General features: G+C 41.0%; 3 protein-coding genes across 3 annotated transcripts in view; 1 reads left to right on the forward strand and 2 right to left on the reverse strand.

Annotated features, from left to right (window-relative positions):
- Positions 1–15310, reverse strand: part of sti (sticky) — a 22821-nt gene extending 7511 nt beyond the window's left edge. Inside the window, exons 1-6 of the mRNA XM_067787293.1 lie at positions 14866–15310; positions 14564–14808; positions 14141–14491; positions 11996–13375; positions 9308–10012; positions 4950–6003 (exon numbers count right to left, since the gene is read on the reverse strand). Coding sequence (XP_067643394.1) covers positions 4950–6003; positions 9308–10012; positions 11996–13375; positions 14141–14491; positions 14564–14808; positions 14866–15166 — 4036 coding nt within the window. The 5' untranslated portion in view covers positions 15167–15310. The remainder of the gene's footprint in view (positions 1–4949; positions 6004–9307; positions 10013–11995; positions 13376–14140; positions 14492–14563; positions 14809–14865) is intronic.
- A 1121-nt stretch (positions 15311–16431) lies between these two features.
- Positions 16432–26407, forward strand: Uba3 (Ubiquitin-like activating enzyme 3). The gene is made up of 4 exons (XM_067787296.1): positions 16432–16704; positions 16773–17442; positions 25682–25763; positions 25822–26407. Exons 1-4 carry the CDS (start codon positions 16521–16523, stop codon positions 26254–26256), a joined length of 1371 nt encoding a protein of 456 aa, XP_067643397.1. The 5' UTR covers positions 16432–16520; the 3' UTR covers positions 26257–26407.
- Positions 26007–60247, reverse strand: Cep290 (Centrosomal protein 290kDa). The gene is made up of 18 exons (XM_067787294.1): positions 60022–60247; positions 59845–59948; positions 59593–59772; positions 55753–56196; positions 55108–55694; positions 54860–55049; positions 52536–52659; positions 51336–52472; positions 49976–50129; positions 49692–49917; positions 48857–49629; positions 43895–44033; positions 43271–43833; positions 43070–43202; positions 39279–40360; positions 39008–39203; positions 26687–26815; positions 26007–26623 (listed from the first exon to the last, which is right to left on the reverse strand). Exons 1-18 carry the CDS (start codon positions 60245–60247, stop codon positions 26426–26428), a joined length of 6585 nt encoding a protein of 2194 aa, XP_067643395.1. The 3' UTR covers positions 26007–26425.
- Between the last annotated feature and the right edge of the window lie 701 nt (positions 60248–60948).

Raw genomic sequence — 60948 nt, forward strand, 5'->3', positions numbered from 1 at the left:
ATAAGTACGTGGGCTAAGTTTAGTAAAGATATATCGGTTTTTGCTCAAGTTATTGTGTTAACGGCCGAGCGGAAGGACAGACGGTGGACTGTGTTTAAAAACTGGGCGTGGCTTCCACCGATTTCGCCCATTTTCACAGAGAACAGTTACCGTCATAGAATCTATGCCCCTACCAAATTTGAGAAAGATTGGTAAATTTTTGTTCGACTTATGGCATTAAAAGTATTCTAGACAAACTAAATGAAGATGGGCGGAGCCACGCCCATTTTGAAATTTTCTTTTATTTTTGTATCTTGTTGCATCATGTCATTACTGCAGTTGAATTTTGACTTAATTTATATTAGATATTAAATTTGGCGGCCACCGTGGTGTGATGGTAGCGGGCTCCGCCTATCACACCGTATGCCCTGGGTTCAACTCCCGGGCAAAGCAACATCAAAATTTTAGAAATAAGATTTTTCAATTAGAAGAAAATTTTTCTAAGCGGGGTCGCCCCTCGGCAGTGTTTGGCAAGCACTCCGGGTGTATTTCTGCCATGAAAAGCTCTCAGTGAAAACTCATCTGCTTTGCAGATGCCGTTCGGAGTCGGCATAAAACATGTAGGTCCCGTCCGGCCAATTTGTAGGGAAAATCAAGAGGAGCACGACGCAAATTGGAAGAGAAGCTCGGCCTTAGATCTCTTCGGAGGTTATCGCGCCTTACATTTATTTTTATTTATTTATTAAATTTTTTGTTAAAATTTGAATTTAAAAAATTTTTTTTTTAAAAAGTGGGCGTGTTCTTCATTCAATTTTGCTAATTTTTATTTAGCACATATATAGTAATAGTAGTAACGTTCCTGCCAAATTTCATCATGATATCTTCAACGACTGCCAAATTACAGCTTGCAAAACTTTTAAATTACCTTCTTGTAAAAGTGGGCGGTGCCACGCCCATTGTCCAAAATCTTACTAATTTTCTATTCTGCGTCATACCGTCAACCCATCTACCAAGTTTCATCGCTTTAACCGCCTTTGGCAATGAATTATCGCATTTTTTCGGTTTCTCGAAATTTTCGATATCGAAAAAGTGGGCGTGGTTATAGTCCGATATCGTTCATTTTAAATAGCGATCTGAGATGAGTGCCCAGGAATCTACATACCAAATTTCATCAAGATACCTCAAAATTTACTCAAGTTATAGTGTTAACGGACAGACGGACGGACGGACATGGCTCAATCAAATTTTTTTTCGATACTGATGATTTTGATATATGGAAGTCTATATCTATCTCGATTCCTTTATACCTGTACAACCAACCGTTATCCAATCAAATGTAATATACTCTGTGAGCTCTGCTCAACTGAGTATAAAAATTGTTATACAGGGAGTACTTACCATTTTATTCTGAATTTTCGGAAAGCTCTATTGCATTTAAGTATTCATGGAAGTGTTCCGGATAAACCGTTCGTGAGGTAATATCAAACGAACGTGTTCCGAATATTCCAATTAAGAATATACATAATATTCAAATTCTTAAATGCAGACGAATGTTCCGAACATACGGAATGAATAAGGTAACACGCACAGTGAGTACATTTCGTTATGGCATCTCCATTATATACTTATTATATTTTTACCTACGCGAATCGATTTACTAGTCGAGTTTTTGACGATAAACGATGAATTTTAAATGGGTTTGGGTTTCCTATGACCATAGGTTTTCGAAAGTGCATGATTTCTTGGTGTCCTCACTTTTCATAAAATTACCTATGTTCAGCCACACTAATAGATTATGGCATGGTCATTAAATTCATCATAAAATTTTTTAAAATGTTCTAAGGAATTATGCAATTCTGTTCTTGTCGGGTATTTGCAAACTTTTTGAATTCTATTTATACTACTAATATTTTTCGAAAAATCGCAAAGAAACAACACAGTTAGCGGATGTCAATTCGATTTGGGAGCAAAATGGCTGCAATTGTCAAAAAATCAGTCAGCCGAGCAAACCTCTTGTGATTGAATCATGGGGAATAGCATTAGAGGTAAAAATTAAAGGAAAGAAAAAAACAAGTAAAGGTGTCTAAGTTCGGGTGTAACCGAACATTATATACTCAGCGTGAGCTTCAATTGCACATTTCATTTCAGATAGATTACTTTTCTACATAACATGTGGCACCGACCGTTTAAAAAAGAATGTCTCTCCATTTCCTTTTACAATAAACCTTGATAAGAGAAATATCATTGATTTTTTTGCTAAGTTATAGCTTATTATTCTAGTCTACGACAAATTTAAACTTGTTTTATATCTAAGTTGCCTTGGTCTTTAACCGATCTCGTCTATTTTGTGTAGAAATATTTCCTGCTATAAGGAAAATATGTGTACACAATTTCATTACGATCCGTTAATTTTTCTTCGAGTTATGGCTCCCGAAACATAGAAAATTGCTTAGTCATAAAAGAGGCGGTGCCACACCCATTTTCAAAATTATTAGTGTTTTCAATTTAATGTTATAGGTAATTTAATTTAGAAAGTAAAATTCTATTGATACAAAGCTCTTTCTTGCAAAGATATAGCTTATTTTATTCGTCCACGACTCTTTTAAAAACCTTTTATATAAAAGTGGGCGTGGTCCTTAAACGATTTTGTTAATTTTTCTTCAAAGCATTCCTTATAGTAAAGGCAACCTCTCTGCCAAATTTTGTTACGATAGGTTTAACGATTTTTGATATATGATTAATAATATTTGTAAAATTGATTTTATTACAAGTGCGCGGTGCCACGCCCATTAAAAAATTTTTTTTTTCAAATTTTTATCAAGAGTCTCACTATCAGCCCACTCGTCAAATTTCAACATTCTAGGTGTATTATTTACTAAATAATCAGGTTTTTTTGTGTTTTCCAATATGTTATATATATAAAAAGTGGGCGTGGTTATCATCCGATTTCGCCCATTTTCACTACCAATCTATTCTGGGTCCAGATAAGCTCGTGTAAAAGATTTGGTGAAGATATCTCAATATTTACTCAAGTTATTGTGTTAACGGACAGACGGACGGACGGACATGGCTCAATCAAATTTTTTATTGATACTGATGATTTTGATATATGGAAGTCTATATCTATCTCGATTCCTTTATACATGTACAACCAACCGTTATCCAATCAAAGTTATAATACCCTGTGTACAAGTACAGCTGGGTATAAAAATTATATCATGAGACATATAGAAAGAATAAAGAGAGTGAACAAAATAAAGAAGGGAAATATATAGAGAGAGGGACGAAAGGAGAGATTGAAAGACAGCAAGAGTCAATAGGGAAAGAGATATGACTTGAGAAAAAGAGAGAAGTTAAACTTAATGAAAGGAATTATAAGATAAGGATAGGGGTACAAATAGAAAACATTAGGCGAAAAATTTAGTTTCCTACTCTGTTTAAACGACCTCGATGGCGAAAGGAGCTCAATAGTAGCGTTGTTAGACCGTTATTCGGTTAAAACAAACCCTTTATGGGCGCTTCAGTCCAATATATTTCACCTTATCTCAGCTGCAAGTTTGAAAAAGCCCCAGTTCAGAACTTTTTTGGAAAATAAGTGTTATTGTTATTGTATTAACGATAAAGACAAAGGCCCAAGGTTTAGGGTAGTGTTATCGATCGTGATGGTCCTTTGCCGGAACTTGTCCGGTAACAAAGCACCATAAAGGTACTAGCCCGACCATCCAGAGAACGATTAACATGGCCACATTAAACTTCCTAAGCCATACCGCCCCCACCCCCTACTTCCATGAGGAAGCAAGTCACAAACTTTACTGATCTTGGCGTTATAATGGACCCTAAACTGGACTTCAAATTACATATCGAATCGTGTGTGAATAGGGCTAGAGGCACTTTGGCTTATGTCACTAAAAAACTCTTTTTTTATCGTTAGTAAGACAAATATTGGAATATGCTTCCACACATCACAGCCCTACTCATTGTGTGTTAAATATACATCAGCTGCTGGAAATCACGTCCATTCCGACAGCACTAATAATCAATAGTTACTTTGGGCGGGTGGCTTGGAATCACGTCCTTTCCAACCTCCCACACATCGCAGCCCTACTATTGTGTGTTAAATATACATCAGCTGCTCGAAATCACGTCCATTCCGACAGCACTGATAATCAATTCCGTTGCTCGGCATCACAGTCCATCCCGGCAACTGATTCAATAATATATGTATATACATATTTTATAATATAATTTTGCTCACTATGTATGCTTGTTAATTTTACACTGTAATCCGCATTTCCATTCATTCAATCATTCATATTTAGTCTGATTTATTGTAAAATTTATAGACTAACAAATAAATAAATAAATAAATAAAACTCAGAGTCGCTAGAGTCTCGCCTGCTAAATATGTGTATGATACATTCGTATTTGTAACAGGATTCCCCTCCCGTAGGTGGGGTTGACAATTGGGTTGCGGAAGCTCTGAAGCTATAAAGCTTTGTATTGCTCTTATCAACCCCTCGAATCCTATCCCAAAACGTGAAGAACGCCTTATCGCATTTCAAACCGTATTTTATTCATGCTGAATTAGGAATTTTTTTTAAAAAAATTCTTGGAGAGTTCTTGAGGCGAGTTCAGAAGTAAGACGATGATAATCAACAATAGGGTAAGGTCTTAGAAAAAATTTCTGAGGTATAACGTTCTGCGAACAAAGACTGATGTAGAACGTTTTTCAGGTTTGCAGAGCTATAGCGTTTTCGAAGCTTCTACTTCTACCTTACAGGCGACATGATATAAATTGATTCAAAATCCTTGCAAAATATGTTTAAGCGCAACACCTAGATTTTTTGAAAAAAAAGCGGTCCCACATTCCAAAGTAAGAGTTTTCCAAAAGGAGATAAGGCGTTTTTCAATTGAAAGTCGTGTAAAGATTATACACTTTTCGCATTCGCCTTAACATGCAATTTACTTACCATTCATTTTGTCAATTTGTTCCTGTAACGTTTTGCAACGTTGCTTTTCGCGTCGCAACTCCTCCTGCAATGTACGATATAGAATGGATGCCTCTACAACGGCTGGTGATACATTCTCCTTTTTACCAACACCGCTTTGCGTGGTACTGCCAAATATTTTTTCGGCAAATGTTAATTTTCTCTTTTGTGACAAATCTTCCACTTTGAGTTGCAAATAGTCAATGAGTTTCTTGTGTTGCGCTAATGTAGCTTCCGACTTTATATCACGCTGCACATAAAATGATTCTTTCTCCGCCATTATCTCTTGCAACTCTTCAATTTCCGCATGTAATTCATTTGCATTTTGTAGCGAATCCCTAAGCTCTTGGCGCAAACGTTCCGCATCTTCTTTGACATGGAATAATTCAGAGAGAATACGCGCATTTTCCTCTTTCAATAGTGTAATTTCCCGTTCGTGATTCTGATTGATTGTTTGAAAATTGGAATTTTCTAGCGTTAGCACTTCGATACGTTCTTGTGATTGGAATAAATTATTAGTTTGCTCAATCAATTGCTGGTGTTGTGCTATTAGCCTTTTTTGTATTTCAGCTAATTTTTCTGCACTATCCTTAACTTCCACATTTAACGCCTGTATACGTGTTTCCGCGGCGCGCTTTTGTGCCTGCTCATCATATAATTCTTTATGTAGTTGCGCTATGGTGTCTTCCTTTTTACGCAATGTATCATTTAAGTTAGTAAATTTTTCTTGATGTGTTTTATTGCGTTTCTGTTCCTTTTCTAACATACCCTCGACTTCGTTCAGTTGGCTATCGGTTATTGTGCAAGCATATTTAAGTTGTTCATAGTTGTCTTGTAGATTTTTCAATTCCATTTGTACTTGCGACACAGTTTCGTTCGAAGCATTGCTCTTATCACGCTCTTCACTGATTTCGCGTTGCAAGCGTTTATTTTCCAGGAGAATGGCATCATTTTTCTGCTGCGTTTGTTGTAACTTTTGACGTAATTCTGTTAGCCGTTCCTCTAATTTTTGCGCACTTGAGATATGTTGAATAATCTGTGAAGACATTTAATCGTTTTGACTTTTTTTTTAAATAAAAATTTTTTGTGTTGTTGGGGGGCAAATATTTTGTGTGTTTTGTTTTATGGATAGGTTTTTTTTTTGAAGATTTGACAAGTGTCATAGAATTTTAAAGCATATTAGGGGAGCTGGAATTCAACCCCCAGCGAGTTAGGTGGTTAGAATATACCCGCGGTAGGTATACCTGTCGTAAGAGGCGACGAAAATACCAAATTCAATGGGTTGTGTAGCGCAGCCTTTTCAGGTTGCCAGCGCAATATATAGCTTCTACAAACCCAATTGTCAACCTCACCTTCGAACGGCGAATCCCGTTTCACCAACAGGCGAGCCTCTGGCGACCCCAAGATCCTCATGGAACTGGGGGTGGAGAGGAATGCCCTGAAGGTGTAATGTGACCATATAAATCGTTCCTGAGATGGTCGGGCTAGCACATTAATGAAGCTGTGTTATCGGAGCGTACCGGATCTAGATCCGGCAAAGGACCATCACATCGATAACACTCCCAAAGCCTTCGGGGATCAACGTAATCGCTACAACAACTACAACAACAGCTGGAATTCAAGGGGTTGTGAAGCCCGGCAAAGCAGTGAACAAAGAAGGGCCGAAGGTCCGTGGTAACGGGGTTTTGGGTCGAAACAGCTAGACGGTGGCAAAGTTGCCCACTTCCCATAGCTAGCTACTAGGTTAGGTTAGGTTACAAGGGCTGAGCTGGACACTATGGTAGCAACTCACTACTTAGGCCACCATTGGGCCCATTGTAATACCCTATACGGTCTCAATAAGAACCCATACCCTGCCTAAAGCTGGTCAAACCACTTCGTGTAGATTATATATTTTGCTAAAACCTTGACTTCATAGCTAGAGACCTCAGCAAAGTCATGTAGAAAAGGTTTACCAAGGATGGCCAACCTACGCGCTGGACAATGACAGAGAAGGTGCTGGACACTCTCCTACTCTTCTGTACATCTGCAGCTGCGACAATAGTCGAAGGTCGTTGCCCCCATTCTAGCACCATGCGTGCCTATTAAATAATGCCCTGTTAGAACCCTTATCAGGGACGATAGAACTGATTTGTTTAAAATCAGAAGCGCTCCTGTGCGCCCCTGTCATATGAGGGCCAGGTTAGCCTGGATGTCTCACACGATGATATTACTGACCATAGTCCATTTGCAATGCTTATAGTGCTTGTGTTCAACACGAAGCCTGAAAGTGGCCATGGATATACCTACCGAATCATTTCCCGGAAGGATATTGTTGGTGGTGCCTCTTCTGGCCAGCTCGTCTGCTCTGCAGTTGCCTTCAATATCCCTGTTCCCAGGTACCCATATAAGGCTGACACTGAAGTGCTGAGCCATTTCGTTAAGAGATCTGCGGCATTCAGAGACCGACTTTGCGTTGTCGACGAATGAGTCCAGGGCCTTTAATGCGGCCTGGCTGTCTGAGAAAATAAACACCCGTTTACCATCCTTAGGCATACACCCGAGATTCACAGCCCTGTGTATTGCCTGCATTTCCGCTTGGTAAACACTACAGGGATCTGTTAGGCGAAAACAGACCTCTAGACTTAGATCCGGTGAAAAGAGGCCAGCTCCACCTTCCCGTCAAGCTTGAACCATCCGTGAATATGTTGATGGCACCCGGTACCGTATGTTGTCTGGTATTCCAGTTGTTGTTGTTGTTGTAGCAGTGCTTCGCCCCACCTAACAGCCGCGACCGATCACAAATTGTCACCCCAGCGGGTTAGGGGATCAGAATATACCCGCGGTAGGTATGCCTGTCGTAAGAGGCGACTAAAATACCAGATTCAAGGGGCTGTGTAGCGCAACCTTTCAGGTTGCCAGCGCAATATACAGCTTATCCAAACCCAATTGTCAACCTCACCTATCCGCGGCGAATCCTGTTTCTCTAACAGACGAGGCTCTGGCGACCGTAAGCTACTCATGGAACTTGGGGGTAGGAAGGGAGGGAATGGCCTGAAGGTTTAATGTGGCCCCATAAATCGTTCCCGAGATGGTCGGGCTAGCACCTTAATGGTACTATGGTACCGGAGCGTACCGGATTTGTATCCGGCAAAGTACCATCAAATCGATAACACCCCCCAAAGCCTTCGGGGAGCAACCTTATCGCTACAACAACAACAACATGACAAATTGTCATCAATATCCTCTAACGGGAGTCAAAGGAAACTTGCTGTTTCAACAGGGGTGGACCTTAATGAAAGGTGTGTTAGAGGCCTTGGTTTCACATTACAATTAAAGAGATGGTTGGTGTCATGTGGGGACACATTGCAAGCGGGGCATACATTTTGTATGTCGGGGTTGTTTCTGGATAGGTAAGAGTTTAACCTGTTACAGTATCCAGAACGAAGTTGAGCAAGAGTGACACGCGTTTCCCTGTGGAGTATGCGTTCCTCTTCCACAAGTTTTGGGTACTTTTCTTTGAGTACTGGATTCACCGGGCAATTTCGGGCATAAAGGTCCGACGCCTGTTTGTGGAGTTCACCAAGGACCTGCTTGTGTTTTTTTGCTTCATACGGCTGGGTTCTCAGGTGCCGTATTTCTTTAAAATGCTTATGGACATGACTCTTTAAGCCCCTAGGCGGTGTTGGCTCATCAATCAGATGTCTGTTTGGATGCCCAGGTTTCTGGGTATTCAACAGGAACTGTTTGGTTAGCATCTCATTTCTCTCCCTGATGGGTATTCCAGTCTTGTCGCGATGGTATATATATACTATAGTTTTTAGCGAAGAAGTTCTTTGGCGTGCAGTAGTCAGTGCGCACCGGTATTGGGACTGGGGCGTTCGTGCCCAGGATTGTTGCGTGTCCACTAGATCCATTTGACCAGAGATATGTTTCCCTTATGTGTAGAGCGGCGACGACCGCTATTTTCTTCGCCACCAGGTCAAGAGGTGGAAGGTATAGCATTGTGTTGAGTGCTTCAGACGGAGTGGAGCCGAGAGCCCCGGCAATGCAGAGCTCCAAACTCCGTTGCACCTTTTGAAGCATTTTAAGATAGGTACTTTTAGCTAGTGCAGGCCACCAGACCAAGGCACCATAAAGAAGAATCGGGCGAACAATGGCTGTGTAAATCCAGTAGGCAGCTCGCTACTAAAAGTAGTTGATTAGTCCCCACTTATCTACCCCCGAATAGCAAACTTATCGCATTCTAGCGTTGAAGGCGTATAGAAGTCAAAGGTGGCGTTGCTTCCACGGTAAACAATACTTCAAGAACAATAATTTATCACTAGAAAATTAAGTCTATTGGTTATGTTTCAACTTACCTCCGATTTACTTTGCATACGCTCCTGTTCAGCTTTTTCCCACATACGATGCTCTTTCATTACATCTCGTTTCAATGCATTTATTTCTTCTCTCAACTCGCTTATACGCTCTTCACGTTGCTTTACTTCGCTCTCAGCCATTTTGTATTGACGTAATGCATCATCACGTTCAGCTTGTACTTTCTTCATTTTCTCCTCAGTCAATTCCATACGCCTTTGTGTAATTTTTTTAGCAGCAACAGCTTCATCTAATTGTTTCTCAACTTTCCATAATGACAGATTCGCAGTACGTGCTGCTTGTCGTTCAACAATCATTTGTTCACGCACAGCAGCTAAACGATCTTCAAGTTTCTCATTTTGTTTCTCCAGCATATCACCAACACTACTGTGACAATGATGCTGTGTATGATGATGTGAACCATTATTTTCGCTATCATTGGTGGCGCCACCACCTTTCATTGGTGAATTCGATAAAGCTTGTTCATTGAATTTTTCCATCATCTCTTCTAATCTCTCAACGATTTGTTGTAGTCTATCAGCTCGTATTTTTTGTGCATTTTCATTTTCTTTTGCCGCTTCCAAATCGGCACGCAATTGTTCTTCGATAACATGAAGTTCTGTTAAAGAACCAGGCGCAGTCTCATATGGAGTTGATTGCTGTGTTGCAAGTTCAGTTTGTGCTAAATTTTTACTACATTCAAGCACCTGCAACGGAGTGGGGTAATCGAAAGATGCATATGTAAGAGAATATAAAACTTTGTAAAGTTATAAACATTCTAAATTAAAAGATGAAATCGTTGTATTGCTTCAGCATTTGAATAAACGGACTTCCTACTAGTTTTTATACACAGCTGAGCAGAGCTCACAGAGTATATTAATTTTGTTCGCATAACGGTAATCCGTAACGGCATAAACTAAGCGAGATAGATATAGACTTCTATATATCAAAATGATCTGGGAGAAAAAAGAAATTCATTTAGCCATATCCGTCCGTCTGTCCGTTAACACGATAACTTGAGTAAATTTTGAGGTATCTTGATGAAATCCTGTGTGAGGTTCCTGGGCACCCAACTTAGACCGCTATTTAAAATGAACGAAATCGGACTACAACCATGCCCACTTTTTCGATATCGAAAATTTCGAAAAACCGGAAAAGTGCGATAATTCATTACCAAAGACGGATAAAGCGATGAAACTTGGTACGTGGGTTGACCTTATGACGCAAAATAGAAAATTAGTAAAATTTTGGACAATGGGCGTGGCACCGTCCACTTTTAAAAGAAGTTTTGCGAGTCGTAATTTGGCAGTCGTTGAAGATATCATGATGAAATTTGGCAGGAACGTTACTCCTATTACTATATGTGTGCTAAAAAAAATTAGCAAAATTGGATGACGAACACGACCACTTTCTAAGTCAAATTTTAACAAAAAATTTAATATCTTTACAGCATATAAGTAAATTATGTGCACATTCAACCCCAGTAATGATATGGTGCAACAAAATACAAGAATAAAAGAAAATTTCAAAATAGGCGTGGCTCCGCCCTTTTTCATTTAATTTGTCTAGAATACTTTTAATGCCATAAGTCGAACAAAAATTTACCAATCCTTGTGACATAGGTAGGGACATAGATCCTATGGCGATAACTGTTTTCTGTGAAAATGGGCGAAACCGTTGAAGCCACGCCCAGTTTTTATACAAAGTCAACCGTCTGTCTTTCCGCTCGGCCGTTAACACGATAACTTGACCAAAAAACGATATATCTTTCCTAAACTTAGTTCACGTACTTATCTCAACTCACTTTATCTTGGTATTAAAAATGGGCGGAATCCGACTATGATCACTCCCACTTTTTCGATATCGAAAATTACGAAAAATGAAAAAAAGAAAAACTGCCATAATTCTATACCAAATATGAAAAAAGGGATGAAACATGGTAATTGGATTCGTTTATTGACGCAAAATATAACTTTAGAAAAAACTTTGTAAAATGGATGTGACACCTACCATATTAAGTATAAGAAAATGAAAAAGATCTGCAGGGCGAAATAAAAAGCCCTTGGAATCTTGGCAGGATTACTGTTCGTGGTATTACATATATAAATAAATTAGCGGTACCCGACAGATGATGTTCTGGGTCACCCCGAAAAACATTTTGGTCGATATCTAGAAAACGCCTTCACCTATACAACTAAGGGCCACTCCCTTTTAAAACCCTCATTAATACCTTTCATTTGATACCCATATCGTACAAACGCATTCTAGTCACCCCTGGTCCACCTTTATGGCGATATCTGGAAAAGGCGTCCACCTATAGAACTAAGGATCACTCCCTCAGCTGAGTATGTAATGTTCGGTTACACCCGAACTTAGCCTTCCTTATTTGTATTTGTTGTTTTTTGTAATTTTGCATTGTTTTGCAGATTTTTTTTTGCTAAATTAGGTTTATAAGTTAGTTGGCGCTTGACTTAACAGTGTAGACTTTTAGCACAATCCAATTAAGAAATATAACTTTAACACTGAACAACCGAAAAGCATTGAAATAGGTTACTCTGTAATTATTATTATGGGAAATTTTTAAATCGCTAAACTCTATATAAGTAACAAAATAGGGCCATATACCTCCGAGCTGATTAAAGTGGAGGTTCTACTCTAATTTGTAGGGTGATGCCGCAATCATTACATACCTTTAACTCGCGTTCCAAACGATTAATTTCATGCTGCTGTTCCTGCACCATTTTCTGTGACGCCTCCAACTGCTGCTCCAATTGTGCATTCTGCTCGTGGAGCGTATTATTTGCTTCCAACTCAAAATTTAAACGTTTCAACACTTCATCGTTATTCTTTTCTTGTACTAATCGCGCCTCTTGTGTTGATTTCGATGAACTAATCGTGTCGTCAAGCTCATTGCGCATCTCATGTAATTCCATTGTTATCCGTGAACGTGAATCCTTTTCTTGGCGCAATTTCGAACGCAACTCTATCAACTTTTGTTCATATGCTTCGCTCAGTTGCTGTTTGTTACGGTCAAACTCTTTTTTGTCGGCAAGTGTTTGCTCTTTGAATTGTTTTAACATTTCCTTATAGTTTTCCATCTTTTCTTGTAAATGCTTACATTCTTCACTTTTAGTATTCAATTCAGAGTCGCGCGCATTTAATTTTCGTACGATATTTGCTAACTCATGCTTTTTTTCTGCAATCAACTTTTCATAACGCTGCTCTGATGCTATTTTAGCTTCTTCATACTTCTGACGATTTACGCGTAACAATTCTGTAATTGTAGCTTCTTTCTTTTCCCACATTTCCTCTTCAACTTTCACTGAACTCTGTAGTGTTTTTATTTGAGTTTTACATGCGGCTAATTCCATTGTTTTTTCCTTAATGATACCTTTCATTTTATCAATTTCTTCTTTTGCATCTTGCAATATTTTTGATTGTGTATTTGAATGTTTAGCTGTTTGTTCGGCGCGCAAAAGTTGTTGTTTCAATTTATTAATCTCTTCGGTACGCTCCTTAAGATTCACTTGTAAATCTTTGATTTTACTATTTAAGCGGCTGAAGCGTGCATCGTCGGCAATACCTTCTGCATCGGCGCATTGTTTTGCCATATGAACAAAGCTATAGCCAATGAAGGGTAGATCCTTGCCACAAAATTCATTCGATTTAACATTTGTTGTTAGCGATTTTTTAGCAAAAGTAGTACGTCCCTTATTGCGTATGACATCTTCAAAATTGGAAGTGTCGTCGTCGCTATTGACTGTTGGAATAATAGGAGGCATCTGCGAACGCAACGTCTCCCATTTAATACAATCAAAAAATGGATGTTGACGTATTTTATCGTATACCAAGCGATTTGTTGGATTAGTAATCAGGGCACAAATAAGATATTTATAATTTTCAGATACTTTCAAATCGCTCGGAAAATTGATAATCTCTTTCAAATGACTATCCTCACAATGACTTAATATCTTTGAATACGTCTCGTGAACGTTATCTTCGTGGAAAGGTGTTATTTCGCAGATGAGCTCGTAACCAATGATACCCATTGACCAATAATCACAACTAACCTGCAAAAAAAAGGAAGATTATTAGTTTTTATCGAACCCTTAAGCAAGATTTTAGAAGATCAGATTTTCAAACCCTTGTACCAGTTGATTAACAAATTTCAAAGTACTTTCGAATGCGTATTGCTCCGCAAGAACCACAAGATAATGCCAAAGAGAAGGGTCTCGTGGCGTCCCCTTTGCAGGCTAAGGATGGACATTTTTATATCAATCACATCACATGTGCAACGCCAGATATAATCCAAAGTATTTGAATAAACTCTGAACGCATTTTTGCGGAAATTAAGGTTTTTCTTATGTCTTAAAGACTGTATGAATCACAATAACTCCTTTATTATTTCAATTTATTCGTAAATTATTTAGTTTCCGAGCAATTAAAATAAATTTGCGGCTGATGTGGTGTGGTGGTAGCGTGCTCCGCCTACCACACCGAATGCTCTGGGTACACACCCCGGCCAAAGCAACATCAAAATTTTAGAAATAAGGTTATTCAATTATCAGACAATTTTTCTAAGCGGGTCGCCCCTCGGCAGTGTTAGGCAAGCGCTCCGGGTGTATTTCTGCCATGAAAAGCTCTCAGGAAAACTCATCTGCCTCGCAGATGCCGTTCGGAGTCGGCATAAAACAAGTAGGTCCCGTCCCGCCAATTTGTAGGAAAACGTAAAAGGAGCACGACGCAAATTGGAAGAGAAGCTCGGCCTAAGATCTCTTCGGAGGTTATCGCGCCTTACATTTATTTATTTTTTTTACATAATTAAATTTACTTACATCATGCATCGATTTAGTTAGTTTGTATGTGGAAATAGTTTGCAGTAGCTCAGGAGCAATATAATCGGGTGTACCAACTGGTGACAAACTGAGCACGTGACCATCGCGATCCAATGCAGCTGCATTACCAAAATCAGCTAACTTTATATGACCAAAACGATCAATCAATATATTTTCCGGCTTGATATCACGGTGCACATAGCCCATAACATGTAAAGCATGTATAGCTTCAGTCAATTCGGCAAGATAAAAACGGACAAGCTCTTCATCGAATGGACCATGACGTGACATAAGACTTAATAAATCACCACCCGGCAGAAACTCCATTATTAAATATAAATTGTCATTATCCTAAATATAAATGGAACTCAATAAATATTTCGAACGTATTTTTTTTTCTCCAAACTTTGTAATGACAAATACCTGAAATGCATACTGTAGTTGTACTAGCCATTCCGAAGAACGACGCGCCATTATGTCACGCTCCTCTTTTACTTGTGATGTTGTTACAACAGATTTTTTTATTTTTTTCATTGCATATACATCGCCGGTCTGCCGCTCTACTACTAAATGCACATTGCCAAAATAGCCCTTACCAATAAGCGTTTTCACATTAAAATCTTCTGGGTTGGCACGTAATTGCTGCGTTTCCTCTACGATAGGGCGAACTGAAAATGCATACAATGTTGTTTTTATATATACTATTTCAATTATATTTTACCTACATTTATTTACAAATTCTGCTATATTTTTATCGCGTTTCTTTAGCGCATCTTTATTACATTCGTTGTACAATAAATAGAATGCATCCAGAAGGCCTTCCCGTGTTACAGATTCTAAAACAGCTTGGCTTACTGGTGCTACTGCGCCGCCAAAGGTGCTCCGTCTACTTACTGCTGCCATAGACTTTCTTTGCTGTGTAATGGCGCCATTGTTGGTTGTGGTAGCAGGCGCGCCACTTTTGTTGAGTATAATATTGTTCAGACGTGTTGTGCGTACGCTAATCGGTTCACGTTGGGGTGCCATAGTGTTTTATATAATACAGTTTATTTTTCATTTATATGTAACAAACGTAAGTACACTTAAAACAATTATTAATTATTATTAAATTAACATTATTAAAACATTTTGCGAAAATAAATGCAGCAGCTGCATTTATTTGCTCTACGAATTGACAAACAAAACAACCGCGAACGTTGGAATTTTTGAAATCAAACACCGCGGCGAATTCGCTGCGTGAGTTGCCGTACGGTTTTAGTTTTCGATTATAGCTAAAACACATAATTGTTAGATTACCCGTTAAAAAATATCGAGAGAGGGAGAGAGGTGTCAAAAGACGCGTATTATCCTCGGGAACAATAATCCGAAGGCGGAAAAGAAAAATTTTATCTATGTCCGGTGATATTTGCAGTTGGAAGTTGGCGATTTTCGTATGGTGATTGTAATGTGTGTATCCACAAAAAAATTGTGAACATGTGTTTTGTGCGGATATAGTTTTGGTCTCCACCCAGGGTAATTTTTTTAAGCGCGGTCGAAGGTCGCCAACGCAGAAAGGTGTTCTGCGTAAAAATATTATGGATACCACCCCCGGTTTCGGAGGTACCCACGGGTCTTTTTTCGGTTTTTCGTTAATATCTTTTGAACGAGTTAAAATTTTTATTTTCCGCCTTCGGATTAATAATACTGATGTCAAGACGCGTCGTTTGATATTTCTCTCGATATTTTTGGACGCGTATTAAAAGAAGTTGAAAGCATACTTACATATGCCAGTTCCTAAAAGTGTATTGTGCTCGGTGCTTGACTGCTTGAGCGAATGAAAGGGAGAAAAAAACAAAAGCTAAAGGAAAATGACGTAATAATTGTCCATAAAAAACAGCTGATCTTTTGTTTACATGCGCAATGCTTAATCTTGGGTGTGTGATTTGTGCACCGGCCAAACGGAGAAGTGCCAGTTAGCGCCAGACTTTACTTTGCATAGGTCTGGTCAGTATTAACATGTTGGATAAAATATCTTCAGAGGGATAGAGGAAAATTCAGCGCTCATTCAGCAAAACAATGTGCACAATAATTTACAGAATCGCATGAAAATTTAAAGTGAGTTTTCAATGAGTGTACATTTTTCAGTTTTTCACAGTTAGAGAATTGACCCCCTGCTTCTCAAGTCTCTCAATGATCCAGAGCATTCCCGTGAGAATTGAGCGTGAGCCGGAGCTGTAAAACTCACTGAAAGACGGCAATTGTGAATTGTAATGAATTCGCCTTGGATTTTTATTATGCCGGTAAACAGCTGGACTGCAGCTGACTCTTTCTGTAAAATTTCCTACTAAGCGTTTGAAAATTTTCGGGTTTGTTGCTTGGATTTTGGTTGGAAATTGTAAATATGGCTTCTGATACGCGATCGACCGCGTCAGCATCACCTAATCCACTCTTTGCTTTGAGTAGCAAGCGTTGGAACAGTTTACGACACATCCTAGAAAGACCAGGGCCATTCTGCAAGGCAGACTTCACGGCATCTGCTGAAAATTTGGAAGCCTTGCAAACAATGCTCAAAGTTCTTGTAATAGGTATGCATATTTATTCCTCATCCATGCATTGAAAGTGTACAAAATAGCAATCTTATTTACATTCAAAGGTGCTGGTGGTCTCGGATGTGAACTACTCAAAGATCTTGCCATGATGGGTTTTGGTAATTTGCATGTCATCGATATGGATACAATTGAGTTATCCAATTTGAATCGTCAATTTCTTTTTCGACGCAAAGACCTTGGATTATCAAAAGCAGAATGTGCAGCACGTTTTGTAAACGATCGCGTACCGACATGTCGTGTTACGCCACATTTTTCTAAAATTCAAGATTATGATGAACATTTTTATTCACAATTCCACATTATTGTGTGCGGTTTAGATTCAATTGTGGCACGTCGTTGGATAAATGGTATGCTTATATCTATGTTGGATTACAATGAAGATGGTAGCGTTGATCCATCCACGATTATACCGCTGATTGATGGTGGTACGGAAGGTTTCAAAGGCAATGCGCGTGTAATTTTACCAGGCATAACATCATGCATTGAATGCACATTAGATTTGTTTCCACCACAAGTAACTTATCCCCTATGTACTATTGCTAATACACCACGTTTGCCAGAACATTGTATTGAATATGTTAAAATAATACAATGGGATAAGGAAAATCCATTTAATGTAGCTCTTGATGGCGATGATCCACAACATGTTGCATGGGTATATGAGCGTTCGGTAGAGCGAGCAAATCAATATAATATATCGGGAATAACTTATAGGTGAGTTTATTTATGTTGTTGTTTTTATTATGAACACCAAAACATTACTCGAAAGTTCAGAGGTATGAAACTTAGGACCGTGTTATTTAAGCCAGGCCCTCAGCCGAATTTCTGCAGCAGATTATGTGTTTATATTGCTCTTATGATTATAGATTTGTAAGGTTACTGTTCAATAGGTATCCTTGTATGTATGTATGTATGTATGTATTTATTTGAAAATTTGTTCCTAGCACAACAATTTTGAGAAATTATTTAACAGTGATAGTCATGAAAAGCATGAGCTATAAAAATTGAACATTTATAATAATAATAAATTAGATTAATCAAATTAAATTAAATATAACGGACAATAGTGAAATATTTATGTATGTAAATGTAAATCTTAAAACTAAAGAAAAGTAATTAATAAATATTAAAAGACAGCAGTAGTGATGTTGTTGTTGTTGTAGCAATGCTCGCCCCACCTAATAGCCGCGACCGATCACAAATTGTCATCAATATCCTCTAACGGGAGTCCAAGGAAACTTGCCGTATCAGCAGGGGTGGACCATAAGGAAAGGGGTGTTAGAGGCGTTGGTTCCACATTACAATTAAAGAGATGGTTGGTGTCATGTGGGGACACATTGCAAGCGGGGTATACATTTTGTATGTCGGGGTTGATTCTGGATAGGTAAGAGTTTAACCTGTTACAGTATCCAGAACGAAGTTGAGCAAGACTGAAACGCGTTTCCCTGGGGATTATGCGTTCCTATTCCGCGAGTTCTGGATATTTTTCTTCAAGTACTGGATTCACCGGGCAATTCCCGACATAAAGGTCCGACGCCTGTCTATGGAGTTCACCAAGGACCTGCTTGTGTTTTTTCGCTTCATACGGCTGGGTTCTCAGGTGCCGTATTTCCTCAAAATGATTACGGAGATGACTCCTTAGGCCCCTAGGCGGTGCTGGTTCGTCAATCAGATGTCTGTTGGGATACCCAGGTTTCTGGGTATTCAACAGAAACTGTTTGGCCAGCATCTCATTTCTCTCCCTGATGGGGAGTATTCTCGCCTCATTATGCAGATGGTGTTCTGGGGACATAAGAAGACAGCCCGTGGCGATTCTGAGAGCAGTATTTTGGCAGGCCTGTAGTTTCCTCCAGTGGGTAGTTTTTAGGCTTGGCGACCATATGGGTGACGCGTAGCACGTAATCGGCTGGCTAATTGCTTTGTATGTGGTCATGAGCGTTTCTTTATCTTTTCCCCAGGTACTGTCAGCAAGGGATTTGAGGATTTTATTACGGCTCTGAATTCTCGGAACAATTGCGGTTGCGTGCGCACCAAAATGTAGATCCTGATCAAACGTCACACCCAAGATTTTGGGGTGTAGGACAGTCGGTAGCGTAGTGCCATCGACGTGGATGTTCAATATGGTCGACATTTGGGGCGTCCATGTTGTAAATAAGGTCGCGGAAGATTTAGTCGGTGACAATGCCAGGTTTCGCGAGGCGAAAAAACTGGAGAGATCAGGGAGATAGCCGTTTATTTTATTGCATAGCTCATCGATCTCTGGGCCTGGGCCTGTGGCCATTATTGTGCAGTCATCGGCGTAGGAAAGGATTGTGACTCCTTCTGGTGGTGAAGGTAGCTTAGATATGTAGAAATTAAACAAAAGTGGGGATAGGACACCACCCTGTGGCACCCCTTGTTTAATTCTCCTTGGTTTTGATGTTTCGTTTCTGAATTGCACCGATGCCTGCCGACCACCCAGATAATTTGCGGTCCACCTTTTAAGACATGGGGAAAGGGTAGACCCTTCCAGGTCTTGCAGTAATGAGCCATGGTTGACCGTATCAAAGGCTTTTGATAGGTCTAGCGCTACGAGTACTGTTCTATGGTGGGGGTAGTGATTCAAACCGCAATTTATTTGGGTGCTAATGACATTTAGCGCGGAGGTAGTGCTATAGAGTTTTATGAAGCCATGCTGATGAGGGGATAGCTGCAAATGTGCTTGGAAATAAGGGAGCAAAATGGCTGCAAGCCTCTTTGCCACTGGCGATAGGAGAGATATCGGACGATATGACTCACCTACGTTAGCTGGTTTCCCAGGCTTTAGTAGCGGGACCACCTTGGCCATTTTCCATTTCTCGGGTATGGCAAAGGTGGAGAGAGACAGGTTGAAGACATGCGCTAAATATTTGAAACCCTCTTTCCCTAGGTTTTTAAGCATCGGCATGGCTATGCCGTCTGGGCCCACTGCTTTGGATGATTTTGCGCGACCAATGGCGTCCTCAACCTCTCTAGCGGTGATGGTGATTGGTGACGCGCTGAATTTGTGTTTATGTGCGTGTCTATTGGCTCTCCGTCTATCTTTGTCGACCGTAGGATGCATTATATATTGTCGGCAGAAAGCGCTCGCACATTTTTCCGCATCCGACAGCACCTTATCGCCAAAGGCGATGGAAACTTTGTCTTTGTGCTTAGTCGGATTAGATAGGGACTTTACTGTGGACCAAAGTTTACCTACACCGGTAGAGAGGTTACAACCTCTTAGGTGCTCTTCCCATTTCGCCCGCTTGTGTTCGTCCACAAGCAATCTGATGCGTTGGTTTATATCCCTTATTTGGGGGTCGCCTGGATCAAGCTGTCTTATAAGGTCGCGTTCCCTCGCTAAGCTCGCGGCCTCCGCCGGGAAGTGGGGCCGGATTTCGGGAATTCTCCCGGCGGGAATGAAATGTGCCGAGGCGGATTCAATGACCTTACGGAAGGCACGCTTCCCTTGGCGGGCATCAGTCGGGATAGGGAGGGCAGCAAAGCTGCTGTCTGTTGCAGATTTATATTCTTCCCACTTTCCTTTTTTGAAGTTTATGAAAGTGCGTTTTTCGGTGACGATGAAGTCGGCGGTACGCTCGAACGAAATAAGTATGGGCAGGTGGTCGGCTGCCAGTTGACGCAGTTTACGAGTTCTGCGCTCACGATTGATATATCTGGCGAGCTATGACAGCTTCCTAGCATACGTGTGGGGGCGTCTCCGTTTATTGTGCAGAACGTCGTTTCGTCTATTTGATCCGCCAACATCTCACCCCTACTGTCCGCCCGCAAGTTTGAATGCCATAGGTCGTGATGGGCATTGAAATCGCCGTGATGGGCATTGAAATCGCCTAAGATAATGCGATTGTTGCCAGTGAGTAAGGCCTCGATTTAAGGGCGGTATCCACTGGGGCAACAGGTGACAGGAGGGATGTAGATGTTGATGATTTCTAGATTTGCATCGCCTGACCGGACAGATAGGCCTTGACGTTCTAAGACATTGTCCCTGCGGTCGATGCCAGGATCAAATATATGATATTGCACAGAGTGGTGTATAATAAACGCGAGTCCGCCTCCATTTCCGCTCTCGCGGTCCTTCCTGTGGACATTATACCCAGAGCAGGTCTGCAATGCAGATCTTGCTGTGAGTTTAGTCTCTTGAATCGCAGCAATGCGGATGTTGTGCCGCTTCATGAAATCGACTATCTTCGTAATCTTCCCAGTTAGTCCATTACAGTTTAACTGCAGAATTCTGAAGTGCATGAGGGGTGACGCCGTCACTCTAGGGGTAAGTGACGGGTGACTACACCTAGGTTGTGGAAGGCCAGGACGCAATTGCTGTTGTGGCCTTGGGACTGGGCGCCCTTGGGCAAGCATTGGGGTACCCGGGGGTTGCCGTCGCGGAGACCAGAACATCTAGGAAAGTGGCACCACCCAAGGCAGGAGCTGCATTGAGCGGATGTCGCAAACCTATTTATTCTGTGCTGGCAGACGGTGCAAAAGGAGGTAGGGACTAAGAGTCTGTTTCCCTGACCTGCACGATTGCTGCCAGAAAAGAGGGGGGGGGGGGGGGAGAAGAAGACGGGGGCAGGGGCTGATGCTCAGCATTGCTACCAGCTCTACTACGAAGGTAGTAGTTATGAGTGGTATCAGCTGTTTGAGTTGTTGGCGCCGTGGGCGCGAGCAGCAGCGGGTACTTGTTGTGGCTTGCTGAGCAGCGAGGCTGCTGGAAGGTAGTGGAGGGGCGCTTAGGCGTAGACTACGGGACGCCCTTGGGCGTGAGCAGCAAGGAGCCACAAAAGATTTATAAAAGTTACGTGGACGTCGGGTTTTGGGATCAAGCCCAGAACAACCTGTCCGATGCAACCATCCCTTGCTCGAGACACACTGAACAGAGGATGACCGTCCTAAAAAGATTCTTTTCTGGCAAATGCAGCAAAACCATTTCTCAGGACCGGGGTCAGGAGACGGACCCGGATTGGGTTCGATACCTTCCCGGAGTAAGAGAATATGTAGCAGTCCTGCTGCAAGGAGCTGCTGGGAGGATGACAATTTGTGGGAGGGACGAATCAAATTAAATGGGGTCACACTGAAATGACAGTCCTTGGTCGGGAAAAATCCCGAGTCGCTCCGGTACATAGAACCGACTGCCTTGGGAAGCGCAGTAGTGATGATAACCTTTGGCTGGTTATAGATTGAATAGTATTTAACAAATAAAGAAAGAAGACACAGAGAAAGACACTTAGAAATGAACATTTTAACAACAACAATTTGAGATCCAGTTTAAGAGTCGTTAAAAAATGATGTTAGCTCTTTTTTGAAGTACAGAGCATTACTTAAGAGTCGAAGACTTGTCGGTAGCGAGTTCCAAAGACGTATTGCAGTAACAAAGAATTGGCGCTCAGAGGTTAGCGTGCGGTATCTGATGTGCTTAAGAAGAAGCACCGATCTTGATGATTGCAGAAAAATAAGCTTACGATATAGATAGTCAGGTTCCTTCGTGTGTATCAATTTATGGAGGAAGGGCAGTGTTTTGACTTTTAAAAGATTTTCGAAAGAAATGTTTAGCAACCTTTCAGCATGTTGAGATACGTGGTCAAGTCTTTTCAACCCATAAACATATCTATGAATGTTGTTGTAAACAACATTTAGTTTGTTCTTGCACAGATAGTCACAGTTTGAGTAAATCACACAACCATGGAGTAGCGTAGGTATTAAGTACGCTTTAGCCAGAAGTAGTCTTATGTGCAAAGACGTGAAATACTGTGTTAACCATAGTGTACGAAGCATTCCATACACTTTCCCAACCTTTCTAAAAATAACGTCTTTCCATGTCAATGTTTTGTTAAAAATTACACCTAAGTTTTTCGCCGTATCTACGTATTCTATAACGGAATTGTCGAACACTACATTCTCTAAATCATTAGTGGGAAAAGACCTTCTATGAATAACAATACATTTTGACTTATTCGGGTTTATACATAAGCCATTCATATTAGCCTATGAAAATATTTGATTCAAATCGTGGTTTAAGTTACTTATGCACAAGCTATTTTGATCACGAGGACAACACGTAAACAATTGCACATCATCAGCGTAAATATGAACATTACAATACTTAAGGACATCGGGTAAGTCATTGATATACAGAACAAATAGCAGAGGACCCAGAATAGAGCCTTGAGGGACGCCTCTTAAGACATGTAGGAAGTCAGACTTTTCACCATATATACATACTGCTTGAGTCCTATCGCCAAGATACAGAGCAGAGTGTGGTCTACAGAATCAAAGCTTTAGAGTGGTCAAGAAGTGTTAAGAAGGCAATGTAACTTTCATCCACTCGCTCACGAATTTCTTCTGTCACAGATAATAGTGCCGTTTTACAGCTCCGCTTTGACCTGAAACCGGACTGACTGTCTGACAGGAGTTTGTATTCATGTACATATGATACGATTTGCCCATGTAGAATACGTTCAACGACGTTGGAGAGGAAAGGGAGTATGGCTATTGATCGATACTCATTATTTTGTTTACGGATTGGAATAACTTTTGCATCTTTCCAGTATATTGGGAAGACACCGGTCGTCAAAATTGAGTTGACCAAGTAAGTAATGTGGGGAAAGATTTTGGGAAGAATGACTTTTAAAAACTTTGAACATATACCATCAAGCCCCATTGCGTTAGACTTCACAGAAAGTATGGCTTGGACAACATCACAATTATCGACACAAACAAACTCGAAAGGGCTAGTTTCAACATTAACACGCACGGAGTAGTTATCAATACATACATTGTCGGCTGATTTTGGTAGTCTTACAAAAGTATTATTTATTTCGTTGATGTCGACATCAGGGGGATGAGGCAGGTAACTTTTGGGCTTACCAATTCCTATTTGTTTGATTTTGTTCTAGTTTTCTTTTGTATTCAAAGCAGAACTAAACTTATACTTAAAATAATTTGCCTTGGCCAGCCTTATGGCTTTGTATGCAGTAAGCCGAGCTGTTTTAAAGCAGCTATGCGCTTCGACTGTCTTGTACCTTTTCCACCGTGAGTAGGCTTGGTTACGAAGGTGGATAAGGTGTTTTAATGTAGCATTGAACCAAGGGCTATTCTTGTATTTAGGTGTTTTTATTTTTAGTGGAACGTGATCATCGAATAACTTATTTATATTATCCTGCAGAAACTTTCTCTGGTCATCAACCGATGTTAACGTACGAATCAAGCTCCATTCAACCGACTCAACGGACTCAGCAAGAGAATAATAATCTATACTTCTGTAATCGCGATACGCGAACCAACTTGGCCTACATGATGTTTGGAAGTTGTAGTTTAGGAATATCAGGTCGTGTTTTGAGAAGCAGGAGGCGGATAGTTGCGTGTAGTTTTATGAAGATCATTGACAAAAAATAAATCTAATAGAGAAGAGTTAGTATTTGTGAAATGCATTGGTATAGCACAGTTTGTGGGAAAAAGTCCCAAAGATTCCATGCTTTGTTTTAAAGTGGCATCCACCAGTAGGTTACTATTAAAATCTCCAGCGATGATAATATTGTCATAGTCTAATAGTAACGATTGAAGAAATTCAATAAACGCGGAAAAATCTACTAGTCGATTCGGTCTGTATGCACATCCGATAAGAAGCATACTATTATTATCAGAAAACATATGAACAAACACATATTCCACAGGATCACCTGGACTAGAACAACAACACAATTTACAGGACATACTACTTTTTACATATATCGCAACACCACCACCATGACCACTTCTATCAACTCTGAAAAGTTGGTATCCATTTATTTTCACCATATCATTTCTACGAAACGAAGAAAACCATGTTTCTGAAACACATATGACATCAATATCGGAGCCTTCTGACAGAAACCTCAACTCGTCAAGTTTTTTATAAAGGCTTTGCGCATTGATATGAATAACTTTCAGCCCGTTGGCTTTTTTGCTGACTATGCGCAACAAAGTAGATAGACAGTCTTTGGAACTCGGGGACTCATTATCGGAGACCAACATTATAAAAATAATTAAGTGAATGATTTACACTGAATTTGGCTAACAACATAATTAATGATTTTGTGATGTTGTAGGTGGAGAAAAAGACAGAGAAGGAATAGATTAGAAGAAAGCAAAGAGAAATATTTATTAGCAGGAGGCTGTTAGTTAAGCCTTTGGTGGCCCTCCAGAGCGTTGCTCGCAACCGGCGTGTCGTCTTCACGAAAGGAAGTATTGTTTTCCGGGTCGATACTCTCGAGAAAACTCAGGCTGGGGACTGCTTCGGGTCGGTCGCTGATTTTTCGCTTTATATGCACCATACCCCGCATTATGAACACCGATGAAACCTTTTTCCTCTTCTTTAGATGGATCGCAGCCTTGAAGATCTCATACTTGTTTTTGGTCAGCGAAGCATTAACAAAGATAGCCTCATTGGAATTTATTCCAACATGCACGAGTCACAGCCCTTTGGTGTTGTTGTGGCGCCTGAAGCTCGCAATCGTTTTCAACAGCGTATTTCGGTCCGCGGGTGTGTAAAATTTAATGATAACGGCCGGATCAACCATACAGTGGGGTAGTTTACGTTTCGGCCGAAAAACACTTTTTGCGGGAGGTGGCTGTAAGTTTAGCGTGAAGCAGAAGTGGTGGAAAATCTTTTGTAAATTTTCCCCTTCCTCGAAGGGAATCCCATGAACTCGGACGTCGAATGCAGCAATTTGGAGTTCTTGCTTAGATATAAAGTTTTCCTGCTTACATACTCTCTGTTTTAGTGTGGCTATTTCATTTTCGAGGTGCCCAATCCTCTCAAACATACCCTCCATGCGGTTTATTATTCTGGAAAATGCCTTCCCCGATAGCTTACTCTTTCATGTCCTATAGAGATCGATATTGCATTTTTCCTTATTAAAAACTACTAACGAAAAATTTGCATTTGTTCTTTAAAAAGGCTGGTGCAAGGGGTCATCAAAAACATCATTCCAGCTGTAGCGAGTACTAATGCCGTTATCGCTGCAGCATGTGCCACAGAGGTATGTTAATAGCAATTCTCATAAAACCAGTGAACTAAAATATTTCTTTTCTTAAAAGGTTTTCAAATTGGCCACCAGCTGCTATGATAGCATGAATAATTATTTGAATTTCAATGATATCGATGGCATTTATACCTACACTTATGCACCAGAAAAAAGCGATCTATGTTTGGCTTGCAGCAATGTGCCACAAGATCTAAATGTTGATGATCCAAATACAACAACGCTTGATGATCTAATTAAAATACTTTGCGATAGTCAGCGTTTTCAAATGAAAAGTCCAGCCCTAACCACAATGGTTGACGGAAAAAACAGAACACTCTATATGTCGGCGGTAAAAAGTATAGAGGAACAAACACGTTCAAATCTCACCATGTCATTAGGTGAGCTGGGCCTTACTGATGGTACGACCATAATGGTTAGTGATATTAATTTACCAACTTCAATTACTTTACAATTAAAATACCATCCTAATGAAGTAGAAATGAAATGATTTATATCCGCCATATTGCAATAAGAAAATACATGCATTCGTTTTAATACGCCATCAAAACAAAAACAAAAAAACGTAGCTCGTCAAACGAAATTAAATACATTAAACTAAACAAATTATTTATAATAAATAAATTTATATTTGCACTCTATTAACCAGCTTGGGGGATTTATTCACTTATCTCATCTATTACTGGCACATTTTGTAACTCTGAACATTTGCGTTTCCACAGCAATAGCTGCTCTTTTAATACTTTTTCCTTCGCTGCGGCGCGTGTGAGTAGCACTTTAGCTTTTTGTAACAATTGAGTTTTCTTACTATGTTGCTCCTTGATGAAATTTAGCTCGTCATTCAAACTTTTGTCAGGCTGAGAAAAATGTAAAAAAAAAAATTTTAATTGTGCTGAAGCGCCAAAGAGTATAAAGCTTACCTTGCCACAATTTCTACATTTTCCCTTCGTTTCTAATTCTACTTTCAAAGCGGAGATTTTTTCAAGTGATTCTGCGTACAATTTTTGCAGCCTATTTATGTCTGTATTATTTGAGGTCTCAGTTGCGCTCTGTGAAATTTTTAAAACATATACATATTGTACTTAAATTGGATAGGAAGTGCAGTTGGAATCGTGAGCAGGTAAAGTAAGAATTATAAAGTATAGGATCGATCTGCATCATTAGTAAACCAGGGGTTGTTGTTGTTGTAGCAGTGCTTCGCCCCATCCAATACCGATCACAAATTGTCATCAATATCCTCTAACGGGAGTCCAAGGAAACTTGCAGTTTCAACAGGGGTGGACCATAATGAGAGGGTTGTTAGAGGCGTTGGTTCCACATTACAATTAAAGAGATGGTTGGTGTCATGTGGGGACACATTGCAAGTGAGGCATACATTTTGTATGTCGGGGTTGATTCTGGATATGTAAGAGTTTAACCTGTTACAGCATCCAGATCGAAGTTGAGCTAGCGCGACTCGAGTTTTCCTGGGGAGTATACGTTCCTCTTCCGCTAGTTTTGGGTACTGTTCTTTGAGTACTCGATTCACCGTGCAATTCCTGGCATAAAGGTCCGACGCCTGTTGTGGAGTTCGCTGAGGACCTGCTTGTGTTTTTTGGCTTCATACGGCTGAGTTCTCAGGTGCCGTATTTCCTCATAATGCTTACGGAGGTGACTCTTTAAGCCCCTGGGCGGTGTTGGCTAATCAATCAGATGTCTGTTGGGATGCCCAGGTTTCTGGGTATTCAACAGGAACTCTTTGGTTAGCATCTCATTTCTCTCCCTGATGGGGAGAATTCTCGCCTCATCATGTAGGTGGTGTTCCGGGGACATAAGAAGACATCCCGTGGCGGTTCTGAGATCAGTATTTTGGCAGGCCTGTAGCTTCTTCCAGTGAGTAGTTTTAAGGCTTGGCGACCATATAGGGGACGCGTAGCACGCAATCGGCTGGCCAATTGCTTTGTAAGGGGTAATGAGCGATTCTTTGACTTTTCCCCAAGTACTGCCAACAAGAGATTTTAGGATTTTATTACGGCTCTGAATTTTCGGTACAATTGCGGCTGCATGCTCACCAAAATGTAGATCCGGATCAAATGTCACATCCAAGATTTTGGGGTGTAGGACAGTCGGTAGCATATTGCCATCGACGTGGATGTTCAATATCGTCGACATTTGGGACGTCCATGTTGTAAATAAGGTCGCGGAGGATTTAGTCGGTGATAATGCTAGGTTTCGCGAGGCGAAAAAACCGGAGAGATCAGGGAAGTAGCCGTTTATTCTGTTGCAAAGCTCATCGATCTGTGGGCCTGGGGTCCTGGGCCTGTGGCCATTATTGTGCAGTCATCGGCGTAGGAAACAATAGTAACTCCTTCTGGTGGCGAAGGTAGCTTTGATATGTAGAAATTAATCTAAAGTGGGGATAGGATACCACCCTGTGGCACCCCTTGTTTAACTCTTCTTGGTTTTGATGTTTCGTTTCTAAATTGCACCGATACCAGGGGTTGTGATACGACTCGAAAAATCTTGTCGGAACTTTTCTTCCGTTAGAACAATGATAATTGATGTGAAGTGGTTGTTGTTCGCCCTGTTCAGTTGGGATGCCCATTCATGGTGGGAACTTGATCTATTAAACACAGCTAAATTTAAATATTAGGTGTGTGCCACTTAACACCTTAAAAAACATTTTGCAGAATAGAAATAAGATTCCGGTAAAGCATGATCCAGCCGATTGCTCCGAATACGCATCTACCGGCCTTCAGTATATTTTCAAAAAGTTTACCACGTGCAATAGATTTGCCTTTATGAACTCATCTCATGCATCAAAGCCCTTCTAGTCTGTTTGAGAACCCCGCCATTTATATGGTTTTTGCTCTAGCAGAAAGTTTGAAAAGTTCAACCTGCTTACCATATAGTTTCACTTTCCAAATATTAACGATATAATCTTTAAAAAATTACGAAATGGTCTCGAAACTATATCGAGAAGCATTCAGAAATAGCCTCCAAATGATCCTGAACAGACTCGTGAAACTATCAAGAAAAGGTCCGAGATGATGAGAAAGCCATCCCGAAATTACCAAAAAAACAATCGCTAAATGTTTCAAAGGCAGATACCGAAATGATCTGAAGACAGCGCTGTGATGATACCAAAATAATCTGGGCAGTATCCCGAATTGATAAAAATATACGAAATTTTTCGGAAATGGTTGCGAAATTATTCCGAAGTACATTCTTTCGACACGAAAACAATCGCTTCCCAAGGCAGTCAGTTCTATGTACCGGAGTGACCCGGGATTTTTCCCGAACAAGGACTGTCGTTTCAGTGTAACCCCATCTAATTTATTGCGTCCCTCCCTCAAATTGTCATCCTCCCAGCAGCTCCTTGCAGCGGGACTGCTCCATATTCTCTTGCTCCGTGAAGGTATCGAACCCAATACGGGTCCGTCTCCTGACGCCGGTCCTGAGAAATGGCTTTGCTGCGTCTGCCGGAAAAGAATCTTTTTAGGACGGTCATATTCGTGTCAGTGTGTCTCGTGTAAGGGATGGTTGATTCGGACAGGTTGTTCTGGGCTAGATTCCGAAACCAGACGTCCACGTAACTTCTATAAATCTTTTGTGGCTCCTTGCTGTTCACGCCCAAGGGCGTCCCGTAGTCTACGCCTTAGTGCCCCCACTACCTTCCAGCAGCCCCGCTGCTCAGCAATCCACAACAAGTACCCGCTACAGCTCGCGCCTCACGGTGCCACCAACTCATACGGCTGCTCCCACTCACCTACAATCTCCGTAGTAGAGTCGGTAGTAATGCCGAACAACAGCCCCTGCCCCTCTCTTGTCACCCTCTTTTCCGGCAGCAATCGTGTAGGTCAGGGAAACAGACTCTTGGTCCCTACCTCCTTTTGCACCGTTTGCCAGCACAGAATATATATGTTTGCGACATCCGCCCAATGCAGCTCCTGCCTTGGACGGTGCCACTTTCCTAGATGTTCCGGTCTCCGCGACGGCAACCCCCCGACGGGTTTCATTGCGTCATGTTGCCAGGCCGCATACCCAAATCCACCGGGTACTCCAATGCTTACCCAAGGACGTCCAGTCCCAGGGCCACAACAGCAGTTGCGTCGTAGCCTTTCACAACCCAGGCGTAGCCACCCGTCACTTACTCCCATAGTGACGACGTCTCCCCCGTCGCACTTAAGAATGCTGCAGTCAAACTGTAATGGATTAACTGGAAAGATCACGGAGATAGTCGATTTCATGAAGCGGCACAACATCCGCATTGCTGCGATTCAAGAGACTAAACTCATAGCCAGATCTGCTCTGCAGACCTGTTCTGGGTATAATGTTCACAGAAAAGATCGCGAGAGCGGAAATGGAGGCGACCTCGCGTTTATCATATACCACTCTGTGCAATATCATATATTTCATCCCGACATCGGCCGCAGGGACATCTACATTTCTCCTGCCACCTGTTGTCCCATTGGACACCGCCCTAATATCAGCGCCTTACTCACTGGCAATATTCTCATTATCTTAGACGATTTCAATGCCCATCACGATCTGTGCCATTCAAACTTGTAGGCAGACAGTACGGGTGAGATGTTGGCGGATCAAATAGAAGAAACGATGTTCTGCACAATAAACGGAGACGCCCCTACACGTGAAGTACGAAGCTGTCACAGTTCGCCGGATATATCAATCGTGAGTGCAGTACTCGTAAACTGCGCCAACTGGCAGCCGATGGTAACATTGGCATCCGACCATCTGCCAATACTTATTTCGCTCGAGTGTACCGCCGACTTCATCGTTACAGAAAAACGCACTTTCATAAACTTTACAAAAGGAAAGTGGGACGAATACAAATCCTTTACATACAACCGCTTTGCTGCCCTCCCTATCCCGACTGATGCTCGCCAAGGGGAGCGTGCTTTCCGCAAGGTCATTGAATCCGCCTCGACTCGCTACATTCCCGCCGGTGAAATTCCCGAAATTCGGCTTCACTTTCCGGCGGAGGCCGCAAATTTAGCGAGAGAACGTGACCTTATAAGATAGCTCAATCCCGGCGACCCCCAAATAAGGGATATAAACCAACGCATCAGATTGCTTGTGGATGAACACAAGCGGGCGAAATTGGAGGAGCACCTAAGCGGTTGTAACTTCTCTGCCGTGGTAGGTAAGCTTTGGTCCATCATAAAGTCCCTGTCGAATCCGACTAAGCACAATGACCAAATTGTTATCGCCTTTGGCGATAAAGTGCTGTAGGATGCGAAAAAATGCGCGAGCGCTTCCTGCCGACAATATATAATGCATTCTACGGTCGATAAAAAAGATAGACGGAGGGCCAACAGACACGCACATAAACATAAATTCAGCGCGTGTTCAATTACCATCACCGCCAAAGAGGTTGAGGACGCCATCGGTGGTCCCGCTACTAAAGCCTGGAAAAACAGCTAACATAGGAGAGTCATATCGCACGATATCTCTCCTATCGCCAGTAGCCAAGACGCTTGAAGCCATTTTGCTCCCCTACTTCAAAGCAAATTTGCAGCTAGCCTGTCATCAGCATGGCTTCAGAAAACTCCATAGCACCACCACCGCGCTAAATGCCATTAGCACCCAGATAAATTGCGGTTTAAATCAAAACCCCCACCATACAACAGTACTCGTTGCGTAAGACCTATCAAAAGCTTTTGATACGGTCAACCATGGCACGTTACTGCAAGACCTGGAAGGGTCTACTCTTCCTTCATGTCTTAAAAGGTGGACCGCAAATTATCTGGGTGGTCGGCAGGCATCGGTGCAATTTAGAAACTAAACATCAAAACCAAGAATAATTAAACAAGGGGAGCCACAGGGTGGTGTCCTATCCCCACTTTTGATTAATTTCTACATATCAAAACTACTTTCGCCACCAGAAGGAGTTACTATCGTTTCCTACGCCGATGACTGCACAATAATGGCCACAGGCCCAGGCCCACAGATCGATCAGCTTTGCAACAGAATAAACGGCTACCTCCCTGATCTCTCCAGTTTTTTCGCCTCGCCAAACCTGGCATTATCACCGACTAAATCCTCCGCGACTTTATTTACAACATGGACGTCCCAAATGTTGACCATTTTGAACATCCACGTCGATGGCACTATGCTACCGACTGTCCTACATCCCAAGATCTTGGGTGTGACGTTTGATCAGGATCTACATTTTGGTGAGCATGCAGCCGAAATTGTACCGAAAATCCAGAGCCGTAATAAAATCCTCAAATCCCTTGCTGGCAGTACTTGGGGAAAAGATAAAGGAACGCTCATTACCACATACAAAGCAATTGGCCAGCCGATTGCATGCTACGCGTTCACTATATGGGCGCCAAGCCTAAAAACCACTTACTGGAAGAAGCTACAGGCCTGCCAAAATACTGCTCTCAAGACCGCCATGGGCTGTCTTCTTATGTCCCCAGAACACCGTCTACATAATGAAGCGAGAATACTCCCCATCAGGGAGAGAAATGAGATGCTTACCAAACAGTTCCTGTTGAATACCCAAAAACCTTGGCATCCCAACAGACATCTGATTGATGAGCCAGCACCGCCCAGGGGCTTAAGAAGTCACATCCGTGAGCATTATGAGGAAATACGGCACCTGAGAACTCAGCCGTATGAAGCAAAAAACCACAAGCATGTCCCCAGTGAACACAAACCGGCGTCGGCCCTTTATGCCGGGAATTGCCGGGTGAATCAAGAACTCAAAGAACAGTACCCAAAACTTGCATACTCCCCAGGGAAACGCGAGTCACTCTAGCTCAACTTCGTTCTGGATACTGTAACAGGTTAAACTCTTACCTATCCAGAATCAACCCCGACATACAAAATGTATGCCCGCTTGCAATGTGTCCCCATATGACACCAACCATCTCTTTAATTGTAATGTGGAACCAACGCTTCTAACACCTCTCTCATTATGGTCCACCCTTGTTGAAACAGCAAGTTTCCTTGGACTCCCGTTAGAGGATATTGATGACAATTAGTGATCGGTCGCACCTATTTGGTGGGGCGAAGCACTGCTACAACAACAACAAAAACACGAAAACAGTCCCGAAATAATACAGAGAAAGTCCTGAAATCATTCAAAAGTGGCTCCGGAACAGTTACTATAGAAATCTAAAATAATCCCGAAGTAGGCCCCCATTGGTCCGGAAAGTAATCCTAAATATATCGGGAGATAGACGATTCGAAAACAATCCCGAAATTATGCAGAAAACAAAACCCGCAATAACTTCTAAAAAATACCGACATGATCCAGTAATTGATTCCACATTGTTCCAAAGATAGTCCCAAAATGATTGTTTCGAAATAATTCAGAATTGACCTCGAAATGACGCCAAAATTATAAAGATGATCCCGAACGTGTTAAAATGATATCACAAATACTCCCGAAATGTCCCGGAAATAGTCTCAAAGTTATAACGAAAACGATCCCGATATGATTCGGAAATAACCCAAAAATGGTCCGAAGATGGACGTGAAATTGGACCGGAAACTATCCGACATCGTCGCGAAATAGTTGTGAAATGGTTCTCAAATAACTCCGATACGGTCTCGAAATGATGCAGAGAAAGCCAGAAAATTATTCGGAACGGGTTCCTAAAAAGTTACGATATGATCCTTAAACAACGCCGATGATCCCTAAGTACTTACGAAATGATCCTGAAAACCTCCCGAATAGTCTTGCGTACTCCTTCCAAGTGACAGCTGACGACTCTACCAACTTTTCAAAAAATGCTTAGACCCTGAGCTGAATAAAGTATGACCTATATCCAAACCATCACAGGGATAGGTCAAAAAGGCACATATTTAGAAAACTTCCCTCGAGGGTTTCGAAGACACTTCTTAAAAAAAATGCTTAGATCTCCTTGCTTAAAACCGTGAAAGTCAAAAAATAATTTAAAACGAACTGTCCTCAGTGGGCACGATACCCCCTTTTACAAGAAATATCAAAGCTACCTTCGCCACCAGAAAGAGTTACTATCGTTTCCTACGCCGATGACTGCACAATAATGGCCACAGGCCCAGGCCCACAGATCGATGAGCTTTGTAACAAAATAAACTGCTACCTCGCTGATCTCTCCAGTTTTTTCACCTCGCGAAACCTGATATTATCACCGACTAAATCATCGGCGACCTTAGTTACAACATGGACGTCCCAAATGTCGACCATTTTGAACATCCACGTCAATTGCACGACGCTACCCACTGTCGTACACCCCAAAATCTTGGGTGTGACGTTCGACCAATGTCTACATTTTGGTGAGCATGCAGCCGCCACTGTACCGAAAATAAAGAGCCGTAATAAAATCCTCAAATCTCTTGCTGGCAGTGCATGGGGAAAAGATAAACGCTCTTTACCACTTACAAAGCCATTGGCCAGCCGATTGCATGCTACGCATCCCCGATATGGTCGCAAAGCCTAAAGACAACTCACTGGAAGAGGCTACAGGCCTGCCAAAATACTGCCCTCAGAACCGCCACGGGCACCATCTACATAATGAGGCGAGAATACTCCCCACCAGGGAGAGAAATGAAATGCTAACCAAACAGTTCCTGCTGAATACCCAGAAACCTGGGCATCCCAACAGACATCTGATTGATGAGCCAACACCGCCCAGGGACTTAAGGAGTAATCTCCGTAAGCATTATGGGGAAATACGGCACTGAGAACAGAGCCGCATGAAGCCAAAAAACATAAGCAGGTCCTCAGTGAACTCCACAAACAGGCGTCGGACCTCTATGTCCGGCATTGCCCGGTGAATCCTGTACTCAAGGAAGAATACCCTAAACTTGCAGACTCCCTAGGGAAACGCGTGTCACTCTAGCTCAACTTCGATCTGGATACTGCAACAGGTTAAACTCTTACCTATCCAGAAACACCCCCGACATACCAGCAAGCAATGTGTCCCCATGAAACCAACCATCTCTTTCATTGTAATGTGGAACCAACGCCTCTAACACCCCTCTCATTATGGTCCACCCCTGTTGAAGCAGCAAGTCTCCTTGAACTCCCGTTAGAGGATATTGATGACAATTTGTGATCGGTCACACCTATTGGATGGGGGAAGCACTGCTACAACGAAAACATTGGCAGTAGATCCTTCCACTTTTTAGCTATCTGTATGACAACGTCATCAAAATCCACCTGACTGTTCTGACGTCCCTAATTTACAAAAACAATAATCCGGATATAAAAATATTCAAACGTTCACATTTATAATATTGTAACGAATGTTAGCAGCACTGAGCGATGCTATCGTCTCTAAGCCGATGCTAAGCAGTGACGTGAATTCACATCCATAGATCAATCATTATGTATCTACATAAACGGAACAATAATTGCGTCTACACATATGTACCATGTACGTATACGAGCAGCGGAGAGTCAATGCACAAACGCATGCATATATCTGAGATACTCCTGAAAGTATGCAATGAGAAACTATAAAATCATGCAATTGTAGTTACAGCTGAGAAGTTTGAGAGCTGCTGGACTAGTAGATTCTGGAAGCGCCTAGAAGATGCGAACGTTGAAATCCAAGAGTATAAAAGGCGGCAATTGTAGAGGCGCTGAAATTCAGTTTGATTTGAGTTGTCAAGCAGTTTCGACTAAGACGCTATCCGGCGAGCAAGAGCAGTATTATTTTGAATAGTAGAGTTTCATTTGAGCTATCAATCAGTTTGGTTATTAAGCAAGCTATTCGTTGCACAGTTTGAGTGTTATTGTGAAGTACTTTAATAATATTACAAATTGGAGTTATTTATTTAAGAGTTTAGTGATTCGAACTTAGCAGAGGATTGCAAATAAGAGGATTTGCAAGTAAATTCGTTACAATTGGTGTCAGAAGAGGAATTGTTGAATAAATTCCAGAGGACAACACTGAAATGGCAAAGTTCAGTGAATTGAAGATCCAGTAACTAAAGAAGGAGTTGGAGAGCCGTGGATTGAATGCAAGCGGCGTTAAACTCGAACTTCAGGCACGGCTACGAGTGGCAATGGAAGCAGAAGGAATTGATGTGGACGAGTATATCTTTTATTCTGATGAGGACGAGACAACAACAAAAATTGAAGAGAAAAATGAAACACCGCAGACAATGGCGAACACAGACCTGAACATGATATTGGCTGCAATATCGGCACAAATGTCCGAAATGTCATCACAAATATCTACCAACATGTCATCACAATTGGAAGAACAGAAGACACATATTGCAGAAATGTCGTCAGAAATAACATCAAAGATTGAAGAACAAGAAACGCGTCGGAACGAAATGTCGGAACAAATTTCAGCACAGATATCATCTCAGATCTCCACACAACTAGAAGAGCAGGAAGTCCGTATATCATCTAAACTGGAAGCGCATATGGAAGAAAAACTAACCAGTTTCATGAAGGCTTCAGTGGTCGACAGGATAAAATCGAGGCCGAGGTGGATGCTATGAGAGGACGTATCGAGCAGTTACAACTAAATCGTCCAGCAGTTTCAGCGAGTAATCCAAAGGTAAAAACACCATCCTTTGACGGTTCTGTTCCTTTCCAGGTCTTTAAGCTACAGTTTGAGAAGACCGCAGCAGTGAACAACTGGAATGTGGAAGATAAAGTTGCTGCACTGTTCATGGCGTTGAAAGGGCCTGCAGTTGAGATTTTACAAACCATTCCAGAGGGCGAACGGAACTGTTATGAAGCATTGATGGGCGCTCTAGAGAGACGATACGGAACTGAGCATAGGAGACAGATATACCCAATGGAGTTGCTGAACCGCTTCCAGAGACCTGGTGAAACATTGCAAGAGTTTGCGTCGGATATTGAAAGGCTAGCACATTTAGCAAATGCGGACGCACCCGTGGAATACACTGAAAGGGTAAAGATTCAGAGCTTTATAAATAGCATACGGGACGTCGAAACAAAGCGAGCTACATACGCAAACCCAAAGCTAACATTCGCAGAAACGGTGTCACAAGCTCTGATTCAGGAAACAGCGTCGCTTCTGTGTAAGCCAGTTTTCAAAGCACGCCGTGTGGAAGTAGAAAGGCCAGAGTGGGTAGACGCAATATTGGAGGCGCTGAAAGGATCGCAAAAGCGGAGTGAAAAAGTTATCAAATTCTTCAAATGCGGGAAGTCCGGTCACATTGCACGTCATTGCGATCTTGGTCCTAACAGTTCCAACAATGTGGGTGGCCGTAAACGCAAAGCTGGAGGAAATGAGCAAGAGCGTGTCGGATGTAAAGAACGAAAACTTGCCCCGGCTATTGAATGTCCTGTGATATCTGTGTCGCAAATTGGAAGGAAATCAAGCAGTCTTACCGTCAGAGGGAATGTGGATGGCAAGGAGCGTGTACTGACTGTAGATACGGGCGCATCTCATTCCTTGATCCGATCTGACTTGGTCAACAGGAGAGTAAAACCGTTACCTGGAGCAAAGTTGCGTACGGTCACTGACGAGTATAACCAAGTTCTGGGAGAAGTGGTATGTGAAGTCTTGATTGGAAAGGTCACGGTTCTACACAAATTCGTTGTGGCGAAGATCGTTGAAGAAGTCATATTGGGAGTGGACTTCATGGTTGACCACGACATCAAGATCGATATGAAGAGAAGGGTGATGCGTTATGAGAACCAGGATATACCACTTAACTTCAAGTTGGAGAAAGGGTTCAATAGTAATCGAGTAATGGTGGAGAAGACTCGACAAGGGCCACGAAAGTCAAAAGAAAAGGGTGATGGATCGAATGTGCCAAATAAACCGAAATTAAAAGTACCTGCGAGAAAGACCGGCATCGATAAAACCTAATGGACGCACTAAAATGACTGAAAGAATTTTTCAGATGGAATGCAAGGGTGGTTTCAAGCCAGCGCGCACTACTGTTGTGAAACGTCCAGACGATAATGATGATGCATAGTCAATCCGTCAAGTGCAAGCTCTGCGAAGAAGTTCATTGGCCAAACAACAGAGTGCGAGGGAACGATCAAGACTAATGAGTAGTAAGATGAAACGCAGGTACAATGAGAACAAAAATTCGGAAGGTTTCTTGGAGGGAGATTTGGTACTGTTATACAACCCTCACCGGCGGAAAGGTGTTCCCTCCAAGATTCGGTGCAGTTGGGAAGGCCCGTACAAAGTTGTGAAGAAGATCAGTGATACCATCTATCGCATACAAACCACTGGGAAACCACGGATTAGAAGAGTAGTTCATTTGGAAAGGCTGGCAGCGTATAGATCGAGAGATTTGTCTGATCGGGACGATAAGATTTAGGTGGAAGGCAGTGTAACGAATGTTAGCAGCACTGAGCGATGCTATCGTCTCTAAGCCGATGATAAGCAGTGACGTGAATTCACATCCATAGATCAATCATTATGTATCTACATCAGGGCTATTCATTTCATAGCACAATTGTGCCCTCTCAATTCCCACGCATATGATTCGCTCTGTCGTCGTTAATTGAGTTAGTCATCGCTTGGCACTTGGCGTAGCAACATTGGTGATGGGTATCGGCGGATCGGTATCAAAATATGTTTGAAAATTATGCGCGATGCATATGTTTGTTGTTAGCTCGTTGCTTGCTAGTAAGCGACTAAATGAAAAATCAATTTACCCGCACGATTGCGCTCTCATTAATACAGGTGCACTTTCAGTTTTGAATAGCCCTGATCTACATAAACGAAACAATAATTGCGTCTACACATATGTACCATGTACGTATACGAGCAGCGGAGAGTCAATGCACAAACACATGCATATATCTGAGATACTCCTGAAAGTATGCAATGAGAAACTATAAAATCATGCAATTGTAGTTACAGCTGAGAAGTTTGAGAGCTGCTGGACTAGTAGATTCTGGAAGCGCCTAGAAGATGCGAACGTTGAAATCCAAGAGTATAAAAGGCGGCAATTGTAGAGGCGCTGAAATTCAGTTTGATTTGAGTTGTCAAGCAATTTCGACTAAGACGCTATCTGGCGAGCAAGAACAGTATTATTTTGAATAGTAGAGTTTCATTTGAGCTATCAATCAGTTCGGTTATTAAGCAAGCTATTCGTTGCACAGTTTGAGTGTTATTGTGAAGTACTTTAATAAAGGCCATTTTGCATTATTACAAATTGGATTTATTTATTCAACAGTTTAGTGATTCGAACTTAGCAGAGAATTGCAAATAAGAGGATTTGCAAGTAAATTCGTTACAATATTATTAACAAAAAGTAAGATTTGGTGGAGAAATTAAACATGAACTCACTTTTTTTTCACACGTCCGTCGCCCATCTTTGAGGAATTTGTTTTCTGCTCGCAACTTTTCCACAATACCACGCAATGAGAGTATAGTTTGCTCTGCTGAGTGTCCCAATTGTGTGTTGAGCTTGATACCAGAACATTTGCAAAGTTCACGTCGGGCTTCAGCTTGCGCCATCTCTTCCTTCAAAGCAATGATGTAACTGCAGAGCAAAATTTTGGAAATTTAAATAAGCATTCCCTTCTTATCGAAAACTAAACAAGAGCATCGCACTTACTCTTCCAAATATTTGATACGTTTCTGCAAACGTTCGGTTACATCTCCTTGTCTGAGTAGATCGTTGTCAAGTTGCAGCTGCAAATTCTTCGCCTCCAAACGTATATTTCGCGCCTCGATCTCTGATAGTTTCTCCTGCAATTTTTCCATTTCGGTAGTGAGCGCATTGCTGCCCTTACCCTCCAATTCCATTGTGAGTATTTTACGTTGTTGAAGCTCAATACGCGCTTTGAGTGCTTCAATCAACTCTGCGTGTGGCTGGTGTTTGTCGCTTGTCGCACCACCACATACTCCTCCCGCAGCACTGGCCGCACCATAGAAATGCGCTTGCACTTGCTTCTGACGATTGTCGTGTGCGTGGACACTGTGTATGGGAGAACTACATTCGCTACTCGCACCCGTATATGTTTCTGGACTCTCTGAAGATGTATATTTACCGCCGCCGCAGCTGCTGCCACCACCACCACCATGATGTAGATTTGGACACGATGGTGTGCGACAACATTTCATTGATTGTAACGCATTACCTGCTAGTCCCGCTCGACCAAGTTTCGATTCCAATGTTTGCTTCTCTTTTTCCAATCGTGCTATCATAGTGCGCGCCGATTGCAGCAGCGTACGCGTTTTCTCCAAAGCTGCTTCGGTCTCTTCGTACTTGGATTTGAATTTTTCGGCATTTTGTTGCCAACGTTTTTGTTTTTCCCACAGGCCAACTTCGGATGCACTCTTGGCACGCTTTGCATCGAGCATTATTTGTTGGCGTTGTATTTGCGCATGTGCATCCTCAAGATCGAGCTCGAGTGTGTGTATACGTTTTTGTAGATTTTCATTCTTAACACGTGCGTTCAGCTCGGTTTTAATGGAGACCACGGGACGTTTTATCAGTTGATTGCGAAGCGATTTGTTGAGCTCGCGCGCTTGCTTTTCACGTTGTGTTAAGCTCGTGATCTGACGTCGCAGCGCCTCAACTTGTGTGTGATAAATTTTGTTGGTGGCTTCGGTACGTGTGAGATCGGCATGTAGCTTGGATATCTGGTCAGCCGAATAGCTGGATGAATCCTTGAAGTAGCGTTGTTGATCATCCTATTGTAGAGCGAAAAAAATTAACATTTCTTAATAGCTGACGTGGATGCGTTCCACAGTAACCACAGGGTTTTGTTGACCCTGTCTGTAAGAAGGTCTATGGGTAGGAGGTTTATTGTCGAAGTAACAGCAAAAGGCATCCCCGAGGGCAGCTGCCAGAATGGTGGATATGAATTCGCTCAGACCCAACTGCCATAGGGAATCGAATGGATACTGTCGTCAGTTGGCTTTCCTTTGGCAGTTGGGTCCACCGTTGTAAGTCGGAGTCGATGAAGGTTATACTTTGCCATTAACCGCATGTCGTTGGGAGCAAACTTAGGTTCGAATGAGCTGTAGCTACCCCAGTAGAAGAAGCTGACTTGGACTACGTGAATTTTCGTTGTAATAGGTCATAAAATGAGGATGAAATAAGCTATTTTTACATACGGAGATGCTAGACGGTAAAAGATTAATAAACCCCAAGCCATCATCCTCCATTAAGATACAGCCGCCGCGATCTGGGTAAGAGATTGGCGTAGCAGATGATCCTAACCTTAAAATCATTCGAGACGATCGCAAACGAGGACCCCCGGACTACCATGATCACACTGCAGGCGAGCACAGAGCCTTGATTTCCGGATGGCTATCGGAGTAAATATTGAATTCTCTAACCATAGCAGTAGTGGAGAGCATCCTATCCACCTCATTATTAGTCGCCGCAACTACAGTCTTCGGGTAACGTGAACTTGCGGCTTACATGTGTGTTGACAGTGCTACGTCTTACATCGAGCTTCTGACAGAAAATACACCCGCAAACCTGCCCTTCTACCCATCTGTGCACTGGTTCATTGCCAAATTTCTGCTGTTGTTGTTGTTGTTGTAGCAGCGCTGCCAAATTTCCCTCTCGGTGGAATGATGTTACCTACCTAAGCCCTTCAGTGTCGAGTAGGTGTTGTTGTTGTTGTAGCACCAAGGACACTCCCCGAAAGCCTTGGGGAGTGTTATCGAGTTGATGGTACTTTGCCGGATGCAGATCCGGTACGTTCCGGTACCAAGCTCGGCCATCTCGGGAACGATTTGTTATGACCATATGCGACCTTCTCGGCCATCACGCCCTCCCACCCCCTAGATACAGAGCCAGAGCCTCGGCTGTTAATGAAACAGGATTCGGCACGGATAGGTGAGGTTGATAATTGGGTTTGGAGAAGCTATGTATTGCGCAAACCCCTTGAATCCGATATTTTAGTCGCCTCTTACGGCAGGCATACCTACCACGGCTATATTCCAACCCCCTAACCCGCTGGGGTAGTATCGAGTAGCTTATAATTGGGTGTAAAATTACAAGGTCTTACCTTGGCACCTTACCTGCACCTTGAGTTCCATTACGATTCTAATCTGCTTGCTGTGATACAACGTAACTTTCGTTCTAAAGTGGCCAATTGACAACAAATCAACTCGATTATCTGCGAGAAGCTAATTTCCTGACGACTTATTAGAGAACTCAACATATGGGTTCACCAAATACGGACATCATGGCAGATAAGTTAAAACCGCTAAATGATTCATGTAGATCCGAGTTTAAACAGTGCTTGAGAATGTGCTAAGGAAGAACTCGTGTAACTAATATTAAAGTTATTGGGCTTTGCGCATCTTGACATAAGGGCTTACACTTGTCACTAGATACTATAAATTTCACGACTTGTGGAAAATGGGTGAAATTAATACATTACTTAGTACAAGAAACCCAGTCAATCAAAGCGACTCATACCGCACTCATTTTATTAACTTGCTCCTTGCGCTACGTTTCAATATACTCGAAACCTCATCCTGCTATAGGTGTATAGAGGATGATGAGGTGTATTCACCGAATCACTTTATGCTTGATTGCACAGCTTTTGCTTTTGCGACAACTAGGCGAAATTATTTCGGTCGCGAATCACTTGGAACTTCGGCGGATTTATTCAAGATTGAGATCGGTCTCGTTAGAAACTACAGCGTTGCTACGCAAGGATTCTCTAAGTAGCTATAGCTGCGTCACCGTTATTCAATGTGGTATCATAACGTACCTTCATGTTGTCAGGGCAGCTGCCACCTAACCTAACCTAGATAGATAATTAATTGAGGATCGCACTGCGACCATTGGTCTATTGTGCCCTCAGCTGCTTCATAGCACCTCATCCAAGCCGACATCTTTGATGAAGTTCACCTTGCTTGATGGATTTGATGTGAGAATGCTCTGGCCATGGTCAGCCCATAAACTTAGCCCTACGTCTTGAGATTGCGTCACACTCCAGGAGGATATGGTCCGCCGTCTCCGCTGAACGATTACAAAATCGGCATGTGTTGTTCGTTATTATACCCAGCTTTTGCATGTGACTGTTCAGTATACAGTGTCCTGTAAGAATGCTGTTAGGATTCTTAGGTTATCTTTCGAGAGGCCTATTAATGCCCTATATCGAGTTGTGCTGTAACCCCCTAATAGTAACTTAGATTGTATCAGGCCTGGTATATTGCGCCAGTGTTCTTATCTCTTTTCCCTTTCTTCTACTAATAGCTGCGCCCTAATTTCCTGTGGGTCTACTGGCAGGAACGGCTCGGGACCAATAGGTCGTGTAGTTGCTGCCTCTCTGGCCATCTATCTATCTAACCTAACCTATTATTTCGCTGGAGTTGAATACACGAAAGTTTGTAGGACAGAGGGTCTAACAATTTGTAAGTAGTGTAGCTTACATGAAAATTATTAAGCGTCTCGGTAAGATCATTTATGTGCTTGTCCTTCTCCTCCAGCAGTTGTCGCATTTGATCTATTTCTGGATTTGCTGCACACCCTAAAGATTTTTCTCGTTCCTCATACAGATTTACTCTGAAAAGAAAACAATTTTGAAATTTAAAAAATTCGAAAGTGGACGATTTCCCTATTGACCAACTTACTTTTCTTTCAGCAGCGTTAACTCATCCTCTTTCACAGCTAGCGCTTTCTCCCAATAACTTGCTTTCTCCTTCAATTCTTTAATTTGTTTCATCAACGTATTAGGTATCTCCCTCAAAGTTTCCGAATCCTGTTTCTCTAACTGCTCGTTAGCATATGGCCCACATTTATCATTTCGCATATCTCGTACATCAGGCGGTCCGGGTGATGGGTCTTGTTCGAACATTTCTTCGATCTTCTCGTCGGTTAGCTCATTCAAACTATTATCGCTACTATCAACACCGCCGCCACCACCCTCGGCTCCTGTTGCTAGATCAAGCTTTTCTATTGAATGTTTACGCACACTCACAATTTCTAGTTTTGTTTTCAATTCAAAAATTTCCATATCTTTGGTTTTTATATTGAAGTTCAAATTTGTAATTGTGCTCTTGAGATCGCCAATTTCAGTGTTTAGTTTTGTTGTAGTAATTTGTATTTGCTCACGTTCGGTTTGTAAGAGATCTTGATACTGACTAATGGCCTTATCCTTCTCGGTGAGTAGAGTGTGGAAGGATAGGATATTTTTCTATGAAATAATGAAAAGGCTGACGTTTGATTTAAAACGACATTGAATAATATATACGAACCTCTATAACATCATTTTTGGGTGTTTCGACTGTTTGAACATTCGCTGTGGTCTCCGTGGAAGTAATTAAGTTGCTTGTAGTCTTGTAGTTCTCCAATTGATTTCGTAGTTCTTCAATGCGCATGTTAGCATTTTGTAGCCTGAAATAATAGAAGTTTTTATAGAAATATAGAACATGCAAGACTAAGTTCGCATCAACAAGCTAGAAATATTCTGTATTCTATGCAAAATGACGACACCGTTGAGAAAGATTATATCTGCACTTTGATCTACACTATCGCAGAAGCGACATAAGCTCGGTTTCCAGCTTGTACATATGACTCTTGAGTCCATGTTGATATCTAAAAAAGTTTTCCCTAATCCTCCCATTGATGTTGATTATCGCCTAAAAGCGATTTCTGTTATATGTTCAACTTTTTGTCTGGTTTAGTACTGTGATTTGAAATCCGAGCTTTATTGTGCTCATTATTATACTCAGCTGAGCAGAGCTCACAGAGTATATTAATGTTATTCGCAAAACGGTACCCCGTAACGGCATAAACTAATCGAGATAGATATAGACTTCTATATATCAAAATTATCTGGGCGAAAAAAGAAATTCATTTAGCCATGCCCATCCGTCCGTCTGTCTGTAAACACGATAACTTGAGTAAATTTTGAGGTCTTTTAATGAAATTTGGTGTATAAGTTCCTGGGCACTCATCATCTCAGATCGCTATTTAAAATGGACGAAATCGGACTATAACCACGCCCACTTTTTTGATATCGAAAATTTCGAAAAACAGAAAAAGTGCGATAATTCATTACCAAAGACGGATAAAACGATGAAACGTGGTAGGTGGGTTGATCTTATGATGTAGAATAGAAAATTAGTAAAATTTTGGACAAAGGGCGTGGCACCGACCACTTTTAAAAGATGGTAATTTAAAAGTTTTGGAAGCTGTAATTTGGCAGCCGTTGAAGATATCATGATGAAATTTGGCAGGAACTTTACTCCTATTACTATGTGTGTTCTAAATAAAAATTAGCAAAATCGGATGACGAACACGCCCACTTAAAAAAAAATTTTTAAAGTAAAATGTTAACAAAGATTGAATATCTTTACAGTATATAAATAAATTATGTCAACATTCAACTCCAGTAATGATATGGTGCAAAAAATACAAAAATAAAAGAAAATTTCAAAATAGGCGTGGCTCCGCCCTTTTTCATTTAATTTGTCTAGAATACTTTTTGAACAAATCTCACCTGGTCTTTCTTCGCTTCACTCTGCACTAAATAAAAGGGTTCGAAGTTTTTTTTCATAAAATGTTATAAATTTAGTTTTATTTATCCAATAATTAATAATTGCAAATTAGTTTCAACTCTTCACATACTTCAACTTCACAGGTTATCTTTTAAATTGTCCACGATATGGAAAGAAGATAATTTTCTTAAAACTTGAGCTTTTTACTTTAACTATTAAAAATAGAAGAAATATATACAAGAGCGCGTCCGCGATTGCCGAGTGATAGTACTTGACTAATTCGTTGAAAAAAGGATCGTTGCTGACGATGGCAGCACTTGTGAATTTGCACCTTTCCACTCGCCGCGCACGGCTGCGCATAAGAATTTCGCCGCCGTCTGGATCTTATTGGAGGCGGCTTAAACACTTTTAATGCCATAAGTCGACCAAAAATTTACCAATCCTTGTGAAATTTGGTAAGGGTATAACTTCTATGCTATAACTGTTTTCTGTGAAAATGGGCGAAATCAGTTGAAGCCACGCCCAGTTTTTATACACAGTCAACCGTCTGTCCTTCTGCTAGGCCGTTAACACGATAACTTGAGCCAAAATCTATATATCTTTACTAAACTTAGTTCACGTACTTATCCGAACTCACTTTATCTTGGTATAAAAAATGGCCGAAATCCGACTATGACCACGCCCACTTTTTCGATGCCGAAAATTTCGAAAAATGAAAAAAATGCCATAATTCTATACCAAATACGAAAAAAGGGATGAAAAATGGTGATTGAATTGGTTTTTTGACGCAGAATGTACATAAATTTGGGTGTGACACCTACCATATTAAGTAGAAGAAAATGAAAAAGTTCTGCAGGCCGAAATCAAAAGCCCTTGGAATTTTGGCAGGAATACTGTTCGTGGTATTACTTATATAAATAAATTAGCGGCACCCGACAGATGATGTTCTGGGTCACCCTGGTCCACATTTGGGTCGATATCTCGAAAACGACTTCACATATAAAACTAAGGGCCACTTCCTTTTAAAACCCTCATTAATACCTTTAATTTCATACCCATATCGTACAAACACATTATAGAGTCACCCCTGGTCCACCTTTATGGCGATATCTCGAAAAGGCGTCCGCCTATAGAACTAGGCCCCACTCCCTTTTAAAATACTCTTTAATACCTTTCATTTGATACCCATGTCATAAAAACACATTTTAAGGTTACCCTAGGTTCATTTTACTACATGGTGATTTTCCCTTATTTGATAAAGGTTGAAGGAAAATCGTTCCAAAAAACGTCACCCTTGGCCTACAATTTGGTCGATATTTCCCAAACGTATGTAATATGGAATTAAAAACCACTTAAAAACCATCTACGAAACCAACGCAGCTAAGATCTCAGCTGAGTATGTAATGTTCGGTTACACCCGAACTTAGCCTTCTGTACTTGTTTTTAGTTTAGGTGTTTACAGCCAAGAACTTTTAAAGTACTTTCACATTTCCAGTAGCCACCGTTCCTTTCCAACCTTTTTGGAGTACGCTGTCGACTTTTAACTCTATCCTACCTCTTTGGAAACCTTCCACAAAGGCAGATACAGTAATTAGTAGGCGTCGGAGCTGAACTATCAAGTCCAAAGATCTGCGATAATGAAAGCTCCTGAAGGAATGGTACACTAAGAGGGCATATAAGGCAATCAAAAATGTGCACAACTGAAAATCGTATCAGAGATACTCTGTATATTTTATCTAGGCACGGATGGGCCGAAATGTAGAGAGCTCGTAAAGCTCGTAATGAAATCCTAAAACTCACTTAATTCTATTATTTTCAGAAGGATCTTTCATATGTTTTGCGGGCTTATCTCTGTGCACAGTCTTACTAGAAATGGTCTCAACTAGAAAATTGAAGGCAGCTACGGCAGTAGTAGTAGTAGCAGAACAGCTCTCCATCGATCTCCGGTATCTGCTTGGGTTTTGTGAGAACTTACAACTCTGAACATCTCTCATTTGACTTTTTTCCAGCTATACATTGTCAATGTCAGGCCTGGAAATTTTAGAAGAGTAGGAACCTATCTCCAAAATTATGTAAGTTTTAACAAAAAATTAGACTGCATATCCAGATTTTCCCTTACATTTTTCAGTAGTTAGTTTAACAGACTGTTCTGTGACCTTGTGTCATGTAAGTAGCTTCAGTATGGTCTCTAAAAGGCATTTGCCCATGGTTTTTGAAAAACAATCGAGACGTTTCTACAAACATATATCTATGTTCATGTACTACAACCACCTTGGCGCTAAGTATATCACTTCAGACGACAGCTGGTTCCATTCTATTCGAGTTTATTTCCCCATCAAAATAGAAGAGAGTGAGTTTGTGCGTCTGCGCGAAAAACATAAACAAACATAAAACGTCCACATTTTTGCCACTGCATCCCGTGCAAATGATAGCTGCATCAAACGGTTTGTCATGTGCTAGTTTCCTATATATGTCGGCCCCGCAATATCTTCAAATATTGTTTGGACTAGTCCACGCCTAAGCGTACCACCACCACCTTTTTAGTAGCAGTAATGCTGCCCAACAAGTACCCGCACCAACGGAACTTTCAGCCCACACTGGTGCTTCCCATAACTCAATATGTCTCCCAGAGTCGGTACGGTATACTATTTTGTTCAGTCAAATCCAATGAGTGTCGTTATTAAACTCAGATATCCAATTCATGCCGAAAACGAAAGCAGGTTTCTTAGTGAGTCGCATGTTACTCTGGCTGAACTTCGATCTTGACGTAGTAACAGGTTGAACTCTTAAATATCTAGACTTTCAATTGTAATTTGGAACTAAGCCTTTAACAGCAAAATTTCTATGGTCAACAATTTTTAAACAGGCAGTTTCCTTGGACAGTGGAATATAGCCGACGTTAAAAATATGACAATAAAGTTTCCGTCACATCTCTCACTAAAAAGTAGTTATACCGCTAAACCCTAGTTCTTCTGTGTTGTAGGACAGTGTAAATAACGCGCGTTACTTCTTTGTTGCACAAACTGGCTTAAATTCTAAATATTAATGGAGCTCAAATCATACTCCGCTTGCTCCTTCAAACGAAGTGAGGCTTTCTTTTCCCTGCTTGCATAGTTGGACTCCGCTTAAAAGTCCCTTCTGAGCCGGACTGTCTTCCCTAATTGGTGCCATCTGCTAGATTCTAATTCGTCGAACTATGCGATGCCTTCGTAGGGCTTATACAGCTCATCATTATATCTGAATCTTCGTTTGTTCCCCACCTTTTGGAACCTTGCGTAGTTTCCATCCTATCACAGTTCCATTTCAAAACTCACACTAGGTTCGGTTAGGTTGAAATGGCAACTGTGGAGGAACGCAGAGGCCAATATCAGTATGCCTGTTGTGATACAACAAAAATACACCATTACCCCCTTTAAAGACCTGATAAAGAATACCAAGCCCTTACTCCACGACCTGGCTTATCCATAAATGGAGCTCCCAAACAGTTGCAGATTAGGTGATACACCGATCACTACTCATCGTCGTCTTTACAACTCTTAATGAATCGATGATAGGAAGCCCCTAAACTTTCTGCATTACCACCAATAAGTTGGTACCCAGTTAGTTTTCCTACGAGTGAGGACGTGACGGGATTTTTTAATCGTTGGCTTGAGAGTGGATGTACTCTTTAAGCATTAGCTTACGTTCGGAAGTTCGCTAATATATGAGTATACTCACTGTTCTTTACTCTCCTCAAGCGCCGAATCTCGTACATTTAATTTTTCTTTCATTTCCGTAATCTGGTGTTTAAGTTCTTTGTACATCGACTCTCGTGGAGAACTTGACTCATTAGATGCCATCAATTCAGTTTGTACACTTTGATTTTCCTTTACTTCAACAGCGGTTTGAACAATGGCGTCGGTAATTTCTTTACTTAGTTCACGGCTTTGTTCTTTCAACTTCTTTTCTTGATCTTCATCGCTGTTGAGTTCTTGATTCGATTGTGGCTCAGAACTCATAACTTCTTCCTTATGTGATTTCGACTTCTCTTCAGTTTTATATTGCTCACCGCTCTCACCAATGGTTTGCGTTGTAGCATCCGCTTTACGTATGCGTCGTTTAGGTGAGCCGATGGGTGATAGATTTTTATCTAACATTTCGACAATTGATTTTTGTCTTAGCAATTGAGCTGATGTAGTAGCCGTCGATAGCTTACGTTCAGCTGGTACTGGTGCTTCAGTATTAGTGGCTGCATCATTTTGTTCTTGAGCAGGCGGAAATGTGTCTGTCTTTACAAGCACAGTTTCTTTCCCTTGCTCTCCAGTATCACCGGTTGTATTGCTTAGTTTTCTATTCTCACTGAAGAGCGCCACAATAGTTTGCCAATGCTCAGTTTCTTGTGCGGCATGTAAGCGTTGTTCTAGTAGTTCCGCTTGCAACGTGTCACACTTCTTTTGGAGATCTTGCAAACTTGCTTCAAGTAGCTTGCATTGCGTTTCGGATTTGATAAGCTAAAAAATGAATGCAAGGATTTGTTAACTTATAGTCAATTTATTGGATTTTCTTATCATACATTTATTAAGTTGTGAGACTCATCTGCTGGCCCACTTTCATCTCTCAATTTTGCCAAAATTGATTCTTTAACGGTCTCAATGAGTTCATCCTTTTTATCGTTTTCATTATTGTGTAAACTTTTCTTGGCGAATTTCGTATAGGCAAAGACAAAATTTGTTAGGAAGATAAGTGGAGTGAATTTGGCATACTTTTCCCGTAGCATATGTAGCGATTTTTGTAGGAACCTATGAATATAAAAAAGTAACATCCAGCTTATTATGACAACGCGTTCGCAGCTCTTACTTTATTTTGATATCTTTGGTACTGCATTCCAGCTGGAAGCTCTTGGTGAGTTGATTAAGTTTTTGTTCCTTAGAATTTGAGTCTCGTTCTATTGTTGATAATTTTTGTTGCAAATGATCATATTTCAAACGAAAGTTGGATAGCTCCTGCTTTGCTGAAAAGAAAAGACATTGTTTTTAAAGAAGCCGCAATCGATCAGGAGATCGATCCCTACTGAAATGCTTTTCCTGTTCTTGTTATTGCAGTAATAGTCTTAAAGACATTCCCCGAAGATTTCGGTAAGTCTTATCGATATTGATGATTTGATTCGACCACTTAAAATCTTCCAGTTCATAAAATCTTTACAAACAATGTAGGTTTTTTTGAGGCGGAAAAGAGGGCCATACGAAATACGTGAGAATTTTCAGAACAAAACAACAACCATCAAAGCAACCAAAAAGAGCAAACGAAGGACGTATCGATATCAGACGTAACGGATTCCTAGACGGAAACGACTTTCACTTTAATATTCAACTAGAAGGCCGCTGGTAGCGCTACGAGCACCTATAGTGGTAAATGAAAAGAAAATGAACAGTGAAAGCCAAATAAGGCGGAATACGCTGCTAATTACGTCAAACAATATCAAAAGCGGTAACGTTGTATGCTTTACCAAGGACAACGAATACTATGAGTAGAGAGTGTTAAAGTTATCAAAGGGAGATTCCTATCCTTCTACGTAACCACGAGAACATCAGGCTGACTCTACAACGAGGTTGTAAGATATGACGTAAATGTGGTCATTGTGATTGTGGACGGAAGATGACCGGCATCACTATTAAAGAGAAGTGGGTGAAGATTCAAGTCAGGTTGCTTAAGCTTACCGTAAGGCTCGTGCGCCACAATTTGACTGGTTTCCTGTGCGCATTATGAGATATAGAGTCATCAACTCCGCTGATCAGGTCGCAATGCACTTCCTCCCTGGGTAAGCAGCACAAATTAGAGAAGTTCAGAACTTCCAGCTTATTCTAGCAGCGGGAGTTCCAAAGAGAATGGATGACTTGCGTGCTTGTGTACTTAGTTGAGTTTTCAGATCAAATATTGAAAATCGAAAACAAAGTAACTCCATCTTCACCTACGCTCTTCAGTGCTATTTAGCACGATCGTCAGGGAGCAGTCTTTTTTTAACGAAACCTAAACGAATTACATATAGTTCAATGTAATTTTAGTTCTGTTTTAAGGTTTCTTAAATATATAAGTCTACCTGAGGAAAGTACAAAATAGCATAGAAACGCTTAGGAAAATGTCGCATGAATTTTGAATGAGCCTTTAATAACCAAAAGTCGTTCTTAGAAGGTACCAAAAACAAATGAACCGTACATACCACCCTCAAGTTCCCGCTGCATTTTCGCCAATAAAAATTTCTCTTCGCTACTACTTTGCAGATCTGCCACCAGATGACGCAAGTTAACATGATTATCGGTAATTTCATTCAATAACTTCTGCTGGGATTGAATTTGACTTTGCACTATTTCAAGTAGGCTTTCCAATTGTGCCAACTTTCGCATAGACTCATCACGCTCTTGTTTAGCCGATTTTAGTGATGTTTGTAACTCTTCATATTCCACAATTGTTAAATAATCGAGCTGTAGATTCTCATTTATAATACCATAATCAGCACAAATATCAGCTATTCGAAGCTCGGGCGCCAATTTCCCGTCAAAGAGTTGTTCCGTAATGTACGCCAATTGAGCGCGTAACTCTGTATTGGTTGCTTGCACTTGTAAGTAATCTTCTTTGCTATAATTTCCCGCATGCGATAAATATTCATGCTCCACTTCGAGGCTATCAAGCTTATCTCTGAGTATCGATTGTTCTTTCTGCAACTCGGCCACCTTCTCTATGTGACTCAATTCGCTTTGTTTTAGCTCATTAAGCGTATTATCAAATTCTACACGCATAAAAGCATACGAGCTCTTCTCCTTACTAAGCTCTCTTTGTACGCATATGAGTTCGGCTCTCAAATTTGCATAATTCTGTTTCAACTCTACTTCACTTGCTTTCATTTGTTCTTGTAAATCTTCAAACGCATCGCGATACATTTCAAATTCAGCTACTTCAAGCTCGAGTTTACGTGTTTGAGCCTCAAAATCAGTCTTATCGATCTTACTTATTACAGGCAGTTCCTTTTGATCTATATGTTTATTGGGTGTAGTGGGTCGCGTAGAAGAGTCCAGCACGTTTGGTAAATTCAGCGATAGATCTTCAATAGAGCCATTAAGTTGCTCGGTACCTTCGCGCATACTCTCTACCGAGCTTAGATCATCTGTCGCATCTGCGTCGTGAGTGTCAGGGTGCTGTTGTTGTTGCTTGATTACTTCACGTAAAGCCTCTTCACGTGCTTTCAGAGATTGCAGTTCATTTTGTAGCCGCTTTGGTGTGTCTGGTACTGAACTTGTGCGTAATGCCTCGAGTAGTCGGTAGAGCATTTCTGTATCGATACTGATGTGATCTGAGGATGCTGCAATTACGATGGTAGAGTCGTTTATTAATATCACAATTTTTATATATGAGAAATATTTACCATCATATTCTCTTAATTTCTCCAGTATTTCCAACATCCCGGCCCTCAGAGTATCGTTCTCATCTAGTAAATCTTGATATTTCATCTGAGCGGCCGCCATCACTTGGTTAGTTTCGTCTGGGATCTGGTGAAAAAAAAATTAATTACATGTTGGGCTACCTCGGATTATCGTGAACTACTATATTTGGAACCAGTCCTATCACCATTCTTTATAGCCTTCCATACCCTCATACTCAGGAACCCATATAAATTTAAATCTGTTCGGAAATCTTTTGGTATTGATGACCACAAGGCTGCCAGGATTCAATAAAAGTATGTTTCGATAGGAAACTCACACAAAGGCGTACTCTCAGACCCTTCTTAAAATTCTACTAAATTCCATAACCAAATTCGATTCCAACCACTGCATCGCGGAGTTCTCATTTCCCGCTCACGTGGTCTTCCGTTGAACTTTCGAGAAAACAAAACTCCATTTCCTCAAAAGAACGGTGAATGATAGGATTGGAAATATTTATCAAGTCTACTACAGTTGCCATGAGTTTGAAGATCTTCCAAGAGCTTGTTCCTCACGAAGCGACAAAATAAAGATTGTTTTTCCATGAGACTTGTCGATCGGGGTTTTCTTATAACTAGGGGAAACCCTACCTAGGACTCGAGAAGTCAGCTTATTCAGCTCCAGAAATTAACGAAGTTTTTTATGAAGCCATCGGAAAACATAAGTACTGGTTTTAGAAACTCCCTGAAATGGCAATCGCTGTCACCAAAGAAGTTATAGATGGGATCTGCCTTTTCGGTCAGGGATAAACTCTAGGCAAACTCCAACGCAGTTAGACTGAATGCAATCCTACCATGGTGCGATGACAAATTTGAACATTCTAGTTCGTAAATAAATAAAATCAATGCAAGGCGCTATAATCTCCGAAGAGACTTCAGGTCGAGCTTCTCTCCCGAACTGCTTCGTGCTTTTTTTAATTTTTACTACCAATTTGGCGGGACCGGACATACATGTTTAATGCCGCCTCCGAACGGCATATGCAAGGCAGACGAGCTTTCAGTGAGAAGCTTTTCATGGCAGCAATACACTCGCAGTGCTTGTAAAATCACTGCTGAGGGGCGGCCCCGCTTAAAAAAACTAATTGAAAAATTTTGATTCTAAATTTTTGATGTTGCTTTGCCCGGGGCTTCAACCCAGGGTCTTCGCTGTGGTGGACGGAACACGCTACCACCATATCACGGCAGTGACCTGGCGGCCATAACCGGGAAGTTATTTCAAGCGGACTACATTTTTTCCACCCTCTCTATCGAGAAAAGGTTCTCCATAAGAACCCCTGAGAGAAGCATACGAAGAAATATTTTTACCCCAAGGCCACAAGCCGGCGGATACATAGCTCCAAACTATGTTACAGAGGCATCTTCTCTCACTCTCCTGTAGCACTGCTCCGCCCCATCCAATAGATGTGACCACTCACAAATTGTCATCAATATCCTCTAACGGGATCCGAGGAAACTTGCAGTTTAAACAGGGTTATACCAATTGAAAAGGTGGTTCGTGTTATGTAGGGACAATTAACAAGCGGGGCATAAACTGGGTATGCCGGGCTTGATTCTGGACAAGTAAAAGTTTAACCTATTACAGCATCCAGATCGAATTTGAGCTCGATTGACGCGCGTCTCCCTAGGAAAGTTGCTTTCCTTAAATGCGAGTTGACTACTTGTCCTTGAGAAAGAGGTTCGCAGAGCGTTTGTTGGCATAGTACTTTGCCAACTTTTTTTGGATGTCTCGAGGGCTTTATTGTGCTTCTTTTCTGCAAACGGGTGTTTTCTTAGCTTTAATTTGTAATCCCTTTCCTCTCCTTAAGTATAAAGCTGTCCAGCTACTTTAGCGTGGTCACATGAGAATCTCAATCTCATGAGGAGGATATTAAGAAAAAGCTTATTTGCAGATGCTCTGCTGATATCGAGGAAATCCTGCGTACTATTATACTAACGAAATGATTCAGCTTTCAGGTTGAGATGTCAACTGAGTTGCGAGGGACAGGTGGAAGAAGACTTGATCGACTTGTTTTAGATCAATTTGACTTTAACGCGAAACAGAGATACCTGGCATGGCATGTTTCGGATCAGGCAACGTCATCTATGAGGTCCGGCTGCAATTAATGACCATTATGAGGGTAAGAAGGGCTCCAGCTTATAACAGTGGTACTATAACACAACAACATATGCCAGCCTGACCTAAGAATTAATATGATGGCTCATTTTAAGAATTAATATAGTCTCATGTGCAGTTTATAAAAAAACCGCTAAAAAATATTAAAAAAACTTACATCCAACGAAAATTTGCAGTTCACACAGAAGTTTACTCCAGCATTATTAGTCTCATTGCTCACATTCCTACTCTCTGTAACCTCACCAACCTCGCTTGGTATGCGAATACTGTCCACTGCACCTCTTTCTTCTTCAACGGCTGATGGTGCAGGAAGTTGTAGTTGCTTTTGCAGCTCCAGCAGCTCTTTCCTGTGATTGAAAACTCATTAGTTAGGCTAACTCTCTTCAATAGTTGGGATACAAATACCTTAAATCACTTTTATCCATCTTTAACTGCAATCGCATCTCCTCGGAAGCACGCAACTTCAAGGTCAAACGTTCGATAATTTTTTCTTTATTACGCTCCTTGGCTACCAGATTCTTTGCAGATATTATCACATCATCGGGTATATTTAAGCGTTTACGTAATATACCATTCTCATAAGCGATTTCATGCATCGAATTAAGCTCCATGATGAGCGCACGAATTTGCTTGTCTCGTGAAACTATCTTCTGCTCCAAAGAGCTACACTTACGTAAAGCCTTCACGAGACCATCTTCACCACGTTGATAAGCTTCGAGTGCTGAAATAGCTTGCATTGCTTGCTTAGATTTGAGAGCATTGTCTTCCTCGCTGCGCTCTAACATTTCGGAAAGTTCGCGGCAGTGTTCATTTGCTGCTTGCAAAGATTGTTCGATGGTTATGCAACAAGCGCGTGTTTTATTTGGATTGCGCGCTTCTTCTTTTTCGGCTGAAAGTTGATTCATGAGTCTGGTGGAAGACATCATTTCATCGGCTAAATTTTTAATTTTGCTTTCGAGCGACTCAATATGTTTGTCACGTGACTCGAGTGCCTGAGCAAGAAGTAGAGAAGGAGGTTATTGAGATAAATTGAGTGAAAAGTGTACTTACGTGTAAAAGCTTTGTGGTCTCTTCATCGTCATCATCACTAATAGCAGTAGTAGCGAACCCTTTTGCACTACCGCTACCCTTAATGCTCTCTGATAGACTTGCGGGCTCTCCAGCTTTTTCGAGACGCGCACGCATTCTCTTGACTTCTTTCTCTTTTGTGTCTAACAAATTTTTCCATGACTGGGCTTTAATTTCCAACTGTTCGATAAATCCTTTCAAGTCACGTTCACTCTTGTCACGTTCTTCTTCAAGATATGTGATATTACCTTCGAGACGCGTGATTTCTATATTAAGTTCGTTAACTTGCTCTTTGAGCGCCTTTCGCTCACTATCGACGAGTGTTATATCGGCGCTGAGTTGTACAAGTTTTGCCTTACTCTGTTGTAGCTCCGTCTCACATTCGATTATAGTTTTTGATTGGGCGATATTTTGAGTTTGAAGAGCCTGTGGACATTTTTGGAAATTAATTTAAAAACAAATAAAATAAAAACAAGGCGCGATATATCTCCGTGGAGATGCAGACCTTGTTAATTTTCCCTATAATTAGCCGGTAGGTCCCCTACAAGTTTAATGGCGACTCCGTACGGCATCCACAAGGCGAATAGTTTTCGTTGAGAGACTTTTTCGGAGCAAAAGAAATGTTGGAGCTTCTGTACTGAGCCGATCATATGATCTACTGCTCATACTGGGTTAAATGGTTATATAATACTGTTCCTCCCTCTACTGATAGATTGGCTTTGAGGTGATTTTATCAATAGAATTCATAAGTATTTTTAACGGTTGATTCGATACTGCAGAGAAGTTCGCTTGGCCGATCACGAGAGCCACAACAACTCACCACTTTTATTAATAAATAAAGTTCTGCTCTTATGAACTAATGCGAAAGTGAGAGTCATTTCCCCAGTATTCGTAAAAGAGCTTCGAGGTACAGATTTGATCATTCCACATCGGGCCTTTAAGACGTCTCGCCTTGCTCTAAGCAGAAAATCGGTTGCGAAAGATGAGCTGCATCATTACTTCCCTCTATGGAACCCGCTCCTTCCTTAAGAACCTAGGGTTGGTCAAAGCCTTGCCTAAAAAAATTTACGAAGCTTTCGGTCCTCCAGCAAAAATCTTACTTAACTGAAGATGGTTAAAATGACCCTCAAAGAGGGGTTTGTTAGAACCACTCATTTTGTACAGCCGAGATAGGGTGATATACTACACCACATCTTCAGCTGGTCACATACATATCTATAAGTTAGCGAAATTTTCAGTTTCCCCATGCTATGTGAAGCTCCGCTTGCTCGTTAACTACAAGGAAAAAGTATGAACTAAAGTAGTTGTTCAGCAATTTTTTCGACAATATGTTAACAATTATCTATTTAACTGGGTGTTGGTCACCCTTTATTCGTGGAAACGAAAGTGTCAAATGAAACTGTCGGAAGGATTGCTATACACGAGTTAGCTTCTAACTTAACTATGGATGATGAAAATGGCTCTTAGACGACAATGAGTGTGTTTTTTTACGCGTATATGCTTTCATTTGCATGGAGGGATAAGTGCGGATAATAATGTGTCTTTATCTCTTCATACAAAATTTAAGCGCAAAAGTAAAAAAAAAAAAATACAGCCAATCAGAAGATATAAAACGCTTATTTGCCTAGAAAATTATCTTTTATGTAAAAAGCCACAGAAAATTTAAAAGGTTGGTCGTTCTTCCACACACCCATAAAGATCATCGACTGAGTGAGAAACAACCCTTTTTTCCCTGGTGCAAGTTTGAAAACGTCCAATAGCCGCATTTTATTCAAAAGCGGTAAACGCTGTCAATTAAAATTAATTCAATACATTTTGAGTTCAGATAAATTAGGTTTGAAATAAATTCTGAGTCTTGAACTGAATCCAGAGATATGGTATATTTGAAAAATAAACGGAGATGAGATGGTGCGAAACGGTGGCTGCTCGGATCGAGCGATATTTCACTCTCACAATATGTCCTGCAAATTTCAAAAACTTTACGAATTTTATTTTTATTTTGAATTCTAGATTTGCTGTTATTACGGAAGAGAAATTGCTTTCGAATTTGAAATGAATGTCACTTGACAGCTTTCGAATTGCATTTCTATTCGAGTTTCAAGTTGCAAAATGAGGCCCTGATATTCTTGGGCCTCATTCTCTATTCCGAAACAAACATTCATTTCGCTTAGAGAGAAACGTTCGTGACTTTGCATTACGAGTATGTTAAACAATTGTAATACATTACTTGACAAATTGCTATGCAATCGTAACATATGATCAGGGATCGAAAACTATTTTCACTCAAGCGATAAAAATTAAGCTATAAAGCTAATTAAAACAAGTAATGAAGGCTAAGTTCGGGTGTAACCGAACATTACAAACTCAGCTGAGACCTTTGGAGACAAAATAAGTAAAAATCGCCATGTAGCAAAACGAACCTAGTCCCTAGGGTAACCCTGGATAGTGTTTGTATGACATGGGTATCAAATGGAAGGTATTAAAGAGTATTTTAAAAGGAAGTGAGCCATAGTTCTATAGGTGGACGCCTTTTCGAGATATCGCCATAAAGGTGGACCAGGGGTGACTCTAGAATGTGTTTGTGCGATATGGGTATCAAATGAAATGAGTTAATGAGTATTCTAAAAGGGAGTGGGCCTTAGTTGTATATGGGTAGGCATTTTCGGTATATCGACCAAAATGTGGACCAGGGTGACCCAGATCATCATCTATCGGGTACCGCTAATTTATTTATATATGCAATACCACGAACAGTATTCCTGCCATGATTCCATGGGCTTTTGATTTCGCCCTGCAGACATTTTTCATTTTCTTATAATTAATATGGTAGATGTCACACCCATTTTACAAAGTTTTTTCTAAAGTTATGTATACTTTGCGTCCCAATCACCATGCTTCATCCCTCTTTTCGTATTTGGTATAGAATTATGGCATTTTTTTCATTTTTCGAAATTTTCGATATCGAAAAAGTGGGCGTGGTCATAGTCGGAATTCGCTCATTTTTAAACCAAGATAAAGTGAGTTCAGATATGTACGTGAACTAAGTTTAGTAGAGACATATCGATTTTTGTGCAAGTTATAGTTTTAAAGGCCGAGCGAAAGGACAGACGGTCGACTGTGTATAAAAACTGGGCGTGGCTTTAACCGATTTCGCCAATTTTCGCAGAAAACAGTTATCATCATAGAAGCAATGCCCTTACCAAATTTTTTTTGGACTCATGGCATTAATTATATAAACAAATTAAATGAAAAAGGGCGGAGCCACGCCCATTTTGAAATTTTATTTTTGTATTTTGTTGCACCATATCATTACTGGAGTTGAATTTTAAAAGTGGGCGGTGCCACGCCCATTGTCGAAAATTTTTTATGGTCCAATTTCGTTCATTTTAAACAGCGATCTGAGATGAGTGCCCAGGAACTTACATATCAAATTTCATCAAAATACCTCAAAAATTACTCAAGTTATCGTCTTCACGGACAGGCAGACGGACGGACATGGCTAAGTGGATTTCTTTTTTCGCCCAGATCATTTTGATATATAGAAGTCTATATCTATCTCGATTAGTTTATGCCGTTACGGGGTACTGTTATGCGAACAAATTTAATATACTTTGTGAGCTCTCCTCAGCTGAGTATAAAAATAGTAATACATATATTATGGTCATTCGATCACGGATCGTATGTTACGATTCGGCCCCTGCTGATTTCATCCTCACCTTACACATAAAGTAAGAAACGAAAGGGTCGAGCGTAAATGATGGAGAATACCGTTGAAAGACGAAATAGCCAACGGACGAAAACATAAAAATATTTAACGCTCACCTCTATTTCACGCAATAAACGCTTAATATGCTTATTTTTCGCATTAATATTACGCAACAATTCTTCTTGTTTATCTAATTCTGACAGTGGATCTGAAGAGTCCTTATCACTACCTTCGGCTGTTGCAGTTTGAGCGGCCTCTTGCATGCGCTTTTGCAATTGGAAAATATCTGCAGTGAGCTGAGAAGTACATAATTTGGAGAAAAATCCCAATAAAAGAAGCTACTTATTTAATATACAATAATAAATCACCTCTTTAACTTTGTTCTTCAACGTTGAATTCTCCTCATCAAGCCGTTCGATCATAATTTTCAATTTTTCATTTTCCTTAATTAAACGTTCGTTGTGTGAGTCATCTGCAGACAGTCAAAAAGAATGATTGCACATATTTAAATAATTTTTTGTTGTTGGACTCAAGTTTAAGCTCACCTTCACTTTCGCTTTCTTTGTCTTCTAGTTGCGTCTGCAATGCCGCCACTTGTTCACCCTTGTACTGCAACACGGCCAAGGTGACGTCCAAAGTACGCCGTAAGGACTTTTTTGGTATCTCCTCGATGGTCGCAATTAATTGCAACAAAGTTTCGTATAATTCTTCCTTTTGTTTTGTATTAAATTCACGAAATTTTCTTGCTGATATGATTTCAGAGAGTTCCATATTGTTATTTGTTATTAAAGTTATTTAGTATATAAATTTTATTTTATATTTTGCATATTTTATTCGCGTTTGTTGCATTGAATTTTTTCTCTTGCTGCTGAAAATTGACAGCGCTAATGTCATAAACAAATTTGGTTGCCCTAGTAACGGCGCGTAAACAAAGCGCAACACTTCAAACATTCAAAGAAATATTGAATACTGCGCCGCGTAGGAGGATATGTGCTTGATGAAACGCTACGTTAAAGCAAATTTTTATTAGGGGTGGATAGTTATGGTAAGGATAATATTAGCGCTCGACTCTGAAACCATACGAAGTAAAGCAGTTTGAATTCAGAAAATTTCAATTGAAGTTCAGAACACTCATTATAAATTCAGAAAATTCCAATTCATGTTCCGAATATTTCAGGTCAAATTCAGAAAATTACAATTAAAGTTCAGAACGTAGAAAGTTCAGAAATCCAAGACTATAGTCATTGTGAATTCATACAAGTGAAAAATCTTTCTATTTCTCCATTGCCATACCTGCCTGTCAAACAATAGCTGACAGGGAGAATGGCTGTTGCGAATGGCCACAGAATGGAAGAAATGTTTGTTTTTTGCTCGCCGTGATTAAATTGAAGTGCCATGAATCGCCCATTTGTTTTTCAAATCAGCTTTTCTTTTAATTGCGTATAGAGAAAATCAGACTACATATTGATTTT

This window comes from Eurosta solidaginis, chromosome 5 (assembly GCF_040869045.1).
Source record: "Eurosta solidaginis isolate ZX-2024a chromosome 5, ASM4086904v1, whole genome shotgun sequence".
In the NCBI taxonomy this organism is placed as follows: Eukaryota; Metazoa; Arthropoda; class Insecta; order Diptera; family Tephritidae; genus Eurosta; species Eurosta solidaginis.

Bases quoted from the DNA above. Each gene is read 5' to 3' on its own strand.
- Cep290 (XM_067787294.1), bottom strand. From the start codon at position 60,247: ATGGAACTCTCTGAAATCATATCAGCAAGAAAATTTCGTGAATTTAAT. The intron at 56,197-59,592 runs GTGAGCGTTAAA...AAATGTCCACAG, and splicing joins GTTTATTGCGTGAAATAGAG to GCTCTTCAAACTCAAAATAT. The intron at 26,816-39,007 runs GTGAGTTCATGT...AAAATTTCACAG, and splicing joins GACGGACGTGTGAAAAAAAA to AGCGCAACTGAGACCTCAAA.
- Uba3 (XM_067787296.1), top strand. From the start codon at position 16,521: ATGGCTTCTGATACGCGATCGACCGCGTCAGCATCACCTAATCCACTC. The intron at 16,705-16,772 runs GTATGCATATTT...TTACATTCAAAG, and splicing joins GCTCAAAGTTCTTGTAATAG to GTGCTGGTGGTCTCGGATGT. The intron at 25,764-25,821 runs GTATGTTAATAG...TTTTCTTAAAAG, and splicing joins CTGCAGCATGTGCCACAGAG to GTTTTCAAATTGGCCACCAG.